This window comes from Lactuca sativa, chromosome 3, assembly GCF_002870075.4.
Source record: "Lactuca sativa cultivar Salinas chromosome 3, Lsat_Salinas_v11, whole genome shotgun sequence".
Lineage (NCBI taxonomy): Eukaryota > Viridiplantae > Streptophyta > Magnoliopsida > Asterales > Asteraceae > Lactuca > Lactuca sativa.
Window position 1 is genome coordinate 155423711 of NC_056625.2, and position 60948 is coordinate 155484658.

Below are 60948 nucleotides of genomic sequence, written 5' to 3' on the forward strand. Positions count from 1 at the left end.
ATAATTAAAATGCTAGTCTTACCGTTAGTAGGCCTCATTCACGAAGCCGGTCTATAAGGTGGGTATAAGGTTGTTGCCTATAAAATGGCACTTAATGGGTGTACACTCACACCCACCGCTTGCTTGATCGGTGGAGGGTCGTTAGCCGAACGGGTAGGATAGGGCAACCTCATCTCTTCATTAAAAGTATAATATGAAATAAAAGTTACTACATGTTTTTTCAAAAAATTTCGCGATCTTAGTTACTTTAGGAAAAAGTGAATTAATGCAATCCCATGAAATTACTTTGCACCCTTGCTAAGAAGTTAGTGGAGCGCGTGTGGTTTACCAGCACACTAATTGGTTCTAAGCAAAGGTGGAAAAGGGTGATTCATTGTTTATCATAGTTCGATGGAGCGTGTGTGGTTTACCGTCACATCGAATAGGTGATCGTTACAATGAAGGCATCATGTAAATTTGCATGGTAATTCACACCCACTTTGTGATCCTCGGTATCCCAGTCACAAACGAGAGGGGCATATCGAGATTTAAACATGCCATTGAAAAGTTTCAATGAATCTCATCCAAACCTTGGAATTCTCAATACATTTAGAACTTAAAGTTATGTTTTGTGGTGGAGAATTAGTGAATCGTCATTCACTTACCTTCAAATTGTTTGCATGTTAGATTACGGCATCCCTTTTCTAATATGTAAATATTGTTGTTGGATCCTAGCCCTAATTTTTCTTATTGGGTGATAATTAGGGATTCATATTCTAATCTATCTTTGTCCTTTCTATTTGTAGATGTCGAACGCAAAAACGTTGCTGCTAGTTCATTAACATTGATGAGCCTTTGTCAAAATGTGATTTTCGATGGAACGAACTTTAGCGAATGGATAAGATACATTCGCACAATTGCTCGCTATAAGGACAAGGAGTATGTCCTCGATGAGAAGCTCGAGAAGATCAACCCAGAAATCGCTACTCCGGCTAAAATGACCGCTTTTGAAACTCACGAGTGTGATGCAACGAAGGTACATTGCATCATGATAGCCACCATGAATGTCGAATTCCAAAAGTCCTATGAGGACATGTATCCGTACGAAATGCACCAAGACTTGTTGGAGAGATACCACCAAAACGTGAGGCAAGAGCATTACGAGATTTTCACTAACATGATTTTCGCCAAAATGGGTCATGGAGAATCTCTTACCGTGCACCTGCAAAAGATGCAAAGGTATGTCGGTCGTCTTCGCAAGTTGAATGTTGACTTTGGAGAAGACTTGGCGATCGACATGGTGCTTCACTCTTTGCCTCCGTGTTACAATCAATTTAGGATGACCTACCACATGAACAAGGAAGAGGTCACCCTAAGAAAGCTCCAAGGTCTCCTTAGGGTTGCTAAAAGCAACCTCAAGGACAAGTCTGTTGCACCCACTCCCAATCCACCCGCTGCTCCTGTTTTGGCCATTAGGCAAGGAAGAGGCAAGAAGAGGAAGGCTCCGACTAAGAGCCACCGCAAGGGAAAGTCCCAAAATGGTTCCTCTTCTAGTGGGACCAAAGTTGATCCTACTAAACCCTGTCCTAACCCTGAGGAGGCAGAGTGCCATCATTGCCACAAAATAGGGCATTAGAAGAGAAGCTGCCCAGACTACCTGCAAGCCATAAGGGAAGGAAAGATCAAGCCATCTTTCGCAGGTATTTATACAATTAAATCTAACGATTCATCTCATGCTATTTCTTGGGTCCTTGATACTGGTTGTGGTTACCATATTTGTTCTGAATTGTAGGGACTAAGAAGAAATAGGGATGTGGAGCATGGAAGAATAAATCTAATCATGGGGAACAGAAGATCGTCGCCTGTAACCAAGATTGGAGTGTATTCTTTAGTGCTTAGGAATGGTTTATCTTTAGATTTGAACAATTGTTGCTATTCGCCAGAAATGTCTAGAAACATCATTTCATTTCATGGTTTGTTTAGACAAGGTTTTAGATTTTCTTTCAATAATGAGAATGGTTCTATTCTTGCTTATCTAAATGGTGTCTTATATTTTGAAGCTATACCATGTAATGGAATTTATGAAACTGTTATGATTGTAGATAACTTAGGAAATGATGTTTTATGCATGGATTCTTCCAATAGTATGGATAAAGCATGCTTGTGGCATTGTCGTCTTGGACATGTCAACAAGAAGCGCATAGCCCAACTCCAAAAGGATGGAGTGTTGGAGTCATTCGACCTTAGGGAAGATGACACATGCGAGTCTTGTTTACTTGGAAAGATGACTAAGTCACCCTTCACAAGTATGTGTGAAAGGGGTGAGGGTCTATTGGACCTAATACATACCGATGTATGTGGACCGTTTAGATCAACCACGAAGGATGGGAACCGCTTCTATGTGACTTTTACCGATGACTATAGTAGATATGGGTATATCTACTTAATCAAGCAAAAGTCAGAAACATTTGAAAAGTTCAAAGAGTTCAAGAATGAAGTGGAGAATCAATTGGGCAGGAAAATCAAGATGCTTCGATCCGATCGAGGAGGAGAGTACCTAAGTCTTGAATTCCATGATTATCTGAAGGAGTGTGGAATAGTTTCACACTTGACGCCACCTAGGACACCGCAGTTGAATGTTGTGGCAGAAAGGCGTAATCGAACCTTGTTAGACATGGTTCGCTCTATGATGAGCCGTGCTTCACTACCTATCTCTTTTTGGGGGTATGCCTTAGAGACTGCCACCCATATCCTTAACCGAGTCCCTACTAAGAAGGTTGCCAAAACACCTCACGAGATGTGGACAGGGAAAGCTCCCTCGTTAGCACATATCAAGGTTTTGGGTTGCGAGGCTTTTGTAAGACGAGATACTCACGACAAGCTCGAACCTCGTAGTGAGCGATGTATTTTCATCAGCTACCCGCAGAAATCCTTTGGATATCTCTTCTATAGACCGAAGGACAATGTTGTCTTTGTTGCGAGGAGAGGAGTTTTCCGAGAGCGAGAACTCATAAGCCAAGGAGACAGTGGGAGGCAAATCGAGCTTGAAGAGATTCAAGAGTCGATAGATGAAGGAACCTATACCGCTGGCACTCAACCCGAGGAGGAAACTCCGGTTGAACCGATTGACGAGTCCTTACCTCTTAGACGTTCCGAAAGAGTTAGAGTTCAACCCCAGTTTTATGGTTTTCATATTACTACCGAATGGGATACGTATATTAGTGATGGTACACTAATAAATCTAGATGAACCTAATAGCTATAAGGAAGCCATGGCAGGCCCGGAGTCTACAAAATGGAAAGAGGCAATGGAGAGCGAGATCCAGTCCATGTATGACAACCAAGTTTGGAATTTGGTTGATAATGTGCCCGGACGTAAGACCGTTGGGTGCAAATGGATCTTCAAGAAGAAGACCGATGTGGATGGAAACGTACACACATATAAAGCGCGATTGGTTGCGAAGGGCTTTACTCAAACTCTTGGAGTTGACTATGATGAGACCTTCTCACCAGTTGCGAAGATAAAGTCTATTAGAGTGATGCTAGCCATTGCCGCATTTCATGATTATGACATTTGGCAAATGGATGTCAAAACCTCTTTCCTTAATGGGAAGTTGGCTGAGGATGTTTACATGGCTCGGCCAGAGGGTTTTGTCGATCCGCAACATCCAAATAGAGTGTGTAAGCTTGAAAAGTCCATTTATGGACTTAAGCAAGCGTCTCGCAGATGGAATCTTTGCTTCGATGAGAAAGTCAAAGAGTTTGGATTTGTACGAAGCGAAGATGAATCGTGCGTATATGTCAAAGCCAGTGGGAGTATAGTAAGCTTCCTCGTTCTGTATCTCGACGACATACTACTCATATGATACGATTCCCGACTCTACAGGAAGTTAAGTCCTGGCTCGGGAAGTGCTTCGCTATGAAGGACCTCAGAGAGGCTTCCTATATTCTAGGAATAAGGATAGTGAGAGAGCGAAGTAAGAGACTAATAGGACTTAGTCAGAACACTTACTTAGATAAGGTACTAAAACGTTTTAGTATGGAAAACTCGAAGAAGGGAGAATTACCGATACAAAGTAATGCCAAATTGAGTAAGACTCAAAGTCCGAGTACCGAAGCTGAAATAGCAGAAATGAGCCGAATACCATACGCTTCCGCAGTTGGCTCAATCATGTATGCTATGACTTGTACTCACCTTGATGTAGCCTCTGCTTTGAGCATGGTTAGCAGATATCTAGGGAATCCTGGCAGAGCCCATTGGATTGCAGTTAAGAATATCCTTAAGTACCTTCGGAGGACGAAGGAATGGTTCTTAGTCCTCGGAGGGAGTGATGACTTGAAGTAGCGAGGGTATAGTGACGCCAGCTTTCAAACCGATAGAGACAACTACCGTTCGCATTCGGGCTGGGTCTTTACCCTGAATGGAGGAGCAGTGACTCAGAAAAGTTCCAAGCAGGAAACCGTAGCTGATTCAACGTGTGAATCAGAGTACATTGCAGCGAGCGAAGCGTCAAAGGAAGCAATATGGTTAAAGAACTTCATCGGTGATCTTGGAGTTGTACCTGCCATAAAGGAGCCCATGGAGATTTTCTGTGATAATGAAGGAGCGGTTGCCTTGACCAAGGAACCGAGGGATCATGGTAGATCTCGACATATCGACAGAAAATATCACTTTATTAGACATCGTGTAGAAGAAGGACAACTCATAGTGAAGAGGATATCATCAGAAGATAACCCAGCAGATCCGCTTACGAAGGGACTGAGTAGGGTTCAACACTTGCAACATGCTATGAGTATTGGGCTGAAGGATGATATTAGTATAGATTAGATAGTAGTAGAAACGTGTAATCGATAAATGTAATTAACATTTGATGAATAAATAAAAGAGTATTATTTATAAGTAATGTTACTGTCTTATGTTAATTGTTCAACTATTGTTTCATTTTGCATGTTTTGACTTCTAGAATAATTGAGTTTATTAAGAATAATCAAATTGTTCAAATTGTCCACAATCGTTCATATGTTGGAAGTAGGTATGAATAAAGATTGTCATGAATTGTTGTGTAGATTGTCTAAATGGTATTAGACATAGCAAAAGTTTGTTGCAATGTTCATGAGTGCTTATGAACTAGTTTTGAGCATTGGAACAAACCCGTGCTTGCTGGAATCACCTTATGGAATATGATAAAAAAAAGGGCGATCGCAAGACGATAATATCATATGGTCTTAAAACCAAGATATATGGTTTGTTGTTTATTAATTGGTTGTATATTGATAATGCGAAACCGCATCAGTAACTTGATGTTATAAAACACATTGTTGTGTATAGTTGATTAATGAATAAGTAAATGAATATAAGTCGAAGTTTATCTGTTACTTTTATCCCAAGAGGGTAAAAGCGATATCTCGGCTGCTCGATGATTTGATTTGACTTATGTGCCGGGCCCGGTTAGAACTGAATTGATGTGTTCGATTAAGTTCTATGTCGAATAAATCGGAGATCGAGAAACCAAATGCTAGACAAATTAGTTTCATATAAATGTCAGCATGATATCTAAACAGAGGACTGTACGATCCCTTATCTAAAGGACAAGATTGATTAGATCAGAGTTTGACAGCGTCTTTGAGAGCTACGATTACTAGTCGGAATATACTTGTATATATAGTTACTAGACTTATCCAAGTGGGAGAATGGTGGAATGGTGTCTAAGGCTGCAACTATATTAGGCAAGTATTTGACCCGGTTAGTGGCTTCCTAGAGAATGTCTTCCTTAGCACATTGCTTCCCAAAACTTAGAGTTCAGGTGAGTCATTCTTTGCTGCTATTTGGTATATAAGTTAGAGATTTGCATGTAAAAATACAATTCGACTTATCTAGGAATTTGTTTGTTGTGTCATGCACTATTTTGTATGAGAAATATTTATTGTAAGATCATGTTAATTTGCTATAAATAAACTATACAGGGTAAATTTGCATGCTAGGTAAGATAGTGTGAGGAACTTGATGTAATCAGATGTTAGGATCATGTTAGAGGTGAGGGATGTATTTTGATGCTATTGTGTGATGATTATGCATGTTGTAATTGTGAATTATCTTTATCTAAGCACTAGGAAATGCATGCTAATGTAGTATAATACTTTCAGGTTGTATTATGATTACATGTTTTATGAGATGAATTGAGGTGAGTCATCTCATTATTTCTTATTGTTTGAAAGATTATTAAAAGCCTTAATTTATGGGTAAAGATGATATTAAAAAATTCTGCAACATTCCTTTGTTCATCATTTTCTTTTTCTATTCTTCTTCTTTTTACATCCAACAATGGCAAAGTTTCGTTTGTCGTCATAGCATTTTGAAACTTTTTATTACGTTGACCCACGTAACATTTGTGTTTTGCATTCAAGTTTATCTTATTGAGAGCTCAAGTAAGTTTTTTTTTATTCTCATAACATCTTGAAATATTCTTTATTTTCTTGATCCTTATAACATTTTAACCCAAAACAACATCATATTTTTCTTCTAACCCAAAACAATAATGTACTTTTTATTTCCAACACACAACAACGACTACTCCCGAAAAGAAACTATTCATTGAAAGAAAATTATTTGTCATTCGCCTAAAGGAAGTTAATCTCTATGAGAAAACTAATGAATCATCGAAATAAAATCATTGGTGTCGTTGCAATGCGCTGGCATTACACTAGTATAAACACCGCCACATAGTTTGGTACGTACCAACATATTAACGACACCTTGTTGTTCGATTGATTTTTTTATTCTTGTTGGAAATATGTTGGTAAAGGTCATCGTTGACGGATTATCGAAACAAATGATATTTGGAAAATGGTCATTTTTTCTAGTAAAGACGTTAACAACAATTTTCATTTATGTTATCATATAAAAACTAGATTATAGCCCGCGTTAAACGTGGGGAACATATAAAAAAAAGACATACAAATGTTTACAGATAATGCATAATAATTATTAAAAAAAAGTTATGATTATTGGTATTATTGAAATATGCAAAAGATACATTGAAATCTATAAATATCTATAATCGTTGAAGGACCTCTTTGTACACAACATTTTTTTTTATTAGTTGAACGATATCCTTCATCACATATGAGTACCTTCAAAATCATAGATAATTACATTAGTGTAACTTGGCGAAAGATTGATAAGTAAAACGTTAGCAACAAGACATTTAACTTTTTTCTTTTTCTTGAAGAAGATGAATCGTCACTTGAATCCATCACTTTGTTTTAGTGTTAATGTTGTTTATAAAAGTTAAATATAAATATATATGCATATTGGTAAGTTTTATTATTTTATACGAGGAAAGTAATAATTATAATGAGACAACATTATCTACAAAATAAATGCTTGAAATACTTTTGGAGGGAAAAATCAAGATCATTAAAAAAATTTATATAAGGAAAGTACAAATTTAGATTTGGTGAAATTGTGTATGATATTATTGACGAATATTATTTTGGAGAGAAATGTATTTTGTAAGGTATAATAATATGACAAAATTTGAAATATGTATATTTGTTGTGTAAATTTATAAATTTTATTATTACTGTATAAAGATAAAACAAAGTAGGTTGATATGTTATACAAAATAAAAAAAAATTAATCACTTTGTTTTTGTGTTAATGTTGCTTATAAAATCGATATATATATATATATATATATATATATATATATATATATATATATATATATATATATATTGGTAAGTTTTATTATTTTTTATGAGGAAAGTATTAATTATAAGGGAACAACATTATCTAAAAATAAATGCTTCAAATATTTTTGGATGGAAAATCGTCAGCAGGATCACTAAAAAATTTATATGTGGAAAATAAAAATTTAATTTGGGTTTGAAATTGTTGATGAAATTAATGACGAATAAATTGATAGGTTACGATTGAATTCAATTTTGGAAAGTTTAAATTTGATAAAGGAAACTTGTAAGTTATCAAAATAAATTTTTTATGGATATAAGAAAAAAAATTAATTTGATAAAGAAACGCTTAACAAATAAATACTTGAATTATTTTTGTAGAGAAAAAATCGAGTTAAAAAAGTTTATATGAGGGAAATACAAATTTAAATTTGGTGAAATCATATATGAAATTAATGATGATTAAATTGGTAGATTAAAATCGGAATCCGATTTTGGAAAGTTTGAATTTGATAAAGGAAATACGTAAGTCGTCAAAATATAAAATTTTAAACGTAGGGAAATATACAAAAAAGTAAATAAAAGTTATAAATAGTCAACACAATAAAAAATAAGATAAACCAAAATAAAAAAATATCTGATTAAATAAGAATCATTTTGCTACATGTTATTTTCTCATTCATTTTGTCACATGACAATTTTTGGTATTTTTAAATTAATTATTTTTCAATCTCATTATTCTATGTTTTTTAGTTACTTAAAAATGTTACTTAATTATGTTGTTATATAAGCATAAATATTCTAATTATACGTTGATTCTATAATAAGATTACTTAATATAAACATATATTGACAACCAATATACCTTTTTTCACTGTATTAAATATTAAATACTATTTCATTTATTCAAATAAAGTCATAGAGTATAATTTATGGAATGTTAAATGTTATATGAATTTTGATTTTACTATATCATCAGCGGAAATTATTTTCTAAATCATGAATGGTTTATTTTAAATTGATTATTAATATAAGTGCTAGCATTTATGTTTGTTTTTATTTATTTGGTATTCGTAAGAACTTTGCATTAGACTTGACGCGACTTTAAATAATATTGGTATATCATGTAATTTGGTATATGTCTTTCAATTATATGAAACATCAAATAATGACATTTCATTACTATTGTGATAATTTACTTTATATATTACATTTTTACTAATGTTAACGGTCTTTTTTTTCTAATAACTGTAACGCTTTTACTAATTGTACATTTTACTAATCTCTTAATATCTTATAATTTTTTTTTATCTTACTTTATAATTTTTCATAACTTTGCTATTTTCAAGATTGACCGTCTTAAATACGAAACTTTGTTCACTAATTTCGACCAAAATGGGTTTCCTATGACCGAGATATGACCTTTCAAGAACATAGACAGATTAGGGAAAAATGTTGAAATAAAGCCTTTGGATTTTTAAATAAAAAAACACATACACACATTGCTAGTAACTAAGCATGTTAAAAACAAAATAGAAATTACAATGCATTTTGTATCCACTGAACATAGTTACAACAACTCAAAAGAAATTTAGGAATTGCCATTCAAAACATTATAGATTAAAGTCAAAGTACATTGTTATTAATTAAATCTGTTAAAAACCAAGAATTATTGGCAAATATGTCAAATTAATAGCAGTGTAATATTGATAATTAAAAACACTGAAGGGTAAAAGGTAGTTTTTAATCATCAACTACTGTGCAATCCAAACAATTTCAGAAAAATTTAATTACGTAAGACATACATACATACATATAGTTAATCAAAATTCACCATGTTTTTCTTATGGTCATTTTATCAAACATGTGGAGTGCAACATCAAATGCAAGGTTAAAAAGACAAAAGTAAAAGATTGAAAAACTAATACTAACATTTATAATCAAGATTATTCATGCATTCAAAGATCACTGTCAAATACAACGTTAATGAGAATCAAAAAAATCAAATACAATTAATAAAAATTAAGAACATCATATTAAAGAAGGAACATGGATGATGAAAGTGATCCTGCAAAGGGTAATGCTCCAAAGGGTATGAAGAAAACATAATATACGAATAGTAACATATAATTTATACATAACTTTCAACAATGATTATGGAAATGATATCAAATTTTGAATTTTTTGATTTTTTGAAATTGAGCAACGATATCCCGTAATTTTGTAGATACGCTTCCTATAATAGATATGAATTGAAAGAATATATACGAAAGGTGATAGTTAAGAACGTGATTTTAATTAGGAAGAAACGAAATTTACTTTAAAAAAATTATGATGAGGTTAAAATGAGTTGAATACATTCCCTTTATAAATGATATTAACATTAAATCAATTAGTCAAACTTTCAAATTTAATCAATATTAATTTAATTTAATTTAGTTTTAGGATGACATCATCAAAATAATTCAAGGGTTGAAATTAATAAGAAAACACAATGAATGATCTTGATTGTTGAAGATGCGTCATAATGTTTTTCTTTTAATATATATAAAGATAATCAATTTGGAAATTATTTGAGCATGCTAGATAATTTAAGTAAATTGCTGTGATATGAAAATACAAGCAAATGACTATATATTTTTTTGGTTAAATGTGTAACTGAAAAATAAAAAAATTATCATTTATTGTTTTTTTAGAAATAATTGGGAAAGTAAAATGACTACTTGTAGAGTACTAGTGAACACTTTGTGTACAAGTTGTTGGTTCACCGTGATGTTCTCGGTTTTCTGCATACCATACGCACAAAAAAAAACCTTAACCCCACTTCACCACTCATAATTTATTTGATTACAAAATGTATACATGATGTTTGATTTCTGTAATTATTAGCAGCAAACATGATTTGATTGAGTAGCCTCCTCATGTTTGATGATGTTACTATGGTGTTTTGATTGCAATATGTGGACAAAGATCTTCCTAACGTTAATAATAATAATAATAATAATAATAATAATAATAATAATAATAATAATAATGGTAAATTACATCCATGTGGTTTGAGGAAATATGTGTGTTTGGTCTCTATTTTTTTTAACTTTTAACGTAGAAAAACTATTATATCTTTATGAATATTTTTTAACTTTTTATTATTTTGTGTTTATTGGTTTTTTATTTTTTTAAAAAATAAACCTAGTCACTCCCTGTATGTTCCTCACTCACCCTTTATGGCTCTCCTTTTACGTCTTTCCCCAAACCCTTTTTCCAGTGAGAGACTATTGCCACTTTTCCAATGACCATTGCCCATTTTCCGACCAGAGCTCCCAATCTCTTCCCTCTTCTTAGTTCGAAGTCCGTCAATCAGATCACCATTGGAAGTTAAAAACATAAATTGTGTAGGTTTATTGGCCAATCGGATCTCAACCCTTCCTCCCCTCTATGTGTTCAGTCATTGAAAACCCATATCCGGCCACCACAAACATTAACCTTTGGCTACCGCCATCTACAATAAGAACTATAGAGACAAACAAAACCATATCCGAACTAGATACAAAATTAAAACCATAGATCCAACAATCAAATTACAAAGCAAAGAAACGCAAAAAAAAAAAAAAAAAAAAAAAAAAAAAAAAAAAAAAAAATCTCCGGAGAAACACCCTCATACGGAAGGAGATCTGGTTCTTTCGACAGAGATATGGTTCTTTAGAAGGAGATCTAAAGGTTTTCCTGATACACCACTCTTTCACATTAGAATATTAGAGGCAAAACGTATTCCCATGGCATCATTCTTTCACATCCAGTTATCGGAAAGGTTTTCCAATGCACCATTATTTCACATCCGACAACTACCATTTGAAGTTATGATGTTGGTAGTGGAATTTTCAAGGGGATGGGAGGGGTGTAGCGGGTGGAGGAGAGAGAAAGGTGAAATGTCATATATTTACACCCCGTTCCCAAGTTCAACTTAACGAGAGAAAGGAAAGGAAATGAATGGAAATGAGAAGAAAATAAAAGAGATTGGTGTTCCCAAGTTTCATTAAAGGAGGGAAGTGGAATGAAGTAGAGAGAAATGGGAGGATCACTTTCCCTCCTAACTTTCCTTCCGATTTGGGAGGATTTGGAAAGAAAGAACAAAATGATTCATTTTCCATCCACTTCTCTCCAACTCGGGAACACGAAAGAAAATTTTGTTTTCTTTTCATTTCTCTTCTTTTCTCTCGTGACTTTCTTTTCTCTTCTCTTCTTTTCTTTTGTTAAACTCGGGAATAAGGCGTAATTCAGTGATGGTCCTGAGTTTACAGATGCAAATCGGCGGTCGCGCGGCTATTGTGATGCGAAGGAAGGTGGTCCAAATTAAGGATCTTCATTATGTATTGAGATGAGAAATGGAGAGAGTACATGTATAGAACGGGTGGACGACGGTTGGAATGGGATCATATGATGTATGGGGTGGTATACCCATTTTCTTTTTAATTATTAAAATATAAATTAAAAAAACTAATAAGGGTAATATAGTAATTTCAGGTAGGATAAGGACCAAAGACGCAACCAAAACAAATCATACGGACCATTTGAGTTAAAAAAACGTTGTTAAGGACCAAACGTACAAGTTACCCCAAACCATATCCATATCGACCATCCTTGTAACAACAACAACAACAATAATAATAATAATAAGATAAGTTTTAAAAAATGGTCCTTATGGTTTTAAGATTGTCCCCAAAACAATCCTTAAGAATTTTTTTTTTTGCATGAATGCCCCTTTTTAACCAAACTTAGCACACCAATGGTCCTTATGACTAAGACCATTATATTTTCTTTTAAATATAAATAAAACATAATAGACTATATTGCCTATCTTTTAGTTTGTTATTATCCGTCTCTTTTTCTTTTTCCTTCTCTCTCTTCCTCTCTCTCTCTCTCTCTCCACAAAAAAATGCACATATCCATCTTTAAGTACATCAAGTACTCCCACCTCAAATTTCAACATCACTTAATTTATGATTATATAAATGTTTATGTCGCCAATTATTTGAACTATAACCACCATAGCATGATCTTCTTTGCCTTTGAAAAATCAAAAATTTGTCTTCCCCTCCCTTCTCTGGAGAAGCAAATCCTTTGGCCCCAATAAGCAATTCGGTCCCCATCTTTGATGTTATGGATAAATTATCAAAAGAGCATTTGATTTGCTCACTATTAGTGGATTTGTACAAGGTGTGAGAAGTAGATCTTCTGGTAACCCAATGTTTACGATCTCCTTTTATGTTCTTATTGTAGACATTGATTGTTGACTTCCAAATGACACTATGAAGCCCCATTCTTTGGAATGATGCTTACAAGATAAATATATTCTCCAACTTGGATATTGTAAAAACACTATGGAAAGTTAATTATGTTTTGAAACTCAACAGATAAAGATATTCTTAATTGTTAGATGGAATAAGGGTAAAAATGTAACTTCATATGGTCTTAACAACAAATTTTCAAAAAGTTATTTAACAGTTAGTCGTAAGGACCGTTTTTGTGTGAAAGTTTTTCGAAAATGACTAATGGTTTGCTAAGTTTTTTCGAAAATGATCATTCTTGAAAAAAAATCGAAAAAACTATTTTATGGACAATTTTAAAATCATAAGAACCATTTGTGAAATAATAGATAATTTTAGCTAAAGATGTAGTAGTCATAATAACTATCTCAATGATATAAGGAGTGCTAAAATCAAACTTCATACGAATAAGTTATGTTTCTTCGAAGTTTCGCGTTCAAACTGGCACGACTAAGCACATCATAAAAAGTGAATTAGAGATAGTTTGCTTATTATACTAAGTAATCTGAAATAAATTTATAGTAATCGTAAAAGCAAGAACATACATATAAAGAACGCCTAAATCTGACTTCATATGAGGAAGATATGATTTTTCGAAGTTTGAGTATAGTAGTGTACGACACAGAAATCAAAATGTAATCAGTTTAGTGCTAGCTAAAACCATGTAAACAAGAGTTGAATATCTTTTAAATACAATCCCATCAATATAAATACAGCCAAGAACGAAATTCGTGTGAAAGAGTTATGACTTTTATATGGATTTTTATAATCTAAGCCTATTAAAATATCTAACGTAAAAGTAATTTGATTATTAGCCAAGGGAGTCTAAATAAAAGTTGTATTACACATTGATATATACACATGGATATAAAGAACATCAAAAACGGAGTTCGAATGACAAAGATTCGATGTTTATAAAAATTGAAAATCTAGCCGACGTGCAAAGGAACGTGAGGCAGAAAAGCGCCCAATGCTCCACTTCTATAACTGGTGATGTGGACCAACGCATGCTCAATAAATGGAATGATTCAGCAAAATCTGCATAATCGAAAAGTGTGTGGCGCCTGAAGACAAGCATGCGGCGTGCACTGTAAAACCCTATAAAGAGAGGTGTTCCAAGTCTTTGAGGTACCTAGGAGCCTGAAAAATAGAAGGTTTCAGGTTGGAGTTCTGCCTCGAATTCCCGATTAGAAATTTATGTAAGTTAAGTTGAACTTATTTTACTTTAAGTGTAATTTATATTTATATTCATAGTCGGTATTATTAATATATAAATAATATTTATTAGTGATTTCAGTCATAATACTGAATGATCTACTTACGAGAATGATGTCTATGTTAGATTTAATGAGGTGTTTAAAATGGGATTTCCAAACAGTATACTCTATTTACGAACAGACTCTACCTCAGATATAATCTTACTTGGTTGTTCCTTCCTTGATAGATCTTGATGTCGCAATTAGGATTATTGAGGAATCTTGACTATCACTATTATAGTTACAAGTAATATAAGAGTAAGACTTAGTGATATTCACATTCAGGTCTTTTGAAAGGAAAAGCTAAGGTGATAGGCGAGGCGTGGCCCCAATAACCAGTTATCTACCTAAGTTAAGTGAATGCATAGTCTCTTTAATGAACATTATTATAATACAAGTATTAATTAATGTATTTAATATAAGTTGAAAGTTATATATGAAATATATGGTTATTTCCTGGAATATGTGTTAGATATATATTGATGATGTACTATGTGCAAACCAGATATGGTTTTATATATGTAAAGATGGATATATGATTTCATTACATGACAATATTAATAGAAGTATTATTAGTCAGAAAGATAAAAGTATATTAATACCTAAATTATTTGTGGTAAATATATACACTAAATTAGGATAGTATTGCATAAATAGAGTTGGTATTGGAAGTTGATTATGAGCCTTATAGTTTTACCCATTAATGAAATACTACTTATTATAGATTCCTAGTTCAATTAAGTTCCGATATTAGCTAGTCTCGTTCTAAGCATGCGTACAAGATAGTACAGAGAGTAGAGTTCTATAATATGACACTTTCAGGTGTTGATGGTATGAATTACGTACCAGAGTACAATATAGTACTCCTTTTGGATGACCAGAAATGGTTAGTCCAGATCAGAAAACTATAACGGTATGTTTGGTCATCTTCCAGAGTAAGATGACAACACTTGATCATTCTATACTGTCTTGGGAATTACGTTGCTAGTTTAGGTAGATAACCCACAAAAGTAGATGAAATGCGATACCATAATCATCAAATACACTACTGGATCGAGTGCCTTTACAATTTACACTGGCCAAGGAAGCCCTACTTGTTTAGTCAAATCCTTGTTCTAACCGATTCACTAGGTGAGATAATTCTCCCTGATAATCGTGGACTAGGATCTGTGATATCGATTGGGATGGATAGTATAGGGGTAAGTTTTTATAGATATTCAAGTTAGAGATATATCTATATATTGTTTGGTAACAAGTCATTTCGTAGGTTTGATATATCTATATATTGTTTGGTAACAAGTCATTTTGTAGGTTTGATATATATATATATATATATATATATATATATATATATATATATATATATATATATATGTATATATGTAACATTGTGGGATTGAAAAGCCTATGCATCATACTATGTTTCCCAACCTGGCCTACCCATTTTATATGCATCAGAGACAAGCTTCTAAATAATGTAAGGCATGAATTTACGACAAGGTCAAACCTAAAGCTTTTTCGAGCCTTTGCAAGCCACGTCATTTGTAAGGCATGACTTATGGCGGCAATTTTGTATATAGTTAATATATTTATACGTGTTTTCTACTATTATTCATTTTTATATACATATATGACTTAAGGCGGCATTTTGGTGAAGCTTGGCGACATGTAGAAGCCTTGGAGCCATGGTGTGCCATGGAGAGCTTTTTTGAATCTTGATCACAGGTAGCAGAGTTTAGACTGCTGAAGAAAAAAATTGGATGGTGAGTGAATGAAGAAAAGTCTTGCAATAATGTTCAGTACCATTAGGCCTTTACGTTGTAACATATGAATTGTATCGGTTTATGAAATCCTTAAGATTTTATTTAAGACAATCATTTGTATGCAAAAAGGTTTTTTTGTGCTGCGATTTTCTACAAATAAAGTGTTAATTTTTTAAAGCATAAAGAAAGTTCTTTTTGGTTCTAAAAATTAGAGGATATAACATATTCTTTCTCTTCCTGAGGGGAATTAGGAGCTTTTTGTTTATATCGATGCATCATATTCGGGGTTGGGTTGTATATTGATGCAGTGTGGAAGGTGATTGATTATGCTTCTCGACAGTTGAAACCGAGATGAATTACTCGACACATGATTTGGAGTTGGAGGCAGTCATACTTGTACTCAAGTTACAAAATCATTATTTCTATGGGTCGAAATTTATGATGCATACAAATGATAAGAATTTTGCAGTACATTCAAAATAAAAAAGAGTTGAATATGAGGCAAGGACGTTGGATTGAGTTACTTGTAGATTACAATATAAGACTAGTTACCACTCGGAAAAGCAAATATGGTAGGTTATTCTTTCAGTCGTAAGGAGCCAAGGTTGTCCTATAACCTGAATGTTATGGTATTAGTTAAAGTTCCAAGTAATTTTTAGCAGATTCGGGCTGCTTAGGCCAAGGGATTGAAAAAAGATCATGTGAAGAGTTAGGTAATACTTAAACAACATGCTCTTTTAGTAGAGAACAGTTGGGGACTTTGAACCATTCAGTGGCAACTTTAGATCCCTAAGGTGGGTGGTATTCATGACACGTTGTTACAACACACATACACATCAAAGTATTTAATCCATCCATGCATGGAGAAGATTTATCGAGACCAAAAAGTCAGTTATTGGTGGTCAGGTAAAAAGAGGAAGATAGAAAAGTATGTTTCAAAGTGTATGACTTGCGCTCAAGTTAACGCAGACCACCAACAGCCTTATGCAGAGTTACAAGAGCCTGAGATTTCTGAGTGGAAGTGTGATAAGATGACAATGTATTTTGTCACAAAGTTACCAAACACCTCACGTGGTAATGATATGGTCATGGTGATGATGTATCAGTGGACAAAAAGTGTCCGCTTTGTGGCAACCAAGGTGAGCGAGAAGTCTGAAAACCTAGAGAAATTAATTTTATGTTAAGGAGATTGTAATGAGGCATGACATACCCTTGTATATCATTTCAGATTGAGATTGTCATTTTGCTTCGAGATTTCGGCAGAAACTCTATGACGAGTTTGGTATGAGGTTGCATTTGAGCTTAACCTATCATCCCTAGATTGATGTGTAAAGCAAGAGGACCACACAAACTCTTGATGATTTTTTGCGTACTTGTGTCATCGAGTATGGAAGGTGTTGTGATAATCATTTACCTATGATAGATTTTGACTAAAATAACACTTATCATGTCAGTATCAATATGGCACCGTATAAGATGCTTTATGGGAGGAGGTGTTGTACTCCTACTTGTTGGCTTGATCCTAAGGAGAAACATTTTGTTAGATCATAAATTTAACAATCGGTCGAGGATAAAGTGAAGATAGCTTGAGATTGTTTGTGTATGGCACGTGAAAGGAAAAAGAAGTATTTAGAAAAAATATACCAATCGAAGACCTTGAGGTGGGCGAGAAAGTGATGTTAAAAGTCTCACCTTGGAAGGGGATTATTCACTTTGGCAAGCAAGGCTAGTTAGGACCCTGTAACATTTGTCCACTTGTGGTGTTGGAGTGGATGGGTGATAGGGCATATATGTTGGAGTAACCACCATGGCTTGAGGGGATTCATGATGTCTTACACGTTTTCTACCTATGGAAGTGCTTGATTGAGGAGCCGAGTATTCTACCCTTAGACGAGTTGCAAGTCGATGGGTCAAGACGTTTGGTGGAGGAATCTGAGGCACTCCTAAAATGAGAAACTAATCATTTGTGCAAGAAGAGGGTGTAGTTTGTGAAAGTATTATGAAACAACAAGCATAAAGGTGACTTGACATGGGAGCGTGAGGATGATACGAGGGATCGTTATCCTCCACTATTCATTCTAAATGATTATTCCACGACGGAATCCTCTTAGAAAGGGAAGGATTGTAACAACCTAGATTTTCCGTTCCCTCATCGAGGTTAGTTCTTATTTTATTTCATCGTTAAAATTGTTTAGTTTCTCATATTTGAGGTCACGTTAAAGGGGTAAAACTGTACAAATGGAACTTGATCATGTATAAGGGTCAAGGGGTCATTTTGGCATACTTTGAGGACCTATACTCTTAGTCTTTTGTATTTAATCATTGCTAATGCTAAGATCCGGGAATCACATCCCATTTGCAGCTAATAATCAGTTTGTGAGAGGTTTTTTTTTATGAGAGTTCCATTCTTGGAGTGTGGGTGAAGAATTTTTGCTTTTGTGATGGAGTTTTAGTGGTGTTCCTTGGATTTGATTCTCTCCATCTCTTCCTCTGTGTTGTTCTAATTTCTCCAGAAGCTATGAAGTTCTTTCCTTTAGTTTCATACGTTCCTTTGAGTCTCACTATGTGTGATGGCCATGGATTGTGCAAAATCCATGGTAAATGGTGTGGTTTAGTCCCAAAGGGTGTTCTAGCCAGCATGAACACTTAACCAAGGTTTGGAAATGTTGAAATCCTCCAAAAAGGGGTTTTGAATGGACTCGAATCGGATTATAGAGGACAAATGATCGGAAAAGTTTATACGACTATTAGCCTTCTCATGGCGTGGTACACGGAAAACCATGGCGCAATGACGGGGGAGGTCACGTTTCTGATCGTAACGTGGTCCTGTCATGACCGCGATGCGTTTTCTGGACGTAGTTGATTATTTTCTGTTTGTAACATGTTTTTATAGAACTCTTGTGTAATCTTTTAGGGTGCTTAATGGCTTCCTGGAGAATGTCTTCCTCAGTTCATTTCTTCCCATAAAATTAGATTTCAGGTGAGACATTCTTTGCTGCTATTTGGTACATAAGTTAGAGATTTGAATGTCTAAATAAAATTCGAGTGATCAAGGAAACCATATATTGTGCCATGCTGTATTTTGTATGATAAATATGTATTGTAAGATCATGTTAATTTGCTATGAATACACTATCGATGGTAAATTTGCATTCTAGATAACATAATGTGAGGAATTATATTACATGAGATGCTAGGATCTTCTTAGATGTGACGGATGTATTTTGATGCTATTGAGTGATGATTATGCATGATGTGATTCTGAAATATGTTTATCTAAGAATTAGGAAATACATGCTAATTTAGTATAATACTTTAAAGTTGTATTATGATTACATGTTTTATGGGATGAATTGTGATGTGATATGTCATGAGATAATGAATATTGATCAAACATAGTTACATAAGGATGAATATAGGAGGAAATAATGTATGAATCGTATGCCTAAATTAATAATGAATTAATTATTAATGGGGAATACATGTAGCGAGGGTAGAGTGTAGTAACCTAACTTAGGTGTGTACCTTATCCGGATTTAGTGGTGCCTTGTTAGGTTGGAAAAATACTATTGGGCAAAGACCTTAAGCCGAAGCGGTGTTGAGTGGTTTTTAAATAACCATTTCAAACACATGGTTGCAACATGTGAGGACCAGAGTGATGTTGGACAAGCGGAGACATCAGATCAAGAATCACGTTTGAGTGGGGGGTATGCGGTGAAAATAGCAATTTGTACCACTCTCGAACGACCAAAAATTGTGCTTGTACATGAATCATCGAATTATAAAACATGGATAACTAGAGACAGTGTTGCAGGTGAGATTCGTGCCTCACTTAGCGCACTGGGGTTAGCGGTAGAATTGAGCTTTATTTAGAGGTGGACATCATAAGTAATTAATGTAAAGGAAATCAATTAATAATTATTGCGGTGAAATGTCATATTAATATATGCATTATATTGATAATAATAAGCGGTGTAAGGTGATTGGTGTGAAACATGTAGTGTGGCTCATTGAATTATGTAAAATATGCACGTTTTATACCTATTGTACTTGCACTGTGTTCTTGTGACACTTTGTCTTATTGTGGTTGTCATGCTTGTCTTGCATTAGTATATGTAGCTAAGGAGTGAAATATGCTAAGTTTTGGGTGCACTTTTCGGATAGTTATTATTTTTTCGTATTGATACCACTTTGACATGTCATGTTGGTTTTCTTGGATTTTTCACTACTCTATTTCGCTTAATGTTTTCAGCATGGATGTTTCAACGTAACATTGGTAATTCTTACATATTTTAATAAAGTTTTATGTTGCATTTTATAGTTAAATGGTGTTTTAAAAAAAAAAAAAAAAAAAAAAAAAAAAAAAAAATCGATGAAAATGACAACATTACATGAACTAGGTTATAATGTTTAATTGTTTTTGGGACCGTTATTTCCACAATTTGAACTCTGAAACTCTTTTGGAACTAAAATCAAATGATTTTACAACAATTTTCAACCGATACTAACAAGAGTTGTTTCACCACCCACCCCATCCCACTTTTGGTAAACCACATATCCACGTGCTATCCCCAACATCCTAGTTTTGCAAACCGCTAAACCATAAATCATATATAACATTACGGTCATGGGATGTACGCGGGTGTTTTGGGCTGAGGATTTCATTATTTCTTAGTGTTTGTAGGATTACTGAAAGCTTTAATTTATGGGTGAAGATGATATTAAAAAATTTTGCAACATTTCTTTGTTCGTCATTTTCTTTTTCTACTCTTCTTCCATGTCATCAGTTTCGTTTGACATCATAGCATTTTAAACCATTTTATTACCTTGATCCACATAACACTTGTGTTTTGCATTTAAGTTTATCATATTGAGAGCTCAAATAAGTTTTTTTTTTTTTTTTTTTTTTTTTGATTCTCATAACATCTTGAAATATTCTTTATTTTCTTGTTTCTTATAACATTTTAATCCAAAACAACGCCATATTTTTCTTCTAACCCAAAGCAATAATGTAATTTATTTCCAAACCACATCAACAACTAATTCCGAAAAAACTATTTATGACGTCTGCTAAAAGGAAATTAATCTCTATGAGGAAACTAATTGATCATCGAAATAAAATCATTGGAGTCGTTGAAATGTGTTGGTACTACACTAGTATACACACACACCAACGCATAATTCGGTATGTACGAACATATTAACCACACCTTATTGTTGGACTGATTTTTTTATTCTTGTTGGAAATATGTTGGTAAAAGTCAACTCAGACGGAATACCGAAACAAATGATATTCTGAAAGTTATGATTTTTCTAGTAAAGACGTTAATAACCAATTTCATTTATGTTATCATATAAAAATGATCAATCCGAAAGTTATTCAAGCATGCTAGATAATTTAAGTAAATTGCTATGATATGAAAATACAAGCAAATGAGTGGACATCTATTTATTTGAATATGTAAATGAAAAATAATGAAATTATCATTTATTTTTCCTTAGAAATAATTCGCAAAATGGTTGGTTCACCGTGATGGTATCGGTTTTCTGCATACCATACGCACCCACAAAAATAAAAAAATAAAAAATAAAAAAGTAAAATTCTTAACCCCACTTCACACTCAGATTTTATTTCATTATACATGATATTTGTTTTGTGTAATTATTAGCAGCAAACATGATTTGATTGAATAGCCTCCTTATGTTGATGATGTTATTATGGCGTTTTGATTGCAATATGATGGACAAAGATAATAAAAATAATAATAATAATAATAATAATAATAATAATAATAACAATAATAATGGAAAATTCCGTCCATCTAGTTTGAGGAAATATATCTATTTGGTCTTTACTTTTTTAAATTCTTTTTTAAATTCGTGTTATCTCTATGTTTTAGTTTTGTTGCATCAATAGTCTCTTCGTAACGTAGAAATACTATTATACCCTTAGGTATAATTTTTAGTTTTCTATTACTTTTGTTTATCGGTTATATATATATATATATATATATATATATATATATATATATATATATATATATATATATATATATATATATATATATATATATATATATATATATATAGGGTTAGGTTCATGTGATACCAGTAGATTTTGTGAAACGGGAAAACCAAATCTTGACCACTCATCTTGAATATTCAAAAGTTGATATTAATTTAGATTAAACCATAAAATATGTGGTGGAAATTTTGTAAATTAATGGAGATTTGGGATTAGATCAAGACACAGAGGAGCAAGAATGGAATTTTGCATTCTTTTTCACTCAACACACAAAAACATCCGGTATTCTACCTAAAAACCCTAGATACGAACACTAAAACCCATTTGATCCAAATCTCGATCATCGTTCTGCTTCCAAATCTCGATCATTGTTTCAGACTCCTTATTCTCATGATACCTGAAATTCATCTTCGGATTCTTCCAAGAAAACCCTCGATAATCAACTAGAACATTAAAAAGCTATTGATTTTGAATTTGATATCGAATCAAATGGCTCATTCTACAGATTCTAATTCTGATTTTGTATCAACAGTTGTTCCAAGTAAGTATAATACCATAAACCTCTTGTTCTTATCCAATAAACCTATCTGTTCTTATTATAGAAAGTTTTTTCACTTTAAATCTTTGTGTATCTTCAATAAATGTCTAATAATCGAAATATTTCACTAACGATATATATGTCGAAGTCAGGATGTAATAGAATATAGCATTATAAAACATACAATCTAAACCTAAATCTCAGTGTGTGATTTATATAGAGTCAATGTATCTAAATGTTAACTCTACATGTTATTCAAAAGTGTTCTAATTATTCAGCATTTCATTTGATCTAAATATTCTTAATCAAGATCAGCAAATATGTTAAGTTATTCTAACTAATTGCTCATCATTTAATTTGATTTAGAACCATAAATTGTCTAATACTATAGATTTTGGTAACATAAATCTCTTCTTATGATTGTAATATAGTGTTTAGCCAAAAAAATCTTTGTATTCTAGTGAATTTTATGTTGATTGATATTAGAAATTTGTTGTTATGTATTTATAGAACTATGACCAGATTATATATTCTCAACTAATATGAATTCTGAAATTTGTTGTTATTGATGCAGCTAAAAAAGTGCAAACAAATACAACTGTAAGAAAAAACAAGGAAAGAAATTTATATAGATAAATGTATAAATTGTAATTACTTTTAGATTAAATATTATAATTGCTTTTAATAGCTTCTAAATGCTTTTAATAAATATTCTAATTGTTTTTATTTGATAATTTTCTTCATACAGATTTAGGGGATCAAGATAGGGTTAAAAAAAGTATGAACACACCTTCTTTCAAATAATTAATAAAAAAGCAAATGTTTGGATTTATTTTTTAAGTTAATTATTTTGAATATTCTAATTTTGTTTATCATATATTCTAATTGATTTTAATTGTTAAATTTCATGATAAAGATTTGCAAATTTTAAATCAAAAGAAAAAGAAGGTAGATGAAGGAAAATCAAAGAAAAAAAAACGTTGTTACTTCTAAAAGCGACTTTGATTCTTCTTCTGATTCATCATCATAGCATAGAAAAAGAATTAAAAAAGGTATCAACAATCATTCTTTAAAATACTTAACAAAAGAAATTTTTTGGATTTATTTTTTTAAGTTGATTATTATGAGGATTCAAATTGATTAAATGAAATATTCTAATTTATTTCAATTTTTAAATTTCTTCATATAGCTAAAAATACAAAAAAGAAGAAAAGACTTGAAAATAAAAATAGACATTATGTTTCAAATTCTTCATCTTCACAATCAGAGACATCCACAACAGAGAGTGGTGAATATGGTAAAATATGTTGTCTTTTATAACATACTAGTTTATAACCAGTGGGAACCACGGTTAGAAAATTAATTAAACTTTCTAAGTAAAAACTCAAAACTATTAATTAATAATTTTAAATAACTTACTAATTAAAAGAATTTTTTTTAGTTATATATAAAATTATAATCGTTGATTCAAATAAATACGTAAAATATATCATCTTATAATTTGTATAAATTTTATATTATTATAATTCGTATAAATTTTATTTTATTTTTATTCTAATATTATTAATTTAATGTAATTAAAATGTGATTTAAATTTTGAAATTTGAAAATTGAAATAGAGAATTAATAGATTGACAAGTGTCATTATATTAATTACAATGCCTAACATGGTGACACATGACAAAAGAACTACTCTTTTATTAGTATAGGGAGATATGTTGACATCCAATAAAAGTATATTATACTAGTTTATAACCCGTGGGAACCACGGTTATAAAATTAATTAAATTTTTATAGTAAAAACTCAAAATTATTAATAATTTATTTTAAATAAGTTATTAATTTAAGAGATATTTTTTATTAGTTATATGAAATTATAATCATTGATTCAAATAAATATATAAAATTAATTTTTAATATATATTAGATATTTTTTATTTGTGAATTAATGAAAACAATAATTTAAAATTTAAAATTTAAAATTTAAAATAGAATCACATTAATGAGGAGGTCTAATAAATTTAAAATGGAAAACTAATAGATTGACAAGTGGCAACACATTAACTAAAATGTCTAATATGGTGACACTTGGCAAAAGAGCTACTCTTTTATTAGTATAGAGATTGTTCTAATAGAATAATTATTGATGCAGATAAAGTAGATAAAAAGAAAAAAAGAAAAGTTAAAAAACATTTCATGCGCCACGGCAAATTAATCCATAATTATATGAAGCACAAAAAGAAAAAGCATGTTTCTGATTCTTCAACAAAATTAGATACACAGTCAACGGGTAAAATAATCTAAATTTTTTTTTCTGAAATATGATTCTACACTTTATAATTCCAATATTATGGAACAATAGAAATATTAGAGTGTTTCTAACAATAATTTTCATAGTCTATGTTTGACATGAATTGCTTATGGAGCATAACTGAAATTCTAGGTATTTTGATGTGAAAGTATTTTTCTAGTGTTTGTTGATGTTAAAGTATGTTTCTATGATATGAAATGTTTATGGTTCATATTACACATTCTAGATATTATTATATCATAAATCATATAAAACTTGATTTTTGTTGTTTTACTTAGCTGATATAGGATTTTGTAACATTTGAGTTTAATTTTTTTATAAATAATATAATTTGAATAAATATCTACATTTTGCTTAGATGATATAGTATTTTTGTATTAAATTTCATAGAATATTCTAATATAATAAGTGTATATGTATAATATTTTGTTGGAATATTACTTTGTAATTAGATGATATAGGATTTTTGGATTTTTGTGGTGTTACTAACATTTATGACTGAAGTAATGAATTAGATGATGAATCTGATGAAGAAATCTATGTAAAAAAGAGAACCAGTGATAGAAAATATGTTAAACGAGTGACAACGATTAAAGAAACAAAAAGGAAGAGGAATAGTGGGGACAATTGTGTAGCAATAAAGAAGCAAAAAAATCATGAAAGAGCAAAAGACTGTGAAAGATATATTAAAGGAGTTGCCTTCAATAAACACTAGATCAACACCTGGATTGATGACAAATGATGTAAGTTCTTTGACATTAGAACAAAAAAATTGGGTGAAACGGATGAGATTTAAAGCATTTTTGAAGATCAACATTAAGATTATTCCCTTAAAACTTTGCCATTTTGTGCTTGAGGATTATGATGAAGGCACAAACAGTATTATGATTAAAGGAAAAAGAATAAAGATCACAAAGGAAAAAGTTTATAAACTGTTTGGTTTACCCAAAACTGGAAAAAGCTTATTCGACTTGGATATGGTTAGCGAAGATCATTAAGTGTTTGATGGAGGGATGAATGAACTTGAAGGTGGAAAGGCACATGCAACAAACTACAAGAAGATTATTCAAAAATCCGAACAAGTGGATATGAATTTCATGCTAGGTTTCATAGCTTTATTTGATAATACGTTTGCAGAATCCATTCCTCTGGGGACAAACAACTTAGTTCCAGTTAGAGCACTTGTTGAACTAGATGACAATTAAAAATTGAATGGTGTGCATATTTGTTGTACTGTGTGAAAAATTCAAAAGGGAGATGGCGTCCAGACAACCCCAAGTGTTATTACAGAGGCCCGATGTTGTTGGTATTGATATGTTTTTTCAAATACTAAAAATGGATATCTAATATGGTGCTGAAATAATGCAGCTAATTTTCTGTGATGAAATTGAATGCAAGCTCTACAAAATAGAACGTAAAACACCATTAGTTACGATGTGGACAACAAATAAGTTGAATGAAAGACAATCTTTTGAGATTGAAGCTGGTTGATTTGGGGTTGGAAATCTAACTGAACAAAGTTCAAATTTAGAACGTGAGAAGAATGCGAATCATGACACATGTACTGAGGTATATTCTAAGTAGAATATATTATTAAATTATGTTTTAGAATATATTGTAATTATTTCCTAACTTAATATAAGAAAAATATTCTAATGTCTTTTTTTTCCCAGGAGTATGAAGAAAAGTATGAAAAAAATTTCAACAATTTCTCAACTGAAAAGGATAACATGGAAGATATTATTTTTCATTGTCTATCGAAAAATCCCCGAGGACAATAGAATGGAGGAGATGATAAGGAAGTTTAGAGACATATTTGCAAGTACACTTTTTTCTAGTCGAGAGAAATCAAAAACTATTAAGAAGAGAACTGAAGTCAAAGCAGATAGAGATGAAGAGCTTAATAAAACAAACATTTCTGATTTTGATGATGATAAAGATGAAGGAATGAATACAAAGTTGGTTGAATTTTTAGCTATTAAACCATTACAACAAAAGTTTCCATAGAATGAAGAAAGACAAGAAGAAGATCAATATATGAATGTTGACGACCCAATAAATTTGGGTTTAGAGAATAATATTGGCGAGGATACTATTAGACATCCACACAATACACAAAGACAAATAGAATTTGAAGGCATAAATGTTGATGACAAAATAAATTTGGCTTTAGAGGTGAATAATATAGACGAAACTATTGGAAAGAAGAATTTAGAAGAGAATGTTAAGAGCAAAAATCTTGTTGAGGGTGGTGAAATGATTGGTGGGGAGAAGATTAGGGAGGGGAATATCCTAGAGAAGGTGGTTGGAGACAACATAGGTGAGAGCTCAATTGTTACACCAAAACACGATCCAAAAGGTATGAATATTGTAGACAAGATGGTTGGAGACAACTTAATAGGTGAGAGCTCAATTGTAACACCGTGAATTTCAAAATAATTTTTCGTATAATATAAAAACATATTCATTTAATTTTTCATAAAACATCAGTGTTTGAAACTCCAATCAATGTCATACAAAAAATCCCAAGATCACATATCATAAATGTCCCATGTGTGTGTACTGATCAAGCCGGCGCCTTCCCACGGTCATCACTAGTACCTGAAACAATAAACACCAACACTGTAAGCACAAAGCTTAGTGAGTTCCCCAAAATACCAAACATAACACATATTAGCCACTCGAGGCTATAACTCTGTGGGTCCGTAGACCCTACTCTGTGAACCCTCTGGTTCTAACTCTGGGAACCTTCCGGTTCCAGCTCTATAAACATGCATAGCATAAATCACATAGAAATAATGTAGTACAACACATAACATACATATTGCATACAAATACTCTGTCACATAACTCTGGTTACCTACTCAAGGTAAAGTATAGTGAGAAGACTCACCTCGTGTATCTCGATAACTCGCGAATCCCGGAAATCACTCGCGCTCGATCCTCTGAGCTACAATCCTCCTATAACATCATATACCTCTAATTAACACTTTCACAACTAAAGTTGACTATCCCTATCAAGTCAACACTGGTCAACGGTCAACGGTCAACTTTGACCGGACTCGGCGAGTGCACTAGAGCGACTTGGCGAGTCTATACGTGTTCACTGACTCCCTAGGATCCTCTCTTGACATGTCGAGTACATCCCTGACTCGACGAGTTCCACCGGGCACGAATCACGAGGCCACCATGACTCAACTCGCCGAGTCTCAAGAACAACTCGGCGAGTTCCAGCTTGACTCGGTCCCCCCTGTCAACCCTCTCTGACTCTCCCTGACTCACTGAGTCAACCCATAACTCGGTAAGACCACTCGCTGAGTGGTTAAAGGCAATCTTCATGCTACTCGCCGAGTCTGTTCTTCGGACTCGGCGAGTCGAAGCCATGCATGAACTCAAACTCACTCCTGAGGTCAGATCCGTTCCAGTAACTCATAGATCCAGTCCTTCTAAGCACATTTATCACATAAAGTTACAATCTTGGCTACCATGCAACCCTTACAAGGCTTCTTTTGGTGAAATGACATTTAAAATGGTAACCTAAGTCCCCAACTCAAAAGGATAGGCATAAAGCAGGGCATTTGGGACTCTCTGGACCTGCTAAGATCCAGATCTAGGTACCAATTCCCAAAGGGACCTCTCACACTCCAATTACAAGGCAAATAAGGCATGAAGAAACCCTAGATTTGACCACATACATAAAAACACGAGAATAAGCTCTGAATAATACCTCAAATAGCTTCCTCTACCAAAATGGAAGTAGATCCAAGCTCCCCAACTCTCCTAGTTTGGTCTTCCTCTTCCCTTCTTGCTAACACACACAAAGATGATGAATAATGGCCTCCTTTCTCACTCACAAGGACTCACAGATGCTCTGGTGCTCTCAAGGTCGAACGTAGCCGCAATGAAGGGTTATAAGGCCCTTTAAATAGGGCTCAGTGCCGGGAAATTAGGGTTTCATTCAACATCGTGGACTCACCGAGTCCACTCTTGGACTCGCCGAGTCCGGACGCGAACCCGCGTCCAAATCTGCGATCATACTCGGTGAGTCTAGGCTCCAACTCGCCGAGTCTCCTCACAAGTTACCAAAAATAAATAAATGAATAATACCTGGGAATCCGGGCTGTTACAATTCTCCCCCACTAGAACTAGACTTCGCCCTCGAAGTCTCGCTCTGCAAATAACTCTGGATGCTGCTCACGCATCTCACACTCCGGTTCCCAAGTCATCTCGGACCCCTTCCGATGCTGCCACTAAACCAAAACCAGGGGTACCTCCATGTTCCTTAGAACATTGATTTTCCGATCTCTGATTGCCACTGGTCTCTCAGCATATTTCAGGCTCGCATCCACCTGAATATCCTCTACTAGAACCACTGCCGACTCATCTGCTATACACTTCCTCAGCTGCGACACGTGAAAAGTGTCGTGAATCTGCCCCAACTCTGCTGGCAAATCCAAACGATAGGCTACCCGGCCTACCCTAGCGATCACTCAGAAAGGACCAATATATCGGGGCCCCAACTTGCCCCTCTTCCTGAATTGAATCACTCCTTTCCAAGGAGAGACCTTCAGGAGCACAAGGTCGCCGACCTGAAACTCAAGCTCGGACCGGCGTCTGTCTGCATAGCTCTTCTGATGACTCTGAGCGGTCAACAACCTCTGTCTGACCTGTTGGATCTCCTCTGTCGTCTGAAGCACGATCTCTGTACTGCCCATCACACGCTGACCAACCTCTCCCCAACAAATGGGGGTCCGACACCTCCTCCCATACAACAGCTCAAAGGGTGGCATACTAATGCTCGAATGATGACTGTTGTTGTAGGAAAACTCTGCCAAGGGCATGTACGCATCCCAACTACCATCGAAATCCAATACACATGCCCGGAGCATGTCCTCGAGCGTCTGAATCGTCCGCTCACTCTGACCGTCTGTCTGGGGATGATATGCGGTACTAAAATGCAGCCTAGTACCCAACTCCTCATGAAACTTCTCCCAGAACCTGGAAGTGAAACGCACATCTCGGTCTGAAACAATCGAGATCGGCACCCCATGCCGAGATACCACTTCCCTCACGTACACCTCTGCTAATTTCTCTGCTGAAGAACTCTCGTTGATAGCAAGAAAGTAAGCGCTCTTCGTCAACCTGTCCACAATCACCCAAATTGCATCAACTCCCCTGGCAGTCCTTGCCAATTTGGTGATAAAATCCATGGTGATCTGTTCCCACTTCCATTCGGCAACCTCCAACGGCTGCAACTTACCATACGGCCTCTGGTGCTCGGCCTTAACCCTACGGCAGGTCAAGCACCTCTCAACAAACCACGCAACATCCCTCTACATACAGGGCCACCAATACTCCTTTCTCAGTTCCAAATACATCTTAGTGGCCCCAGGATGGATCGAAAATTTCGACCGATGAGCCTTTTCCATCAAAATGGCACGCATTCCTCCCACAAACGGCACCCAGATACGCCCCTGAAATGTCATAAGCCCCCGACCATCAGTAACGAACTCTGAAACTAAACCAACAACTCGTTCTTTCTTCTACATCTCAGGTTGCACAGCCTCGGTCTGTGCCCCACGAATGGCGTCCAACACTGGAGCGATCACGGTCAATCTCAAACATACATCCCGCAGCGGGGTGCTCTCCGCCCTGCGGCTCAGTGCATCGGCTACAACATTAGCCTTGCCTGGGTGGTACAGGATCTCACAATCATAATCCTTGACCACATCCAACCACCTTCTCTGTCGCATATTTAGGTTGGGTTGATCCATCAAATATTTCAAACTCTTATGGTTCGTGTATATCGTACACCGAACCCCATACAGGTAGTGACGCCAAATCTTGAGGGCGAACACCACTGCCCCCAACTCTAGATCATGGGTGGGATATCTCATCTCATGAGGCTTCAGCTGCCTCGATGCATATGCTATCACATGCCCTCTCTGCATCAGCACCGCCCCTAATCCCAAAATTGATGCGTCACAGTATACCACAAAGTCCTCCATCCCTTCCGGGAGGGCTAACACCGGGGCTTCGTATAACCTTTGGCGAAGTGTCTCCAAGTAGGCCTGCTGCTCGGGGCCCCATGAAAAAGCAACACCCTTTCGGGTCAACCTGGTGAGTGGCACTGCGATTTCAGAGAAATCCTTGATAAATCTCCGATAATACCCTGCCAACCCTAGGAAACTCTTGATCTCGGAGGGTGACCTCGACACCTCCCAACTCATCACCGCCTCAACTTTGGTCGGGTCGACCAATATCCCTTCCTGGTTAACGAGATGTCCTAAGAACTGGACCTCCCGTAACCATAAATCACACTTGGAGAATTTGGCATAAAGCCTCTCCGCTCTCAAAACTCCGAGAACCTCTTTCAAATGCTCCTCATGCTGCTCTCTAGATCTCGAATATACCAAAATATCATCGATAAATACAATCACCGACCGATCCAGCATCGGCCTACACACTCGGTTCATGAGATCCATGAACACTGTCGGGGCATTGGTGACCCCAAGAGGCATCACCACAAACTTGTAATGCCCATAACGCGTCCTGAACGCTGTCTTCTGGACGTCCTCATCCCGCACCCTCACCTAATGATATCCAGACCTCAAATCGATCTTGGAAAACCAAGATGCTCCCTGCAACTGATCGAACAAATCGTCGATCCTCAGCAACGGGTAACGATTCTTGACCGTCAGCTTGTTCAACTCCTGGTAATCAATGCACATCTGGTGTGAACCATCCTTCTTTTTGATGAACAGGATAGGCGCTCCCCACGGCGAGCTGCTTGGCCGAATAAACCCCTTCCCCAGCAGCTCCGGAAGCTGCGAGGATAACTCTTGCATCTCTGGAGGTGCAAGGCGATAAGGCACCTTAGCGATAGGCGCGGCCGCCGGAACCAAATCGATACTGAACTCCACTTGCCTCACAGGAGGCACACCCGACAACTCCTCAGGAAATACATCAGGGAACTCACGCACTACCGGAACCTCCTCAACAGACCTCGGTCTCTCAGAATCCGCCTGCGTATCCATCACATACGCCACAAAACCCTTACAGCCCTGCTGTAGACACTGCCTTGCCTTAGCGGCCGAACAAAACGCTGATCCAGAACGTGTACCCTCACCGTACAACATAAGAACTCCTCCACTAGGGTCTCATATGGTCACCAGCTGTCGCTCGCAGTCGATAACTGCACCGAATCTGCTCAACCAGTCCATGCCCACAATGACACAAACATCACCCATCGTAATAGGAACCAGATCAATCGGGAACTCAACACCGAAAATCTCGACTACACACCCTCGGAGAACCTCCGTGGCATATATCACCCTCTCGTCAGCTATGGAAACTCTCAGAGGCCGACTCAACACCTCACGACTAACACTGATATGCTGACTAAAAGCCAAAGATACAAAGGACCGACTCGCACCTGAGTCAAATAACACCAAGGCAGGTACAGAATTCACAAGAAAAGTACCTACACATAACATAATATAAGCATAATATCACAACATCAAAATAAATACACGAAAGAATACATACCAGCCACGACATCGGGTGCTGCGCATACCTCCTCCGCGGTCAGCTGAAAAGATCTCCCTCATGCTCTCGGCGCCTCGGCCTTCACTGGCCGACTCTCGGTAGCTCTGATAGCGGCAAGGGCAGTTCCCTGAGGTGCTCCCTGAGATGACCCTTGCAATTGCGGACACTCTGCCTTCCGGTGTCCGGTCTGGTTGCAGTGAAAGCACACCGCAAACCCCTTGGGGCAGTCCTTGGCCATGTGCCCCTCCTTGCCACACTTGTAGGAAGATCCCGCTCTACAGACTCCATTGCTACCCTTGCCACACTTCCCACTAGTGCGACCCTTCTGGCTCCCTGGTTTAGGATCGCGGGCTTGGCCCGCTTGGCTGCCGGTTGAGACTGTGCCGGTCGCCGATCCCTCCCCTGAGACTCCGGCTCTTCCCTGGCCTGAGTCTCTAGCTCAATCTCCCTCTTCCGGGAATTTTCCTGAAGCTCGGCAAATGTCCGGTAGGAGGAGTTCGCCGCGAACTCCCGAATGTTTCGCCTCAAGATACTCAAATATCGGCTCATACGTGCCTGCTCCGTGGACACGTGCTCAAGGCAGAACATCGCCCTCTCATCGAACATCCTGGTAATCACCGTAACAGACTCAGTACCCTGCTTGAGGGTCAGAAACTCCTGGGCCAAATGCTCCTTCTCCACCCGGGGAACGTACTCATCTTGGAACATGGCAGTGAACCTCTCCCAGGTCACTGCCGCAAGCTCAGTACGCGTAAAGTGCGCCGTCACAAACTTCCACCAGTCCTTCGCTCCCAAGTGAAGCTGGTTCAGCGCGAACCGAACCTTCAAATGCTCAGGAGTTGAGCAAGTGAAGAAACACCCCTCTATGTCAAAAATCCATCTCATAGCCGCCACCGGGTCCTAGGTCCCATCAAACTCTGGTGGTTTTGTGTTGCTGAACTCTCGGAACAGCAACGCATCACCACCCTGCGGCCTCGCGGCAGCAATAGCTGCGGTAGCCGCTGCAACAGCAGCCTCAGAAAGAGCGGCATAACCCTCGTCGAAGGTCTCAATCAACGTGGTCTTAATAGACCCGAACATCTCTGGTATCTCTGCCCTGATGGCCGCAGCCACCTCCTCATGGATGATCCGACGGATCTCCTCATCACTAGTCTCACCGCTCTCAGGCATCAGACGTGTCCTCTACATGATATACCTCTGAAATACAACATACGATAAATTAGAATCCATTCGAGCATACTCACACTCGACAACTCATCCCTCATTGATCCTTGGTATTCCAAAGATTCCTACTTGGGCTGTACACCGCTCCGGTGCTTTCAGTAGTACGGGCCCAATATTACTGTCCGCTCCGTATCAGAATACACCCCAAGTCCCCCTCTTCGGATCCCAAATTCCAAGTACTCTATCATGCACAATCCACTCTCTAACAAATCTCTCATAAGCCCCTCGCTGCTACCTACTCACTCTCAAGCATCTCACAACAGCTCACCTCTCCCTAGGCTAAGGCATCACAAATCAGGCCACTCTAGTCCTAATAGGAGTACCTAGCCTACTCTAGCATAAGAATACATCATATCAATATCAATATCACATAACATGAGGGTATTTTGGGAAATCACCGTTCGGGCGCGGACTGATCGTACACACAACTCTGCTCTGCGTTCTTCCAAAATCTTTTATTCTTTTTCAAAATACTTCTCAAATCCTCAGTTTGAGTTCAAATACGCCCGAAGGTGTACTCGAATCCCCCAAACCAAGGCTCTGATACCAACTTGTAACACCATGAATTTCAAAATAATTTTTCGCATAATATAAAAACATATTCATTTAATTTTTCATAAAACATCAGTGTTTGAAACTCGAATCAATGTCATACAACAAATCCCAAGATCACATATCATAAATGTCCCATGTGTGTGTACTGATCAAGTCGGCGCCTTCCCACGGTCATCACTAGTACCTGAAACAATAAACACCAACACTGTAAGCACAAAGCTTAGTGAGTTCCCCAAAATACCACACATAACACATATTAGCCACTCGAGGCTATAACTCTGTGGGTCCGTAGACCCTACTCTGTGAACCCTCTGGTTCTAACTCTGGGAACCTTCCGGTTCCAGCTCTATAAACATGCACAACATAAATCACATAGAAATAATGCAGTACAACACATAACATACATATAGCATACAAATACTCTGTCACATAACTCTGGTTACCTACTCAAGGTAAAGTATAGTGAGAAGACTCACCTCGTGTATCTCGATAACTCGCGAATCCCGGAAATCACTCGCGCTCGATCCTCCGAGCTACAATCCTCCTATAACATCATATACCTCTAATTAACACTTTCACAACTAAAGTTGACTACCCCTATCAAGTCAACACTGGTCAACTCTGGTCAACGGTCAACGGTCAACTTTGACCGGACTCGGCGAGTGCACTAGAGCGACTCGGTGAGTCTATACGTGTTCAATGACTCCCTAAGATCCTCTCTTGACACTTCGAGTACATCCCTGACTCGACGAGTTCCACCTGGCACGAATCGCGGGGCCACCGCGACTCAACTCGCCGAGTCTCAAGAACAACTCGGCGAGTTCCAGCTTGACTCGGTCCACCTGTCAACCCTCTCTGACTCTCCCTGACTCACTAAGTCAACCCATAACTCGGTAAGACCACTCGTTGAGTGGTTAAAGGCAATCTTAATGCTACTCGCCGAGTCTGTTCTTCGGACTCGGCGAGTCGAAGCCATGCATGAACTCAAACTCACTCCTGAGGTCAGATCCGTTCCAGTAACTCATAGATCCAGTCCTTCCAAGCACATTTATCACGTAAAGTTACAATCTTGGCTACCATGCAACGCTTACAAGGCTTCTTTTGGTGAAATGACATCTAAAATGGTAACCTAAGTCCCCAACTCAAAAGGATAGGCATAAAGCAGGGCATTTGGGACTCTCTGGACCTGCTAAAAGGACCAAGAAACCCTAGATTTGACCATATACATAAAAACACGAGAATAAGCTCTGAATGAAAGTAGATCCAAGCTCCCCAACTCTCCTAGTTTGGCCTTCCTCTTTCCTTCTTGCTAACACACACAAAGATGATGAATAATGGCCTCCTTTCTCACTGACAAGGACTCACATATGCTCTGGTGCTCTCAAGGTCGAAGGTAGCCGCAATGAAGGGTTATAAGGACCTTTAAATAGGGCTCAGGGCCGGGAAATTAGGGTTTCATTAAACAGCGTGGACTCGCCGAGTCCGGACGCGAACCCGCGTCCAAATCCGCGATCATACTCAGCGAGTCTAGGCTCCAACTCGCCGAGTCTCCTCACAAATTACCAAAAATAAATAAATGAATAATACCTGGGAATCCGGGCTGTTACATCAATAGTTACACCAAAACACAATCCAAAAGGTATATCTATTGATTCTCCTGTTCCAAAAAGACTAATATTTGAAAATTCAGCATTTCCTTCTTTTGATCTTCAAATAACCCAACTAATGAACGATGCAGAAACTAGTGATAATTCTGAGGGTAATGATGAAGATGGAGAGTTAGAATGGAATGAAGAACATATTTTAGATGAGAAAGGGAAAAAGGGTCAGAATGTGAATGAAAGAGGGAAAACGAAGGTGACTAATCCATATATTTTTAGATCGCCTTTTGTGAATAGGTTAATTGACTTAAGTGAAAAAGTCAGTACTGGGCAACAGATAATGGCGCAAATCATGTTTAGATGCGCTGGAGACAAAGAGCCAATATAAGTAAATTCACAATGTTTAATAATTTTTTTTATTACATATGCATATTCTTGAAGGAATACTTTTATAAATTTGAGTATTGTGTAATATTCTTATTGGCATATTGTAACACTATTCAAAAGAAAATATTATTCTAATTAATTTACATTAGTTTTGGTTAAATCATATATTTTATCTATAACGCAATATTTTTGTTTGAAGAGAAATGTTGTTTGAAATCGAGTCTGGACTCTGGAGATATAATGGATATGGTGCATTTTGAGGGTATGCGTCCAAATCATAAGAGACATCCTTTCATTATTGATTGTTGGACTGTTGTTCTTAATTTTGAAGAAGAAAACCTGAGAAACATAAAATCACCACCACATGTTTTCTTCAACACTCAAATTATGGTACTTAATTTTAAATTTATTTTCTATATTCTAATTATAATTTATAACAATGTATTATAATATTTCTATTGTTCTATATGTACAGACAGAAAAAATATTGGATTCTTCAATACCTTTTGTCGAAAGATTCCGACGTTTTGATGAGGTTGTAAACAATTACTTACATGACATTAAAAGAAAAGTGGATTTCAATTATGTTAATCTGGTATGTATTTTTTATTACAAGATAATATATTCATATTAAAATTTATAAAATTCATCTGTATTTATGCATGAACTACAGGTGTTTTTTCCAATACACAATCGTGGTCATTTTTAAGGTCTTCTTTTCAACCTTACAAATCCAGAACACATAATCATTGACATCATAAGATACACCAAAAAAGTAGAAGATATCTATGGAGACATTCCTAAATTTGTGGTAAATCTTTCTTGCATAAATCTAAAAGTTTTATTTTAATCATAATTGTTTACTTTAAAAAACCACTATGTATAAGTAAATAAATTCTGATTAGAATATAAAAGATAATATATATATATATATATATATATATATATATATATATATATATATATATATATATATATATATATATATATATTCTTATCAGATTTATTTACTTAATATAGTTATAACTTTAGAAAAATAATGGCATTTTATTAATATACATTGCAACAAATGTACATTTCAAAGTTTTTGGACAACAATCGGTGGGATAAGGTTTCTTTGTTTAAATCTGTGAAGCCAAAGAAAATTAAAATGGCATGACAAAAAAAAGCTAAGACAAATTATGATGGTATATTTTTGATGAGGCACATGGAAAAATACATGGGTGAGAAAGAAGAAAAATGGGATGTGGAACTAGGAGAAGAAAGTGTTAGGACATCTAAGAAGATTGCAATGTTGCATACATTTTATGTTGCTAAGCTAGAAAACCATCAATTAACAAGCAGAGAAAACTGAATGTTGCAAAAGCATTGGAATTTTCAAAAGTTGATAAAAAAAACTAGGTGTATGTTGGTGAAATAAGGGAGTGAAGCAAGAGACAAGCTGAAAATGAAGAAAGTTTAAAAATTTCTTATATTGGCTTATTACATACAGACAATTTATTTTCTGTTGTGTTTTTTTTAAATAATTATGTTTGAGGATATGATTAAACCATTGATATTTTGGTAAATGATATGCTTAAACCAGCTAGTTGGTATCTTGATAAAATATTTACTTCTTAAGAGTAAATGATATATATAGCGTTTAAAATGTTTGTTTGATGATGCCTAATTATTTGATTAAAATCCATATATGTTTATTATTCTTATACAATAATGTTGACAAATAAAATCATATTGTTAATATTGTATTAAGTTTATTCTAATTTGTTTTATGTTAATTATTCTAATTGTTCTGGTTTCATTAGAATACTTAATAATAAAACATTTTATTATCTAACTATAATATAATATGTACATTTTTTTAGAATGTTTTAACAAAAAGAATAAATGAAATTAGATTTAGTACCCTATTACAATAATAAAAAATTAGGACAATAAAATTTTAGTATATTTTGGGACATCTTACTTTATAAAATAAAGTGCATTGTCTCTATTAGTAGAAGTAAAATTTTAAAATAAATGAAAATACTTGTTTTAAAATATTTGTAATTAAGTAATTTTATTTTAGAATTAAAATAATACCGTAGCTTTGTTTTAGAATATATGTAATTAAATAATTTTATTTTACAATTAAAATAATATTTGAATCAAAGTGTAAGTTTTTAAATTATAAGGGACTAAAATACTAGGACTTATTTGCCAGGAACAAAAAACGGACAAATGTAATAACTTTGAGATTACGACTTATTCACGAGGGAAGAACATTAAAATGAAAAAACTAAATTTCTTCATCTGTATTCTCAAAACCCTCTTCCATCCTTCTCATCATTTTCGGTTTTAAACACTCCATCAAAACCATAACTTCTTGTGCTTTTGAACTCGTCATCTTCAATTTCTCCTTGGATTGATTTTATTTTTTGATGTTGTGAATCCGATTTTCACTTGAAACATCGTTAAAAACCCTAGAAAACTTGTCATATTTTTTATTCATATTTTGGTCTTTCATCCCTTGATAAAACCCTAAACTTACTTACTTTCATTCGTATCGAGTATTTCTACAACAAAAATGGCTACATCAACACGTGGCTCAGAATCTAGACCATCGGATCATCTATATGACATTATTACCAAAACTTCTCAATATATTCTAGGTATTTCAATAGTTCTGTTAATTATCATTTTATATCCTTGTTTCTGTTTGAAAACGTCGACGTTGCTTCGAGAATTTATCAAGCTGCAAATGAAGAAAGTTTGAAAATTTCTTATATTGGCTTATTACATACAGACAATTTATTTTAAGTTGTGTTTTTTTTAAAATACTTATGTTTGATAATATGCTTAAACCATTGATATTTTGGTAAATGATATACTTAAACCAGCTAGTTGGTATCTTGATAAAATATTTACTTCTTAAGAGTAAATGATATATATAGCGTTTAAAGTTTTTGTTTGATGATGCATAATTATTTGATTCAAAAATTGTTTGGTAAAATGATAAACGATTAAAATCCATATATGTTTATTATTCTTATCCAATAATGTTGACAAATAAAAACACATATTGTTAATATTGTATTAAGCTTATTCTAATTTGTTTTATGTTAATTATTCTGATTATTCTGGTTTCATTAAAATACTTAATAATAAAACGTTTATTAACTAACTATAATATAATATGTAATTTTTTTAGAATATTTTAATAAAAAGAATATATGAATTTAGATTTAGTATCCTGTTACAATAATAAAAAATTAGGATAATAAAATTTTAGTATATTTTGGGACATCTTACTTTAGAAAATAAATTGCATTGTCTCTATTAGTAGAAGTAAAATTTTAAAATAAATGAAAATATTTGTAATTAAGTAATTTTATTTTAAAATTAAAATAATACCGTAACTTTGTTTTAGAATATATGTAATTAAGTAATTTTATTTTACAATTAAAATAATATTTGAACCAAAGTGTAAGTTTTTAAATTAAAAGGGACTAAAAATACTAGGACTTATTTGTCAGGGACGAAAAACGGACAAATGTAATAGCTTTAAGATTACGACTTATTCACGAGGGAAGAACATTAAAATGAAAAAACTAAATTTCTTCATCTGTATTCTTAAAACCCTCTTCCAACCTTCTTATCATTTTCGGTTTTAAACACTCCATCAAAACCCTAACTTCTTGTGCTTTTGAACTCGTCATCTTCAATTTCTCCGTGGATCGATTTCATTTTTTGATGTTGTGAATCCGATTTTTACTTGAAACATCGATAAAAACCCTAGAAACCTTGTCATATTTTTGATTCATATTTTGGTCTTTAATCCCTTGATAAAACCATAACCTTACTTACTTTCATTCGTATCAAGTATTTCTACAACAAAAATGGCTACATCAACATGTGGCTCGCAATCTACACCATCGGATCATCTAAATGACATTATTACCAAAACTTCTCAAGAAATTCCAAGTATTTCAATAGTTCTGTTAATTATCATTTTATATCCTTGTTTCCGTTTGAAAACGACGATGTTGCTTTGAGAATTTATCTTCTATTATTGCTCCAGTCTCCATATCTACATACTAATAATTAGGGCATTGGGATTTTGTATCTTAGTGAGTCCCATTATTAGGATCATAAAGTGAAATAGGTGAAACGAAATGAAATAAGATGCAAGATACACCATACCTTCAAGAAGCAAGTGAAAATGTAGAAAATAACATCAAATAAGGCTTCTATTAATCAATCCAGTTTATGAATCAAACCAGCAAGAGTAAGTATTATGATCCTAATAATGGGACGATTTTAGCCCTATTTCAAAAATGGCTGGTTTGAGAGATTTTTAGAATTTTTGACTTATACCTTGTTGAAAGTTGAAATTAGGTGACAATCCCCTAATGTAAGTATTATGATGAGTTAGAATATAATTTTGAAATAAATGTAAGTGTTTTTCTATTACAGATAACAACTAAAGTGTATTTAACATTAATTATTTTCATGCAGCTAATATTATAACAAAAATGACAAAATCAAAAATAAAAATGATGACACTGCGTAGAAGTAGTGAAGTTGAAACTTCAATAGGCAAACGGTTGGTTCAAAAGAGAAAATCATCGAAATCGATCAATGAATTAACAACTACAACATCAAAAGCAAAAGAAAAAAAGATACATCATCAATTATTTTATTCTAATAAAATATTTATTTCGTTTGTTTATGTTATTCTACGTATTATAATAAAATATTCTATATTCTATTAATGTTTTTCTATATTCTATTAATCTTTTTCTAATAGAATATTTTTAAATATTAATCTAATTTGTTTCTGTTATTCTATGTACTATAATAAAATATTCTATATGTTATAAAAGAATATAAAATAATAAATGATATATTGTGTATTCTATATATTCTAATAAAATATTTATCTCATTTGTTTCTGTTATTCTACGTATTACAATAAAATATTCTATATTCTAGTAATGTTTTTCTATATTCTATTAATCTTATTCTAATAGAATATTTTTAAATATTAATCTAATTTGTTTCCTTATTCTAATAGAATATTTTTAAATGTCACTCTAGATATTTGGATATGATAAATCAATTATTAATTCCTAATTTGATTATGAAATATGGCAATAAACAGCAAGAAGGCTGGATATGGGTAAAACTTATGAAGAAACTTCAATAGCCAAACGACTAATTGAAAGAAAAAAACATTGACGCTTATTGATGAAACAACTGATACAACAGCAAAATTACATGCTTATGGTTCATAGTAAATATTCTAGATATTCTGAGATGATAAAATATTACATGCTTATAATTTTAGTATTTTATTATTTTTCGGGAGTATAAAGAGAACTTTGATACGATGTTCAATAAAGTTTCATCAAGAATAGGAGGACATATATGGAATTGTTTCTAATTGTATATCAAAGTTCCCAGATGTCAATATAACAAATGAATTTAAAGAGAAATTCATTAAGTTATTTTCAGATCCTATTTTTTCAAGTGTTGATAATCAAAACAATGAAAACGAGAAAGGGATCACATGAAAGGGTTGAATATCAAAATGGTGACACGGGGGAGAATGATATAAGTTCTTACAAATCACCATATATGGATAAAGCTGTGAATTTATTTGATAGAATCGATTTGCATATGTTCTTTTGATTCAGGTTCTAACAAGATATGCACAGGTTAAAAATAGAATGTAAGTCACTAACTCTTGCTATTTCAATTAAACATGTATTATTTTCTTTGAATTGTTGTTTAACTATAATACATGTGGATATTTATTCTAATGTTGATGACATATTTTTTGTTCATGTTTAAAATTAAGGGAGGTACTTTTTGAAACAAATACGGCAGAGATTATGCATAGACAGGATTTTGAGAGCATGCGGCCTTAACCTGTTATACATCATCATGTGATTGATTCTTGGGCTGTTGTTCTAAATTACGAGGACCAAAAGTCAAAAAGTAAACCATACCGCCTATTCTTCAATACAAAAATTATGGTAAATTCTTTTACAATTGGAACTTTTATATTTTAGTTGTAAATTATAACAAGATATTCTATTTTTCTGTTTTTCTATGTTTACAGAGTTCTGAGTTATTAGATGAAACTAAATCTTTTGATGAGCGTTTTTTTAACTTTTGAGACTCGTGTTGATAAGTTTCTATCTAATTTCAAGGCAGATGTAGATTTCAATGATCTTAAACTCGTAAGAATATTTTATTAATTAAAATATTACATTATTAAAGGATATGAATTATATTAACTTTTTGATTAATTTGTTTGAATTGCAAGTGGTTTTCCCAATACATAATGGTGATCAAATGTATGTTGTTGTTTTCAAACTAACATATCCACAAGTTCATATTATAGACAACATAAAAAAAAATCGTTAGAAGAAACTTATGGAATGACACCCACATCATTAGTATGCTTTCATTTACTTTTATAAAATGTATTAAAGTTACAATACAATAGATTGAATAATGTAATTTTATTAATATACATTGCAGAAATTATACTTTATACGATATTTGCAGAAAAATACATTTATCGTCAATAAAATCAAAGGCTTGCGATCAACAACCATGAAGATGATGAAATTGACTGTAACATAAAGAAGTTGACAACAGAGAATGGAACACTTTTAATGAGACATATGGAAAAATATTGTGGAGAAAAGTAAGGAAAGTGGAATGTGGAAATGGAAAAAGGCAGTGATGTGCAAGATATGCAATTTGTAAATTATGTGCCTTATATTCTTTTAAGATTGCTACACATGAAATCAACAACCAAAAGGAGAGAGTTATCAAAGACGCAATCGAATTTGGAAAATTTGATCATGCGACTAGAAAAAAGATGTTAGAGGAAGGTATCAATAGAATGGATGAATTGGAAATAGGTAATAAATAGAAATTGATAGAAGTTTGAAATTTTATAAACGTGGTTATGGTGACTTAACAACGATTCCTTTGGTAATATCTATCTTATTTTGAACAAATTAGACAAAAGAAATGATGCCTAGTATTATGTAAAACACTTGATATGGTTTATTAGATGATTAATGCTTAATGTATAGTTGATATTATGATCACTTCTTAATGGTCATGGTAGAATATTCTGTAGTAAACATAACTTTTTTTTTAGAATATTCTAATAGAATAATGTATAATGGCATCATTATTCTATTAGAATAATATTAGATGCTGCATATACCTATATAACATTCTTACATGTATAATCTTGTTATATAATAATTTGATAACAAAACATTATACTGCAATCATTCGTATATACTTCAATGCAAAAATTAAAGATTGAAAATATTAGAAGAATCAATATGTTTTCAAATGTATCACACATCATCAAAACCAAATGTCTCATACATCATCACAAACCAAATGTCTGATACATCATCACAAACCAAAACATCTGAAAAATGTCCAAAGTAAAGAAATTCAAACTTTTATGTATATGTTATTATTGAACTTTATTGAAATATGCAAAAAATCGAAATATATTTCTAGACAAAACTATGCACTTTGTACCTTGGAGTTATTCAACAATGTCAAACATTTCCTTGAATTATGCCCTTTAACCCCACATATTTTGCATGATCTTGATTGCTTTACCTTGAATAGTAGCCTTCTCCAAAACACTTTTTAAATGTTTTCCTATACCAGATCCTTTAATTTTCACCATAAGTGGATTTTTAACATCAACAACTTCAGGATTCGTAGTAGCTCCGTAAAGTTTATCAAAATGAGCTTCTTTTGTAACCGGTGATTCGTCTGAACCTTGTTCACCAATATCAGTCATAAAAACTTCTAGCTTTTGCATGAACTCTTCTAACTTCTTGTCATCATTACTTAATGAAGACAAGCATTGATCAAGCATGGAAAATGCTTTTTATGCAACCTTCTCAGCATTTCCAGACGAATCACCATATCTAAAATCCTTTTCAAAACTGTAGTGGGGATAATATCTCTTCTCCATCTTTTAAGAATGTATCTTGACGGAATCTCTTGTATGTCATAAATCTTTAGAATACTGAAGCTGTGTCTACAAAAAATTCCAAACCGCTCAAAGTATTAGGATACATTCTTAAAAGATGACTCACAAGTGATTCTGTCAAGATACTATCCGTCAAGAGATTCCGTCAAGATGTCAACTTTTTCTTTTTTCTCAACTACTACCTTCTTCTTTGATAGATTTGTCCTTTTATGTTTGAAAATGTGTATGTCAGAAACAACTCCTAAAGTAACACTCTTCTGTGAACAAGAAACAAGTGAATGAAGAATCTCCCTCTGCACCATGAGAAAAATAGTCCTGGTGTATACCATAGATGCATGTTTCTCCATATCGTCAAAAGGTGTTTTGATGGTTGGAATTATAGTAGATGTATCAAAATCAAATTTGATTTGATTATTCCTTTTCCTTTCCATAACAAACTCAAAGGTATTCATGAAATTGTTTAACGTATAACCATGATGCGATACCCTATTGAATGCTAAATTCTCACTTTCCGACCGAGAAGTGGTTTTTATTAAACCTGACATTGGTACATCTTTAAAATAGGCTGGAATCCAACTGCTTCTCAAATCAAACATATCTTTCATCCATTTATTGTCTTGTAACTTATATTTTACCATTAATGCATCCCATCTCATTTCAAAATCTTTCACAACAATTTTGGAGTCCCATACTATACCATTGATGTCCGCCTTAAAATCCGATTCATTCATTGTTTCCCAGCTTACCTTCAAAAGCAATTCATATATTATTCTGTTAGAATATAATATAGTATAAAAATGCATTTCATTTAATATATTATCCTAATTACAAAAATATTTCATTTAATATTCTGATAAGAATATAATACAGTATAAAAAGGAATTTCATTTAATATATTGTTCTAATTCAAAAAATGCCATTTAATATTCTGATAAGAAAAGAACAATAATGTCATATTTATATTGAAAATAATGTCATCATTATATTGATAAGAATATAACAATAATATTAGTACCTTCAATGGAAGTTTACTTGTGATATGCCACATACAAAATCTATGTTTTGTGTATGGCAATACTATCTCAATAGTTTTTTTCATTGCTGGATCTTGATCGGTCACAACCATGATTGGTGCTTTTCCAAAACACTTCAAGAATGACCGAAGTAACCAAATATAGAAATTTGTATCTTCTCTGCACAACAAACCAGCTCCAAAAGTGACGCACCTTTTGTGATTATCAATGCTAGTAAAAGGTACAAATACCATACAATACCTAAAACAACACAAAAATAGACCATTTGAATATATAACTAAAAAATGTTTATAATTCAAGAATAAATACCTATTTATACGATATGTTGCGTCAAAAGAAACAACGTCCCCAAATAACTCAAAGTTTTGTTTTGAAGTATCATCAGCCCAAAAGAGAGCATTTAACTGCTTCTTGTCACATATGTATTCGTATGTAAAATTTGTAACATTCTCTTTACGATTCTGAAGCTTTGTAATCAACAAATTTGTATCAGTGCCCCCGATGTGACAATTTATATCCCTTGTAAAAATTTTACAATCTATCTCTAGTCCACCAACAAATTCACATCCTCCTTTTATAACGCACATTAGCCTATATGTTGTAGTTTCCCCCACCTTTGCACTCGAAAGCTTATGTATAAAAGATTGATCAAAAATATCCAACTGACGTTTAGCTCTTGAAAGTTGCATACAATCTTTGATTGATCAATTTGTGGTTGTGTTGTTGTTCAAAGCGCCACTGGTAAACTTCTGAAGAATGTGGTATAACTATGAATGCAACAAAAGCTTTGCAATTTGCACTACTAGAAAAACAGCCTTTTACGACGCTCATTGCATGTCGTAAAAGGCTCAGACGACGCGTAAATGCGCGTCAAGGAAGGCCCTGTCATAAAGAGAGACGACGCGCATTTATGACGCTCATTTACGACGTGCAATTACGACAAGCATTGCGTATCAAGGAAGGCCCTGTCATAAAGGAAGACAACACGCATTCGCGTGTCGTAACCTTACGACGCGCGTGTTAATGACATGCAATGCGTATCAAGAAAGCCCCTGTCAAGAAAGGCCATGTCATAAATGAAGACGACACACATTTTTGCGTATCATAATTTTAAATGTTTAAAAAAAATATATTATTTATATATTTACTTATTTTCAAATTAAATTTGTATTTAATGTTTCATAATAGAAAATAAAATGTCATATACAAAAAATAAAATCCATTGCATAAATCTAATGTCATACAATTCTATTTCTTACAATATATAAATTTGCATCTAATCTACTATGTACATCAAATTCCAACTAAGTAAAGTTGCATCTTTCCTTTCATACTTCTTTAAGACTAATGCTCCAAACAGTTGATTATATGGATAAGCAGTTGTACATTGGCCCATCTCACTCAATAATGACTTAGCCAAATGCAACTCCATGTCTTTACTGTATTTTGCTGATAATGCTGCAAGATTTAAATCAAGTGGCTTCATTTTGCTGATTTAGTTCTTCAAGTATCTGTCATCAGTTAGAAATTTAGAATACAATTTCATATGTAAAGACTTCTAGTCTGATGTACATTTAAGTTTTTATATTTGTAATATGGATTGTTATGAAAGTAATTTATTCGATCAAATAAGTAAGATAAACATACTTGGCATAAAAGTCAATGATGGTGTCATTGACAAATGTGTCTGGTAGCAGCAAATCAACGTCTCTCTTACTAATGGAAACAACATCAACATCCTCTTTTGGATATATAACTTCTTCAAAAGGCTGGTCAAAGCTGCAAGCATCCAATGAAATATAAAATCCAAGAATCGGATAAGGGCAAAATAGTCATATTTATTAATTTAACAAAAGGGCTGTTAAAGTTAACACAAGGATCAAAATTGATATGAAACTTTGCCAAAAGAAATCTTTTTGCACTTACTTGGGAAAATACTTTGTAAAAGGCTTCAACTTCATCATAAGGTTGTTGTAGGAGATCATACACCAGTCTCTGAATAACCACCCTTTTCAAGGATGCATCAGCAGGTGGAAACCAATCCGTATTTAGCTGAGTCACACATTCACAAACAACAGCTCACTTATATTATTAAATTTTACATGGTCCCTGTCCTTACAAATTGGACACTTTTTGTGATTTTAAATGGATTAAAATTAATCGGGGCTTGCTCCAAGAAAAGTTCTACATAATGGAGCAAGAATAAACCACAGTCGAATGAATTCGGCTGCTATGGTAACTGCAAAAACAACACAAAATTCAGATTTTAGAATTTAATACAAATTCACAATTTTGCCCTCGTATATTTTTCCTTTCCATTTCTCAAATAATTTTGAAACATTATTTATCCAGATGATACCTCAAGTGAAATAAAGCGTAGATTATCGAATCTTGATGATATATCTTCAGATGCCTCCTGCTGCCTCCCTTTCCACTCTTCTTTCAGTTAGCTAGAATGGCATATTTAAAGGTTTATAATTTAAAAATAAAATAAAATGTTTATATAATAAAATAATGTTACCTTTGCATAAGACCTTTCAAGCCAGTATGACTACCTCTAATAGGATCCATATGCAGAACACATGGCACTTTAATCAACTCAGTTACATCTTCTTCATCTATAAACCAGATTATAACATTAGAAAAAAGGGATAACCATGCCTCATAAAATACTTGAAGATGTCAAAGAGAAATGACAGATATACCCTTGTATTTCGCATCTTCCCCAAGATGACACATCACAATAAGACTCTAATGATAACTGTCAAACAACAAAAATAATTGTCAACTGTTCAAATGAAATGTCTAGAAAGCAAACTGTTTTCCAACTTACTTGTAATTTACAGGAATAAAGACAAAATCTTTCTCAAAAAGATTAACTTTTCGTGTCCACTTTCTTACGCGTTGAAAAGTTGTTTTCCCTTCAAGGGCATCTAGAGGTTCTTTTTCTGGGCCAGCTAGCTTCCGGAAGAAAAAACTACTGAAAAAATGAAACCTCTGTCTCTCTTCAGGCCTGATTTTGTTCTTCAAGTATCTGTCATCAGTTAGAAAGTTAGAATAAAATTTCATATGTAATGACTTCTAGTCTGATGTACATTTAAGTTTTTATATTTGTAATATGGATTGTTATGAAAGTAATTCATTCCATCAAATAAGTAAGATAAACATACTTGACATAAAAGTCAATGATAGTGTTATTGACAAATGTGTCTGGTAGCAGCAAATCAACGTCTCTCTTACTAATGGAAACAACATCAACATCCCTTTTTGGATATATAACTTCTTCAAAAGGCTGGTCAAAGCTGCAAGCATCCAATGAAATATAAAATCCAAGAATCGGATAAGGGCAAAACAGTCATATTTATTAATTTAACAAAAGGGCTGTTAAAGTTAACACAAGGATCAAAATTCATATGAAACTTTGCCAAAAGAAATCTTTTTGCACTTACTTGGGAAAATACTTTGTAAAATGTGCTTTGATTTGTCTAAGAACAGTGTCCCTGCAACAATAATCCCATATGAATATACCAAGTTACTTAATTAAGATTCAAATAAATTACTGATTTAATGAAGTAAAGATCAAGATTGATGATAATTCGAAGGATAAAAATCGAAAATTCAAAGATGTTGCCAAAAAACTCACTCTAACTCAAGCATATTGCTCCATAAAGTTTTGTATGCAACATTTAAAGTTGTGATTGCTTCTTGTTTCCGAAACCAGTTAGTCCCCATGATTGCAAACTTCAATTCGGCACCTAAATTACATAAAATAGATGTATAATTATTCTTTAATTGAAAAATGGTCAGGTAAAACAATATGAGAACATTTTCACAAAAAAAAAAATAATGATTATCTAACCTGAAGTGCATTCAACATTTTCAGGCTGTACTATATCTTCAGTAAGTACATGAATGGTCACCACTGCCATCTCAACAAGCATAAAATTCAAGGTACAATAATTCCAAACCCTAAAGAATAAGGAGATACATAATGTTAAAAGCTCATTGTGGGCTTACCAGCTCATACCAACGAGATTTGATATGAACTAAATCCTAAACATCCCACTGTAATTTCAAGATTTTGTCATCTCCATCTAGAGTTGAACCTGAACCCTCTATTTTGATGCAACTGCTGGTGAAAGTTAAAACACAATCTGTACAATAACTATCATCATACACCATATGATCATGATAGAAGATGACTGCTAAATCTTCGGTGTCCTGTAATCATTAAAAAAAATACTAAAAGTGCAAGAGAATCCACAATTGAAACATCAGTCAATAGAGTGCTCACCATTTCCAACTCATTTGTGCCATGATCTGAAGGTGATCCGAAGAAAACACCTGACAGAGAAGAATTTTAACAATTCAATGAATAAATCAAGATTCATTAAACCAGTAACATATGGACCCAAAAGATTGTCATGGTTGAAGATACTTTCAAGTAAAAAGATATAACAATTACCATCATCTTCAGCAATACCACAAGAAGTTGACTGCTACCAACTCACTTACAACTTACAACTTAGAAGATACTTTCGTTGTCTTGTCCCTCTTCTTCTTTTTTCTTCTCATCTGATTATCTTTTTTCCAATAAGTTAAGAGAGAGGCAATCAGACTTTATTATAGTCTGTCTATGAGATTAATATGTTTTTCAGATAAAATGAAAACTTAACGAACAAGAAAGCTAACTACTACCAACTCACTTACAACTTAGAAGAAGAAATCAATACTCAGGAAGGAACAGATAACAAAACTTACTCGAAGAATTGATTAAACACTCAAATCAACAAAGCTAAACCTTTAATGATTTGCTAGAGATTCACCCAAAGGTTCCAAGACCAGAACTAGAACTTGACAAAATATAACACTCCTTCCATCTACTACTCCTTTATATGTATTTTAAAGAAAATACCTAAAATGCCCCTCCATTAATAAGATGTTATTTATTTTCCCGTACTACCCTTTTCTATAATTGGATGTGTAGCAGTAATTAGCACGTTTATCTATCCAATGTCTGGCCCAATCAGACTTTAGACATCTATTTAGTGCTTATTGAAAAAAAATATAGCTTAGGGTGAATATTAAGGGTTCTGGATATGAGGAGGAATTCTAAGGTTACTTATATACAAGGGAAGCAGGTTGTTGTGCAAATCAAAGTTACAACAATTGAGAAACAATATCAACTTGTTGTTCAAATCAAAGGGATTATTGGCAGGATACAAGTCCTTACAACTGGATTCTTAGTTCCAAATCCTATTTGCACAAGAACAAAGGTATTAGATTCATCAGAAAGCTAAAAATTGGGTATCGTATCTTAGTGAATGGAAAACAGAATGCGCAGACAGACAGCTGAAAAACCCTAATCGCACTAAGTAGCTTGATTCTGTAACTAATCGCATCAAGAGTGTTTATACTAAGATAATACTCGACAACAAATTAAACCCTAGCTTTCCTCCATTACAGAAACAAATCAACAATAAAACTAAAACTGGATGTAAGATCATGATGTAGCGAAGCGAACCTTTAGTACTTGAAGATTTATGCGATTTGTGCTTCCTATCGGAGTCTCTCTCTTTCTTATCACTCTTTGTTTCTGAACTTCTACGCCTTTTGTTCTTCCCTTCGTCTACATAACACGAGTATCCTCATCAATTCGTATTGAAAATTGTATAAACAGAGAAATATTGGTAACGAAGAGAAAGAACAAAAACCTTCCGACGAGGACTCAGCCGGAGACCTCTTCTTTTTCGATTTACGATCGCTACCCATGTCGTTCTTTTCTAAAATCGAACAGTTTTGAAGTGTTCTTTTGTCAGGGCTTGAACTCCAGCATCTGCATAAATTATGGCATGCGATTGAAAACCAGGCTCGACGACCCGCTAACCTCTGCCCATGGAATGGAATGGGTGAGAGAAAAAGAAATTGGGACCAAAAAAGAAATCAAAATTTTGACTTATTCATCTTCATTTATTATCATATTGATGGGAGGAGAGGATTGCAATTACAGAAATCTAAACATGGAATAGAATATACCTAATTAGAATCACCACCTCGACAAAAAGAAAAAAAAGGCGATGAGGGCATTAGATGGAGTGTCGACATGGGTAAATGTTGATTCAAGCCGTAGAAATCGCTCCAAAGGTGTCGGGAATGGGAGGGGAAATGATTTTCAATGTAAGATGGAGGACTAAAATATCTTTGATTGCTTCGATTTAGGCGTGAGATGCTGTAATTTCCCCTGTGTTCATTTTCAGTTCCACTGCCCTGGGCTAAAAAAATTAATATATGATTAATTTTGGTCCAATTAAACTATAGCAACCAAAGCAAGAAGCTATGGTATCTACGATTAGGGTTTGTAGAGAGAAGGGAGATCTTGAAGCGGGGTATTTAAAAATTTTAGAATTTTAAGAGGATTTGATTTCCCCCTTGAACGCGCGTTTTGAGTGAAAAATTATAAAGTGACACTCACAGTGGACGCACACTTTAAATAAGCGCCCTCCGTGTTTGTATTTTTTTTGTGGGACAATAATTTAGGGCACGCAAAAAATGTGCGTCCTACATTCTTCAAATTTCTAAAGATCTGACATTATTTGTAGGGCACGCCCTTTTTCCTTATCATTAATCAGTGTGTGTCGTAAAAAGCGCGTCATTAAAGGTATGTTTTCTAGTAGTGTTGTGCGTTTACAATTACTATTTCTCAATTGCTTGTTATGATCATCAATAATCGTGTCTAAGGTAGAAGTGTTCGACAATCCCCCTCTATTGCATATAAAATATTTCGATGTTGTGATTCCACTCTTTTTCCTCTCTGTTGATTTTCTAATATCAAAACCAGATCTTAATGCATATCCTTGATACCACTTAATAGCATCTTTGATATCTTTAAAAATTGAACCCAGAGGAGGTATCCACCTAGCTTCAACCTCTAGAATCCAAAAGAAAGAACCATCAACACCAATGAATTGTTTGCAAGAGCCATATTGTGCTGCAAGATTGTCACTTTGAACTACAAAAAAGAATATACCACCATGTTAACATATAATCAGAATAATTTGCATTCATATGACTGTAATCATAAAAAACCACAATGTTATATGTGCATTATTCTATAAGAATAATATATAGTAACATGAACTTATCACCAACATCATTCTATAAGAATAATCGATATCAGTAATAGAATTACCTTGGATTTCCGATTGATTTTCATCATTATGCAGAATCTCTGAATCACCAGAACAGAATTGAGCATTTTCTTCATCGTAATGATCATTTCTGATGTCATTCATATCTAAATCATCCATAACTGTTACTGGGTTGAAAATTGAATATGTTATATGCAACTAACAATGAAAGAAATGAAAACTCAAACCTTGATCAATTGATCAAATCATGATATAAAGTAAAATTTAACAAAATTACCTTGGGTTTCCGATTGATTTTCCTCGTTATGAAGAATCTGTGAATCATTAGAACCAAACTGATGATTTTCTTCATCGAGATGATTGTTTTCGATGTCATGCATATCAAAATCATCCATAACTGTTGTCATTATTGATATATAAATGTATGTACAATATTCTATACGAATAACATGAAGTCTCATGAACTTATCACTAAGATGATGTTAATAAGAAGCAAATAGATGATGTTAATGAAAAGAAAACAGATGACATATTGTTGAAAAACATAATGATTGAATGAAAGTTAAAAATCAAACAATGAAATAGATGATGCATTGTCAAATAACATATTATAGATCAAATTGTTTTCTAGGTCAAACAAATTCAACAACAAATGATTTTTGATTGTTGAATTGGATGTCTCAACAACAGATGATGTTTGATTGCTGAAATCACATATCATACAAATATGAAATTAGAGAAATCGATAATAGCTTGATGATTCAATTCATGAACTAGGTTAAAAATTGAATATGTTATATGCAAGTAACAGTGAAATCGATGAAAACTCAAACCTTGATCAATTGACGATTTGATGATGTTGAGTAAAATTCATAGCTTGAAAGATCGTAAACAATTATTGAAGATGAAGATTAGCAGAAATCGTTGAACACTTGAACCTCTACCAAAATCAATGATCACAGAGTTAAAATTAATCAAAATCTTCTAATGAGTTCCTAATGTCAATACATGAACAAAAACATCAATCACTCAGATTATCAATTGTAGATGTAGAAGAGTCAAGAACATCAACTAGAAAAACACAAAAATTGCAAATTTAAAAGGTATGATTTAGCATCGTTCGATCAATGTCCAAATCAAATCAATTATCAGTTGAAAGAATATAAGCTTGGAGATAGAATATCGATCAAATTGAATTGAAGAACAAGGAATCTTGATTCTTCGAATAAATTGGTAGAAAACCGGAACATATGAGATGATTTCTTGATGACGTGAAAATTAAGCTAACCTGATATCTGATCATCTTAAATTTAACCTAGTGACTAATCTACCCCTAATTAACTAATCAATTAGATTAATTAGTGTTAATCCCTTTTTTTATGAGCCACAAGATCAAATTTGATCAAAGGCTAAGATTTGGTCCCCATGTCTCACAAAATATAAGTGGTCTCAAATGCACCTGTGTATTATCCCAACTCACCCTCTACGGCTCTCCTTTTACGTCTTTCCCCAAAGGCCTATTTCCGGTGAGAGACTAGTGCCACTTTTCCAGTGACAACTGCCCCTTTGCCGACGAGAGCCCTTCAATTTTTCCGCTCTTCTTCATTCAAAGTTCGTCATTCTTTTGTGAGGTAATTAGATCTCCATTGGAAGTTAAAAACATAAATTGCACTGGTCTATAGGCTAATCAGATCTCGACCTGTCCTCCCCTCTTCATGTTTGGTTACTGAGAAACCACATCCGACCACCATAAACATTAACCTTGGGCCACCACCACCGTCAATATAAACTTCGGAGACCAACAAAAAGCATATCTAAACTAGTTACAAAATTAAAACCATAGATCCAACAACCAAATTACAAAGCAAAGACTCACGAAAAAAACGCATAGGTCTCAAGAGAAACACCTTCATACGGAAGTGGATGTTGTTCTTCGGATAGAGATATGGTTCTCTGGAAGGAGATCTAAAGCTTTTCCTTACACACCACTCTTTCACATCAGAATATCAGAGGCAAAAACCATTCTTGGGGCACCACTCTTTCACATTTAGCTACTAGAAAGGTTTTCCCAATGCACCATTGTTTCACATTCGACAACTACCATATGAAGTTATCACTTTGGTAGTTAGACTTTAAGGGGGGGGGGGGTAGTGGGTGGAGTAGAGAGAAAGGTGAAAGGTCATGGCTTTAGAGATGCAATGATGGTCATGAATTTACAAATTCAAATTGGCGGTTGTCGGCTGTTTGGCTGCACTGTAAGGTCGTCCAAATTAGGGATCTTCATTATGTATTGAGATGAGAAAGGGAGAGAGTACATGTATATAACGGGTAGATGACGGTTGGAGTCAGCGGTCCCCGACTATCTCTCTCTCTCTCTCTCTCTCTCTCTCTCTCTTCACAAAAAAGCAAACATATCCACCTTTAAGTACATCAATAATTCTCACCTCAAGTTTCAACTCTATCACTTAATTGATGATGATATAAATGTCACTGCCACCAATGATTTAAATTACAACCACTATAGCAAGATCGTTATCGCCTTTAAAAAAATACCTTGTCCTCCCCTCCCTTCCATGGCGAAGAAAATCCTCTGATACCATCGTTGAGTGCATCAATTGATTTTGTCCCCTTTGTTGATGTTATGGATAAATTATCAAAAGATCATTCGATTTGGTCATTATCGGTGGATTTGCACATGGTGTGAGAAGCAGATCTTCTGGTAACCTTATCTTTATTGTCTCCTTTTATGTTCTTTTTGCACAAATTGATAGTTGATTCATAATGACACTATGAAGCCTCAATCATTGGAATGATGATCACTAAATACATATATTCCCCAACCTAGATATTGTAAAAATTCTATGGAATGTTAATTATGTTCTGAACATACTCAACATATAAAGATATTCTTAATTGTTAGATGGAATAAGGGTAAAAACGTAACTTTGTATGGGCTTAACAAAAAATTTTAAAAAAGTTAGATAACAGTTAGTCGTAAGGACCATTTGTGTGCAAAGTTTTTTCCAAAAAGACTAATTGTGTGCTATGTTTTACGAAAAGGATCATTCATACAAAAAAAAATGCGAAAAACTATTTTATGGACAATTTTAAAATCATTAGAACCATTTGTGAAATCATAGATAATCTTAGCTAAAGATGTATTAGTCGTAATGACTATCTCGTTGTTATAAGGAGAAGTTATGCTTCTTCGAAGTTTGCGATCAAGTCGATACGGCTATGCGCGTCATAAAAAGTGAATCAAAGATAGGTTTCTTATTAGCCTAAGTAATCTAAAATAAAGTCATAGTAATCATTAAGGCAAGATCGTATATATTAAGAACACCTAAATCTAACTTAGTATGAGGAAATTATAATTTTCGAAGTTTCGGTGTAGTAGTGTGCAATATAGAAATCGAAATGCAAATCGGTTGAGTGTTAGCTAAAACCATGTAAACAAGAGTTGAATATCTTGTAAATACAATTCAATCGATATAAAGATAGCCAAGAACGAAATTCGTATGAAAGAGTTATGATTTTATACAAACATTAATAGTCTAAGCCTATAAAAAATATAATAAAGTGAGAATTAGCCAAGGGAATCAAAATAAAAGTTGTAGTACTCGTCGTGTAACACCGTAAAAATTAAGAAATTTTTTCACTTTTTAAAACCAAAGTCATTCATAATCATTTTCAAGAAAACATTGTATCAGCATTATCTCATTACAAATCCCAAGATCAAATCATAATAAACTCCACGGGTGTGGGTGTGTGTACAGATCATGCCGGCGCCTTCCCGCGATCATCGCTGGTACATGAGACACATAACACAAAACACTGTAAGCATAAATTCTTAGTGAGTTCCCCAAAATACCACATAAACACATATCAGCCACTCAAGGCTGTAACTCGGTTGACCCTCTGGTCGAATATCCCTATGGGACCCTCTTGGTCCCATAACTCTGTGAACCCACTGGTCCTAACTCTGTAACTCTGAATCATGCATATCACATATCACAATAAATCACAATACATAAGAACATGCAAATACACTGGCATATAACTCTAAAATACTCTGTCACATAATTCCGTTACCACACTAGCTAAAGTATAGCGATAAGACTCACCTCAGATGTCTCGGTAAATCTCTGACTTGTAGAAATATGATCTAGCCTCCGCCTAATCACATAAAGTAAATACTGACATAATTATAACTATACTCAACCCTCTCTTAGCACCCTCAGAAGGGTAAAAGACCATTTTACCCCTCTTTTGGCTTAAAGGCCACATTGTTGACCAAACCTTAAAAGTCAACAAAAGTCAACGGTCAAACTTTGACTTGACTCGTCAAGTGCACTTGGGCGACTCGGCGAGTCTACACGTGTACACTAATTCTTTAGTCCCGCTTGGCACGTTGAGTTCCTCCCCTTGCTCGACGAGTCACACCTGGCATGAATCGCAGGGCCACCCCGATTCAACTCGCCGAGTCTCAAGAACAGCTCGGCGAGTTCCGCCTTGAACTCCAGTCCTCTAATCCCTCTCTGACTCACTGAGTTATTTCCCCAACTCGGCAAGTCTACTCACTGAGTGATTTACGGGAAACCCTAACCCTACTCGCCGAGTCTGATCTTTGGACTCGGCGAGTTCATGCCATGCACAAACTCCATTGACCTCCTAAGGTCAGATCTGTTCCTTAAATCCATAAATCTGACCTTCCCAAGCATGATAATCACGTAAAGTTCAGACCTTGAAACTCATATTGCATCTAGATGGTCTCACTTGGTGATTTAGCGCCAAAAATAACCTCCTAAGTTCATGGCTCCCAAAATAACCCATAAAGCTCCAAGGGTTAAGGTCTCTGGACCTCTTTGAGTCCAGATCCAAAGCATAAACTCGAGAAGGGACCAATTGCTCCACATATCCATTCTCTAAAGGGGTTAGAAAACCCTAACTCTAAGAATCAACACCAAATCTGATGAAGGTCCGAATAAATACCTCAAGATGAAGTCTCTGAACTCTGAAATCACCAGAATCGCTCCTCCTTCAGCCTCCTCTTGCCTTGGTCACCTCCTTCTTGCAATCACACCAACAAAATGATCAAAAGTGGCCTCTCCTTCCTCACAAACGCTCTAGATCTCTTAGGGTTTCTCTCTGGGGTTTGGTAGCCGCAAATGACGGCCCTAAGGGCCTTTAAATAGGTCCCAAACCCAGGAAATTAGTGTTTCATTAAACAGCATGGACTCGCCGAGTCCACTCATGAACTCGCCGAGTCCAGCTGTGAACCTGGATGAGAATCTGCGACCATACTCGGCGAGTCTAGGCACCAACTTGCTGAGTCCCTTCCCAACTTTAAAAAATAAAGGAATAAAATAATATACCTGGGAATCCGGGTGTTACACGTCGATAGATACACGTCGATTTAAAGAACATAAAAAATAGAGATCGAATAATAATGATATGTTTTTAACAAAAAATGAAAATTTGGGTGATGCGTAAAGGCGCGCGACGCGCAACTTCTAGAAGGGGTCATGCGTACCAACACATGCTCAATGTAACATCTAGTTTTCCAGGTTTGCTTTTGGACCCTTGAGTTTTGATTTGTTGCAAGAAGGGTCCCCGATGTCAAAATCTGTGACAATTAGGTGCAGCATGAGTACGCTGGGCGTACACCTTAGGGTAGAAAAGTGTTAACTAAGCTAGGCTTCCCATTTATTAACCTCCATCTCATGATCGATCCTCCTTGCAAACCCTAGTTCATTTTGAGAATTTTGAGCTTTTTGGAGAGATTGTGTGCTTCCTTGGTTATGAAGAAGGACCTTTAAGGTGTAGACTTTGCTCTCAAGACTTTGCATCCGACATCTCTTCTACATTGTGCACCATTTGGAGGTATAAAGCTCCAAACTTTGGCTTATGTTTCTTTTGAACTTAGTTAAGCCTTGATTTTCTTCCTTTTGTCCTAAAGCCTAGTGCTTGGTGAGTAAGAGGTACTCCTAAGCCTTCAAGGTTTCCTTTCAAATGTTTCTAGTCATTTTAAGTCATAAAAATGCAAGCTTGGACCTTGATTTGTCCCCATCCAAGAGTTGGGGTGTAGAAAAGTGTTAACTAAGCTAGGCTATTAGTGTTAGGCTTCTTGTAGCCATGCAAAGCCATAAAGTTTGCAAATGTATGGCCTTAGAGGTCTTAGTGAGTTCAAATCTAAGTTTTAGTCGTAGGGTCTTAAGGTATTAAGACATTTTTGCATCAGTTTTCATGAGGGGTGCATACATTGGGCATAACTCCCCGTATGTCGCGCGTACTACATCCTATTCACGATCCTCCCACTTCGGTCGAGTACACTACGCGTACCAGTTGGTACGCCGAGTGTATGTTGCATGATTTTTGGGCCTTAATCGTTGGGCTTTGCTTGTTGAGAATGACCATATATATTCATGGTATTTGGCCACTTCTGATGTTGGGACCATACTAGACCTTGGATGATCCTTGGGGTTGAGCCTACGATTTTATTGGTCTTAAAAGAATAAGTTGACCCTTTTTACCTTGGACATTACATAAGTAATGTAGCTTTTTGATTTTAGGTTATGTCTCAATTATTAATTAGGGTTGTATTGTTTAGTTAGCACGGGGATTTCTCCAGTCCAATAGCCCAACCGTTTATATGAGTTTCTCATCAATTGAGGTGAATTTCCTCACTAGATCCATGGGTGGAAGGCACCAATGTCATCCCATTGTTTATTGTGTAGAATGTTGGAGGCCTTGTGATGATTAAATGGAAGACCAGGGTCTAGCCCCTAGCAGTTATATGAAAGACTAGGATGTGGCCCCTGACATTTGTATACGAGACCGAGATTTGGCCCCAACATTGAACGGAAAGACCATAGATTGGCCCGTGGAAGGAAACTACTATATGACTATGATTTGGCCCATAACATTTATCTTCTTTCATGTGTGGTAGTATTTAGGGAACTCATTAAGCGTTATGCTTAAAGTTTATGTTGATGGTTTCAGCTACATCCAGTTCCAACAGGAAGGATAGGACATGAAGGCACAACATCCTCCCCTCATAATTTCTGCATTTGATATATTGTACTCTGATATATTGGATATTATCACTTGGTGTTTATTCTGAACAATTTAATGAATGAATTGGCTAGTTTTAAAAAAAGAGAGAATTTTACCATTAGTTTTTAAAAAAAGAATTGGCTAGTTTTTAAAATGAAAATTTTACCGAAAGATGTCGGGTGCCACAAGACAAGTGTGTGGCGCGCACGTTGTAAAACCATATAAATAGAGGCATTCCAAGCCTCAGTTGCTCACACCTCTTCTCTCAATTCCTCTGGAGAATTTCTTTCACAATCTAGTGTGAAGTTTCTGGATTCTTAGGATAATTTAGCAAGCCCCTCAGGTGCCTAGAGCCCAACAAATAGAAGCTTTCGGGTCGGAGTTCTACCCGCGAATTCCCGGTTTTCTGTAGAATTTTTTTAAAATTTAAGTTGCAATTATTTTAGTTTAAATGTAAGTAATATTTATATTTATAGTCGTTATTATGAATCTACAAATAAGATTTATAAGTGATTCCACTTATAATAATGGTTTATCTAATTACGTGAGTGATATTCACTCTTACGTCTTTCAAAAGGAAAAGCTAAGGTGATAGGCGAGGCACTACCAAAAACAGTAGTTATCTGCCCAATTCAAGTGGCTACATAATGTCTTTTAGGAACATTATTATAATATAAGTATTAATTAAAGTATTAAACATCTATTATAAGTTATACGTAAAATATATACTTATTTCATGAAACATGTGATATATAGATAACTATGATGTGCTATGTGCGAACCAAATTTGGTTCTATATGACTTAAGATGCTTATATGATATTATTACTAGACAATAACGATAGTTGTATTATTAGTCAAAAAGATAAAAGTATAATAATACCTAGATTCTATGTGATAAACATATACACTAAATTAGGATAGTGTTCCATAAACATAGTCGGTATTGGGAGTTGATTATGAGCCTTGTAGTTTTACCCATTAATGAGATAAGACTTATTATAGATCCCTATTTTAATTAAGCTTCGATATTGGCTTGTCTCATTCTGAGATTGCATGTAAGATAAGAACTGAGAGTAGAGTTCTGTTCTGTGACACTTTCAGGTTGGTATGAATTACGTATCGAAGTACAATATAGTATTCGTTTTGGATGACCAGAAATGGTGGGTTAAGATCAAGAAAATGTAATGGTATATCTGGTAATCACCCAGAGTAACATGACAACACTTGATCAATATTCATCAAATACTTTAATGGCTCGACTGCCTTTATGACATACACTGGCCAAGGAAGCCCCTAACTCTATAATCAAACCCTTGTTCTAAACGATTCACTATGTGAGATAATTCTCCCTGATAATCAATGACTAGCAACTATAAGAATTTATTAGGATGGGTATGTATGGCCATAAGGTTTTATAGATATTCAAGTTTGAGATATATCTATATGTTGTTTAGCAACAAGCCATTTTGCATATT

The 60948-nt window shown here is 34.5% G+C and overlaps 1 protein-coding gene, 1 long non-coding RNA gene and 1 pseudogene across 2 annotated transcripts; all 3 read right to left on the bottom strand.

Annotated features, from left to right (window-relative positions):
* Positions 1-44358: 44358 nt before the first annotated feature.
* LOC111914040 (protein FAR1-RELATED SEQUENCE 5-like) lies at positions 44359-46753 on the bottom strand. The gene is made up of 3 exons (XM_023909784.1): positions 46654-46753; positions 45440-45507; positions 44359-44979 (listed from the first exon to the last, which is right to left on the bottom strand). The coding sequence occupies exons 1-3, from the start codon at positions 46751-46753 to the stop codon at positions 44359-44361; spliced, it is 789 nt and encodes a 262-aa protein (XP_023765552.1).
* Positions 46472-49842, bottom strand: LOC111914039 (probable ubiquitin-like-specific protease 2B; annotated as a pseudogene).
* Positions 49843-49872: 30 nt separating this feature from the next.
* LOC122194456 (uncharacterized) lies at positions 49873-51463 on the bottom strand. The gene is made up of 4 exons (XR_006189407.2): positions 51304-51463; positions 50982-51156; positions 50792-50896; positions 49873-50523 (listed from the first exon to the last, which is right to left on the bottom strand). It is a non-coding gene; the product is annotated as an uncharacterized LOC122194456 (long non-coding RNA).
* Positions 51464-60948: the final 9485 nt, after the last annotated feature.

Bases quoted from the DNA above. Each gene is read 5' to 3' on its own strand.
- LOC111914040 (XM_023909784.1), bottom strand. From the start codon at position 46,753: ATGAAGCCACTTGATTTAAATCTTGCAGCATTATCAGCAAAATACAGT. The intron at 45,508-46,653 runs GTACAACTGCTT...GTGTTGTTTTAG, and splicing joins ATTGAGTGAGATGGGCCAAT to GTATTGTATGGTATTTGTAC. The intron at 44,980-45,439 runs GTTTGTTGTGCA...TTGCTTTTGAAG, and splicing joins GTGCGTCACTTTTGGAGCTG to GTAAGCTGGGAAACAATGAA.